The following is a 59,158-nucleotide window of genomic DNA, read 5'->3' as shown; positions in this document are numbered from 1 at the left end:
AGGATGTGAATACGGCGACCAGTCAGTCTCGAGCAACTCAGAGGAGATATCGAGGGTTGAATGGAGTGGAAGTTGCGCGAGAAAGTAGTGCGGGCCTTGTAACTGGGTCGAGCTATTTTCAGAATCGCCCAGACCATGAAGTGATCACTATGTCGAGCTCCTCGCTGACTCCGCAATCGACCACCCCCACACTACTCGAAATCATGATAAGATCGAGAATAGATGACGTATTCTGTGTGAGGACGCGTTGGAAGGTCTATGAGTTGCCGAAGAGAGAGGTTCGATGCTATGTCGTATAAAAGACGAGCGTTGTGCTCGCTAGGGCGGAGCACGTCAACGTTGAAATCGCCCATACACACAATCTCGTCGGCACCGCACGTAATGTGAGACAACAGCGACTCGATATAATGCATATCGGAAACAGGTGCGCGAGGAGGACGGTAAATGCAGACCGCAGCCACGCTTTGTGTGTCAGGCGAAGAGAAACCGCGACGATATCCACGAGTGTGCCGGGCGGAGGGGCACCAAGGTCACTCGCGAGACAGAGAGAGAGCTACTAACATACAACGCGACACCCCCGCCGCGAGAGCGGTAGATTCGATCAGAACGAACAAGAGTAAAACCGTCTATGTCAATTAATTTGGGGTCGATCGTGTCTCCTAGCAAGTCTCTCCAATCGCCAGGATGTCGAGTCGATGATAGGCTATGAGATCCTTAACAAGCGTAAAGTGTGGCAGTAGCGATCGAGCGTTTACATGAGCGACGCGAAGTGTTAGTTGACCGCCACTGAAACCAGCCGCAGCCGACCGGCCAGCGAGCGACATCAGGCAGGCTCGGAGCAAGCCGAAGGGGCAGCCTGAGATGAGGCGCGGGGGAGCTGAATCGGATTACGATTGTATCAATCTCTGCGAGCAATGAATCCTGCGACGAATAGCGGCGCAGGTGAGAACCGTCCGATAGTCTAAAATATGTAACTGTTTTGTGAAGATCTGATTCGTGTTGCGCCGAGTAAAATTAGGAATCAGGAATGGTAACGGTTGACAAGGATGACAAGCTCGTAGATCGCAAGGATGACAGGAACGTAGAACGCAAGGATGAATGGCGCGCAGAGCAAGGATGTCTAGCGCGCAGGTCACAGGAACTACAGGAACGTAGAACGCAAGGATGAATGGCGCGCAGAGCAAGGATGTCTAACGCGCAGGTCGCAGGAAATCAGGAACGTAGAACGCAAGGATGAATGGCGCGCAGATCAAAGATGTCTAGCGCGCAGGTCGCAGGAAACAGGAACGTAGAACGCAAGGATGAATGGCGCGCAGATCAAAGATGTCTAGCGCGCAGGTCGCAGGAAAACAGGAACGTAGAACGCAAGGTTGAATGGCGCGCAGATCAAAGATGTCTAGCGCGCAGGTCGCAGGAAATCAGGAACGTAGAACGCAAGGATGAATGGCGCGCAGATCAAAGATGTCTAGCGCGCAGGTGATGTCGTTGAGCTGAGCGGTTATCATGGGATAGCGGTAATCTCAGTCGCGGTGTATCAATCAGTCGTGGGTATCACGTAAGTCATCAGTCGCGGTTATCAGATCAAAGTAGCGTAAACAATAGTTGCGGTGTATCATACAGTCCTCAGAAATCTCCCCGGCAGCCGTGTGCCACGCGGTAAACTCGGGCAGCCGTGTGCCCCGGCAGCCGTGTGCCAAGCGGTAAACTCGGGCAGCCGTGTGCCCCGGCAGCCGTGTGCCAAGCGGTAAACTCGGGCAGCCGTGTGCCCCGGCAGCCGTGTGCCACGCGGTAAACTCGGGCAGCCGTGTGCCCCGGCAGCCGTGTGCCAAGCGGTAAACTCGGGCAGCCGTGTGCCCCGGCAGCCGTGTGCCAAGCGGTAAACTCGGGCAGCCGTGTGCCGTGCGGTAAACTCGTATTTTTTTGGAGCACTTCTCGTAATAGATGAATTATCGGAATCGCTCCATAGGAACAATGTCAAAAAGAAACAATGCACGTACGCATAAGGAAAATACCGGGTCACTCGACACAAACGTATACATTGTAATGCGGATATCGTATCAAGAGTTAAATCAATGTCGAACATATCGCGCGGGCGCGTAACGTTAAAATGGCGAGAATGATTGTACAAGTACTGCACGTAATACCGCGGAGATTAAAACGAGAAAATAACAATGTCACAACCGGCTACGAATACACGCAATAGAAGGAAATCGAAAGTGACTGCTCACAAAATGCACATATAACGAGGATGTCAAACCGAACTTTACGTAGTCGCGCGGTAAGATAATGGCGAGAATAGCGACAATGCGTTTCATGAAATTCCACGGCAAACGAATCGGGTAATCAAACCTGAAGCCTCTCTCGAGGTAGAAGCGACGACGTTCAAACTTTCGGGTGTCTCGTTTACGTATCCGTAGGGAGTGATTAACATCAAAGCGTCCCGTCCGGCCTTGTGAAGCCTTTGGAAAAGGACGGGAGCAAACCACGTCAGAACTCTGAGGCTTTTCAAGGTTTTAGTAACTCCTCGCTCCAAGATGCAATTCTTCAGGTAACTGTGAAGGAAGCTTTCTTGGCGACGATACGCGCACTCAACCCGTCTCGCGTTACTATCTTTTCTCGATATTAATGACTAATAAAACTCGTGAGAATGATAAGCTCAGGCAAACACACAAAGGAGACGAAGAATAATAACGGTTGCTAGGGCCGGTGCTTGACCGTTGCCGCGCTCGTTGAGTGTCGCGCCTTTCCCGATCGCGCTCGCGACGTCTGAGCCGATGTTACGGCGCTTATTTCAAATCGTCACTTTAACGATTTCGAAACATTACCGCCCGCCTTCGACGACAGAGTTGGCGAACAGTTGTCTCCTGAGTTAATCGGCAGAACGCAAAGCTTAGCAATGGGTCGTTTAATGCTTGAAGAGACGGTGCGAAGGGTCACAACCCTTGTTAATCCGTCAGGGCCTGGATGAAGTTCCGTGACTCTGCCTAATGGCCACTTGGATGGTGGGTAACGTTCGTCTGTTATGAGTACTAAGGATCCCTCTTTTATGTCATTAGAAGGATAGTGCCACTTTGACATGGCCAGATGTCTTTGGAGACATTCCGTTGACCATCGTTTCCAAAAAAGGTCAATCTTCTTTCTCAGCAGTTGCCATCTATTGAGACGAGACTCAGGTTCGGACGAAAGTCCCGGTTCTGGAATATTCGTGGGAGGTTCTCCTATCAGAAAATGTCCCGGGGTCAAGGCGGCGTAGTCGCTTGGATCATCTGACAAAGGGCAAAGTGGACGAAAATTCAATACTGCTTCGATCTGAATCACCACAGTGTTCAATTCTTTATAGGTTAACAAGGTGTCTCCGATCACTCGAGTCAGATGAAACTTGGTTGACTTTACAGCTGCTTCCCATTTTCCTCCAAAATGAGGAGCTGATGGCGGATTGAAGATCCATTTGGTACCGTCTTTAGCCAGAAGATATGCGAGCTCATGTAATTCCCTGGATGCGCTGGTAAAACGTTGACGTAAAGCAGCATCAGCGCCAACAAAATTTGTTCCACAGTCGCTTTGAAGGGTAGCGCAGATACCTCGACGACCAGTGAAACGTTTGTATGCCGCAATGAACGCTTCAGTCGTGTAATCGGTTACAACTTCGATATGTATGGCTGATGTAGCCAGACATACAAAGATCGCAAGGTAACCCTTATAGGTTCGAGCCGCCCGCCCTCTCCAAGTCTTGATCATGATGGGACCGGCATAATCCAATCCAGAATGTAGAAACGGCCTTGCTTGAATAACTCGAGACGCTGGAAGTTGACCCATGAGTTGCTGTGCTCGGATTCCACGAAAGCGAGCACACCGAGTACAATTTAAAATGATGGAGCGAACAGGAGCTCTGCCTCCAATGATCCAATAGGTTTGACGAATATAGCTCAATGTGACTTGCGTTCCACCGTGTAATGTGCGGCTATGAGCGTCGTCAATAATGAGAGTGGTGAGAGGGGATCTCCTTGGAAGGATGATGGGGTGTTTTGACTCCATGGAAAGATCGGCGTAATGCAATCGTCCTCCAACGCGTAAGAGTCCATCTCGATCTAAGAATGGGGTGAGTTTTGCCATAGGATGAGATCGTGAAAAAGTATTTCCTTTAGAAATGACCAGCAAGTCATTGGCGAACCAAGAATGTTGCACTTGCTTGCACCAAAAGATTCGACTTTGATATGTCTCTTCCGGTGTCAGCGGCCAAAACAGAGATGTTTGCGGTATCTTCCTCATACGAGAAGAAACTCGACGACAGAGGGCTGTGATCCTAAACAACTGTGATAGGGAGGAATACTTGTCGAGCAGAATCCAATAAGGTCTCCGGGATGACACGGCAACTGAGACTATTCCAGGTCGCTCTTCAAAATCGGTCTCTGGCGAAAGTTTACTAACGGCTTTTGGCCACGAGGAAGTTGGACTGGACAACCAACTGGGACCGTTCCACCAGAGGTTGTGATTGATGAGTTGCTCTGGAGTTAGACCGCGAAAAGCACAGTCAGCTGGGTTCTGTTTTCCCGGTATGAAGTTCCAAGACCCCTGGGGCAGCATCTCTTGAATAGCAGCAACTCTATTCCGCACGAAATCTTTCCATCGCGACGGATGTGTGGTAATCCAGTACAAGGTAACAGACGAATCAGTCCAAAGATGTACAGGTACGTCAGGCAGTTCTAGCACCTTCTGAGTGTGTGTCATTAATTTCGACAATAGGAGAGCGGCCGAAAGTTCTAACCGCGGAATTGAGAGTAATTTAAGCGGAGCGACTCTAGTTTTTGCGCACACTAGGCGCACCGAACATTCATCATTGTCTTGTGTGACTCGAACAAACACCGCCGCAGCCATTGCCACAGAAGAGGCGTCTGAGAATCCGTGAAGCTCAACTATGCAATTGGACGAACCAAGTCCTAACCATCTCGGGATAGAAAGCTTTTGAAGAGTAGACAACTGAAGACGAAAAGTGGTCCAACGATTATGTAGTTCCGGAGGGACAGACTCATCCCAACCACACTTGAGCAACCAAAGTTCCTGCAATATTATCTTGCTCCTGATCATTACTGGGGAGATAAGTCCTAGAGGGTCGTACAGACGAGCGATATCAGATAATATCGTACGCTTGGTAACTCGGTCACGTTGCGATGAATGATCGGAGAAGTGGAAGGTATCAGTCTCGGGTTTCCAAATGAGCCCGAGAATTTTCACAAGGGATGGTTCGAATTCAACTGGAGAAGGAGACTCGTTGCTACTGACTGATTCTGGCAGTAGATCTTGGTGGTTACTCTTCCATTTTTGTAAGGGGAAACCGCCCGCCTTACAAAGCTGTGTTACCTGATGCGCTATCTCTATGGCCTCTGAGATTGTGTCGGCACCTCCAAAGGTGTTATCGACATAACGGCCCTTCTTGAGGGCTGGAACAGCTTTAGGAAATCGCGCACCTTCATCCACGATGAGCTGTAGTATTGCTCGGAGTGCGAGAAATGGGGCACATGTGAGCCCATAAGTGACAGTGGTAAGACGATGAGCAGCAGGTTGACCATCTGAGTTAAACCAAAGAATGGATTGTAACGCCCAATCATCTGGGTGAACGGCAATTTGTCGGAACATCTTGACAATGTCCTTAGAGAAGATAAAACGATGTGTGCGAACCCAAAGTAGCACGTCGGAAATATCTGTCTGAAGTTTGGCGCCCGAGTGGAGAATGTCATTAAGAGAAACGCCGGTGCTAGTTCGACTGGAACCGTTGAATACCACTCGCAATTTGGTGGTAAGACTGTCCTCACGAATGACGCCATGATGTGGAAGATAGAAGGTAGGAGTACTGCTTTCAGAGTTGGGAGCTGCGACCATATGACCGAGTGACAGATACTCTCGCAAGAATTCTTCATATCTCTGCTTCAACAGTGGATCTGACGAGAATCGTTTTTTCAAGCCTAATAGATATCTAAGTGCAATGGCTCGAGAATTTCCCAAGGAAGAGAAAGGTGACTTCAATGGCAGGCGAACGATATAACGACCATGCTGATCTCGTGAGTGCGTATTCACGAAATGTTGTTCACATGCCAATTCATCTGGCGTAAGCATTGGTGTCGGTAAGGAGATCGATTCTTCTTGTTTCCAAAATCTGGTGAGCGACTCTTGAAGTTCATCATCAGTCGAGCAATGAAAGGTGAGCCCCTTTGCAGGAATCCCACCAGAGTTGATAGAACCGGATAAGACCCATCCAAAGATGGTCTGCTGTGCGAGGGGTTTGTTACTGACACCTCCGTTTATTCCATCCAGGATGATAGAGCCATAATAATCCGCCCCAATGATCATATCCACTGGACCGGAGGTTGCAAACTTTGGATCAGCTAATGAGAGTCCTTTGGTATGATTCCAGGACCGACAAGTGGTATAGAACGAGGGAATCTTACTAGTCAATGTAGATAAAATAAAGGCGTTAATGGTACATTCTGAAGAAGAATTGTGAATGGACTGTAGCAAAACGGTAACCAAGCCTCTAGTTTTTCCTGAATAAGTGCCTCCTATGCCGAGGAGAGGGATTGATGCGGTACAACGTTTTAAGCGTAAACGTCGAGTAAGGTCCTCTGTGACGAAGGATAATTCCGAACCTTGGTCGATAAGAATACGCACAGAATATCGCACATTATTCAGACCAATAGCGATGGCGCGACAGGTAGCAAGAAGTGTCGTATTCCGTTGTAGAAGGGGTAGATCCCGAGATCGACCTAGCATAGCTAGTCATGCTACATCAGAAGTAGTAGACTCTTCAATCGTGGATTCTTGATCATCAACTTGAGAGAAAGCAGCCGTTTTTCTACCTTGCACTTGGTTTCCTTTACCCGGGTGAATTGAAGTATGATGCTGTTTTCCGCACTTCAGGCATCGTTTGGTACTTCGGCAATTACGTAGAGCGTGGTCACCCAAGCAATTGAAGCATCTTCGATGTTGTACAACAATATTGTAACGCTGCTCAGTAGTTTTAGATTGGAAAGATGGACAGACAGACAAAAAGTGAGTTGCATCGCACAATGGACAACAAGGATATTTAGCGTTAGGCTCAGAGGAGCCTACATGAACAGCGCTCCCATGACGCTGCGAAGTGTTGGCATGCTCTTTGCAACTGATAGGGTATTGCAAGGCCAAATGTTGCATCGCTTGAGTTCTTCCGATCACGAAATCCTCGAAGTATTTAAATGTCGGGCAATCTGTAGTTGAACCAAGCTTAACCTCCCATGCCTCTCGAGAGTCTGCGTCGAGCAGCTTCACTAATAAATGAACCAAAATCGGGTCCCAGTAGTCTACGAGACATCCCAAAGCTCTTAGTGCACCGAGTGATTCCGTAGCAGAAGCGAGAAGAGAGCTGAGTCCAGGAACTGCCTTTGACTTTAAAGGTTTAAGACTGGTGAGACGATCTAAATGCGCGGAAATGAGAAACCGTTTATTTTCATAACGGGATACCAGTGTGTTCCATGCTATTCCGAAACTGTCCCCGGTCATCGGCAGATTGGAGACAAATTTTAAGGCTTCATCCGTCAAGGACGTCCTTAGATAGTGCATCTTCTCTACCTCTGATAAATCCGTGCTATCTCGAATGAGGGATGAGAATAAGTCGTGGAAAGACCTCCATTTTTGAAGATCACCAGAAAAAGGCGGTATGATGATCTTCGGCAATGAATGAAGACGTCTGTGCGAGCGGGACGGCTCAGCGGAATCTGACGTCTGACGGCATGAACCAGACGGCTCACGAGAATCCAGCGCCGCCGAAGGCACGGCAGAATGAGAGCTCACCAAATCATCTCGATGAGAGCAAAGCTTTGACTTGGCTAATAAGTAGAATTTCTGACAACGCTCGAACATCTTCTTTTTAATGTATCGGTGATCTTTTAGCCGTCTATCTCCCGAGTGGCACAAATCAACATGTTCCTCTCGAAAGTGTTGCCAGTTTTCGTTGAGCAATTCCAACCGTGCATTAACAAGTTGAAGAGTTGCAGGAAACATCTCATCTTCTTGATTATAGTCCATCGCCGCCTTCTGTATTAATTTGTATCGACTGCGTTGCAGCGAAATCCTTGTCTCGATACTTGACATGATGTTAGGCGCAACAGGATCCGGCTCGAAGGACCAAAAAATGTTTTGTGAAGATCTGATTCGTGTTGCGCCGAGTAAAATTAGGAATCAGGAATGGTAACGGTTGACAAGGATGACAAGCTCGTAGATCGCAAGGATGACAGGAACGTAGAACGCAAGGATGAATGGCGCGCAGAGCAAGGATGTCTAGCGCGCAGGTCACAGGAACTACAGGAACGTAGAACGCAAGGATGAATGGCGCGCAGAGCAAGGATGTCTAACGCGCAGGTCGCAGGAAATCAGGAACGTAGAACGCAAGGATGAATGGCGCGCAGATCAAAGATGTCTAGCGCGCAGGTCGCAGGAAAACAGGAACGTAGAACGCAAGGATGAATGGCGCGCAGATCAAAGATGTCTAGCGCGCAGGTCGCAGGAAAACAGGAACGTAGAACGCAAGGTTGAATGGCGCGCAGATCAAAGATGTCTAGCGCGCAGGTCGCAGGAAATCAGGAACGTAGAACGCAAGGATGAATGGCGCGCAGATCAAAGATGTCTAGCGCGCAGGTGATGTCGTTGAGCTGAGCGGTTATCATGGGATAGCGGTAATCTCAGTCGCGGTGTATCAATCAGTCGTGGGTATCACGTAAGTCATCAGTCGCGGTTATCAGATCAAAGTAGCGTAAACAATAGTTGCGGTGTATCATACAGTCCTCAGAAATCTCCCCGGCAGCCGTGTGCCACGCGGTAAACTCGGGCAGCCGTGTGCCCCGGCAGCCGTGTGCCAAGCGGTAAACTCGGGCAGCCGTGTGCCCCGGCAGCCGTGTGCCAAGCGGTAAACTCGGGCAGCCGTGTGCCCCGGCAGCCGTGTGCCACGCGGTAAACTCGGGCAGCCGTGTGCCCCGGCAGCCGTGTGCCAAGCGGTAAACTCGGGCAGCCGTGTGCCCCGGCAGCCGTGTGCCAAGCGGTAAACTCGGGCAGCCGTGTGCCGTGCGGTAAACTCGTATTTTTTTGGAGCACTTCTCGTAATAGATGAATTATCGGAATCGCTCCATAGGAACAATGTCAAAAAGAAACAATGCACGTACGCATAAGGAAAATACCGGGTCACTCGACACAAACGTATACATTGTAATGCGGATATCGTATCAAGAGTTAAATCAATGTCGAACATATCGCGCGGGCGCGTAACGTTAAAATGGCGAGAATGATTGTACAAGTACTGCACGTAATACCGCGGAGATTAAAACGAGAAAATAACAATGTCACAACCGGCTACGAATACACGCAATAGAAGGAAATCGAAAGTGACTGCTCACAAAATGCACATATAACGAGGATGTCAAACCGAACTTTACGTAGTCGCGCGGTAAGATAATGGCGAGAATAGCGACAATGCGTTTCATGAAATTCCACGGCAAACGAATCGGGTAATCAAACCTGAAGCCTCTCTCGAGGTAGAAGCGACGACGTTCAAACTTTCGGGTGTCTCGTTTACGTATCCGTAGGGAGTGATTAACATCAAAGCGTCCCGTCCGGCCTTGTGAAGCCTTTGGAAAAGGACGGGAGCAAACCACGTCAGAACTCTGAGGCTTTTCAAGGTTTTAGTAACTCCTCGCTCCAAGATGCAATTCTTCAGGTAACTGTGAAGGAAGCTTTCTTGGCGACGATACGCGCACTCAACCCGTCTCGCGTTACTATCTTTTCTCGATATTAATGACTAATAAAACTCGTGAGAATGATAAGCTCAGGCAAACACACAAAGGAGACGAAGAATAATAACGGTTGCTAGGGCCGGTGCTTGACCGTTGCCGCGCTCGTTGAGTGTCGCGCCTTTCCCGATCGCGCTCGCGACGTCTGAGCCGATGTTACGGCGCTTATTTCAAATCGTCACTTTAACGATTTCGAAACAGTAACCCCACGCCTCATCCAAACGTGCCTGATGTTATGCCTTTTAGCCAACTGGCGAGCCTCCGCAAACAGGCGGCGTTCAGACGCAATGGAACGCTCGTAGAGATAGACTCTGGTGGACGGCCAAGAGCCGTCGACATTGGACGCAGCAAATCCAGATCCCGCACGTCGCCGAAATTTGGCAAGCAGCTCATTTCTCCTGGCAATTGTGGTGAGTATCACCACGATAGGGCCAGATGAAGGGTCCCTCCCGCCAATTCTAAAGGCACTGACGATCTCCGAGGATACAAGCGGCGCATCAAGTGAGGCAGCCACACGAAGTACAGTGTTCGCGGGGTCTTCAGGCTTAAATATTGGGATGCCGAAAATTATGAGCTCATGATCCCTGTGCTCATTAACCATGCGCTTGAAGCGAGCAGTCAAACCGCCGGATGCAGTTGAAGGGGCAGAGGAGGGGCCAGCCGAGGCAGATGTTGAAGTTGAGACCGCTTCAAGCCGGGCAAATCGCTCCTCCAGTGCAACATGCCTAGTCGACAGAGATCCGATCTCGGCTGATAAACTGTTTGTTACAGCCGTAAGACGCTCCACCGTACGTTCGACGTCGCTCAGTCGCCGAAGAGCCATCTCGAAGCCGCTCATCTTGCTGTCGAGAGAATCGAGTTTAAGGTCAATGCGGTCAACGAAACCGAGACCAGATTCCAGGCTCGCAATTCTACCGTCCAAAGTGGTCATGGTGGCAGATAATGAAGATAGGGCATGCCTTACATCGGAGAGGGAGGCGGCAATGTCAGATATATGTGCGCAGCGAAAATTCGTCTCTTAAACGAGACGGTAATCCGGCGTAAGAGTAAGCGGCGAGCAGTACGCTTTTGAAAATTTGTTCAATCAACGCTAATTTATCGTTGCCCTCAACCCCTGACGAGCCCCTTTCCCCGCCGAAATACGCAGATTTCAGTAGTCGAACCCGCGTGTATGTCACGGTGATCCCAATAACGGCATGCGCGCAGATAATTTGCTGCATTAGTATCGTACACTGTATACAGGATGGTTTCATATAATTAGGCACACGATTGGCCGTGGCAAACACGCGATTATGGATTATTCGTTCGGTGTGCAACGACACGCAAATACGAATATTTCAAATTACGAAATGAAAACGCGGGCACAACCCCCTTTTATAGCATATAGCTTTTATGTGACTACAGACCTCTGAAGCTGTATACAAATAAAAAATTACAGTTTACTTATTTAGGCTATATATGCCGGTGATTATAACTATCTATACTTTCCCCTATTATAATTATTCTTAAATATTATTATCACCGAAATTATTCAGCACAATATAAAATTCTAGAAGGATGTTTATTTACGCTTAGAACTGTCTTTATAAATCTGTCCATCCCGATTGAATCTATCGACTGGGTATCGAAGCAGAGACTGCTACCGACTCGACGACACAACGGCGAACGAAATTTCAGAGAGAGAGAGAGAGAGAGAGAGAGAGAGAGAGAGAGAGAGAGAGAGAGAGAGAGAGAGAGAGAGAGAGAGAGAGAGAGAGAGAGAGAGAGAGAGAGAGAGAGAGAGAGAGAGAGAGAGAGAGAGAGAGAGAGAGAGAGAGAGAGAGAGAGAGAGAGAGAGAGAGAGAGAGAGAGAGAGAGAGAGAGAGAGAGAGAGAGAGAGAGAGAGAGAGAGAGAGAGAGAGAGAGAGAGAGAGAGAGAGAGAGAGAGAGAGAGAGAGAGAGAGAGAGAGAGAGAAGATAGAAGGAGAGCGACGAGAGAGAGAGAGAGAGAGAGAGAGAGAGAGAGAGAGAGAGAGAGAGAGAGAGAGAGAGAGAGAGAGAGAGAGAGAGAGAGAAAGTCCCCTGAAAAATGGGATTACCGCGAAACCGTGTTCTCGTCGGAAAGAGGATAGGGAATTAAACGGCCTTCGAACGCGGGCCAAATAATTGATGCACGTCAATTAGATTTGGCAGGCCAATCGTCGTAATTAAATCAACAGGAACGCGAAGCATGAACACGTACACATAACTGTCGACGGTTACATACGCGTACGCGTGCACACCCCTCGCGCGCGTGTACATATACGTATCTTCGCGTACGACTACCTGTATCTAGGGACGTATCTAGGACCGTATACGAGAGAGAGTCCACGGCGTAAAATTTAAATTTCTCCGTCACCGGACATCGATAATCGCGTTGATTCGTCGAAACCGCCGGCAATTCATGCCGCACTTTTTCGGTAACGGTTAACTATTCCGGTTAAGTGACGCAGCCATTATCAATTATGATCAATTATCGCTCACTGAATGCATTTAGAATAGGTGACGAATGAGAGTCGAACAATTTTCCTTTTTCGAAATCAATCTACTTCTGCTAAAAAAATTCCGTGAGGGATGAGAATTTCATCTATGCAGGGTCGTCCAAAACTCATAACGTGTGACATGTTGAAGCTCACCTAAATCCGTCTGAAAAATCATGGCTTAGAATTTTTGTATCAGAATTTTTGTATCGTATCATATCATACTACGAAGGCCTTGCTGTAAAATGGAGCTGTCAATAGAGGGAAAATAATGGAAATTGATGCTGGTAATTTAATATGAAAGATTTCGAGATAAGCTGTCTTCATTTAAAATACCTATTATTTATTTAAAGAATTAATCGTAGATATTTTTCGAATTACTACAGAGATTCACTGGAAGGATTGATAAGAAGCTCGACTCGTATCGTCGTAAAGGAAAAAACAAGTAGAATTTTAGGTATTGATGAAATACGAGAACGCGCTCGCGTTCCTCGTCGACGTGTGTAACGCAACAGGTTTCTTCGCTTATTTTCGTAGCGCTGCAAGTCGGGGCGCAAGAGTGATATCGTGTAATATAACTCAAAACACCCTCACGCTGTGCCGTCTCGTTACATTCGGAAGGATGGAACTGGTCCACCGAGCACTCGTATTTAATCGGTCACGGTTGTTCAACGGTTTATTCACGAATTAATCAACGTGACAACAAGGCGCGTTTCTGCAACGAAGAAATCCGCGGCGCTTAATCACTCTTCCTACGCAGTGAGAAGCTCGTTAAGGGGATCCTGCAGTGACAGGCGAACTTCCTCGATGTCGATAATGTCAACCTTTCTAATTTTGTTTTCCCTATATCTGTCTTTGTCTAACGAAATGACATCTGTCTTTGTTCGATTGCTTGCCATCTCTCGCAAGATCCGGCAACTACTGTTGCTGCTCTTCTTGTCATTCTGCATCCGTATTTGCATTACCAAAATAATTTTTAGATTGATCTTTTTTTCTACGCATTGAATCTTACTTCTACTTACACGATATTATTCTTACATGTTTTCCCAAGGGAGGATGATAAACATTATGTATGTGTATAAACTGCAGAATTTTTGTTTTAAGCAAATATTGTCGTCAGGTGACAGCTGTGTATGTATGCCCAAATAAGTAACATTTTTAATTTTTTGATGTTTTTGATGTAAAATTGCGTTTGGCACCCTAGATTTTTGTGCGGACTTTAATTCTGTAAAAGATTTTTGCAATTCTATAAAGCCAATTAAAAGATCCATCTAAAAACGATAATGTCGGTAAATCATTATACGGCTGCAGGATCCCCTTAACTCAGAAATATTTCTTGGTACACGCATCATGGTACTTTTCTTGAGCGATTGCCAATTCGGTCTTGGCAATGTTAACAATATTACAATTTATGTACTTTGTTGATTTAATGCTTTTTTCGATCTTCATCGAAGGGGATTTATACTTATACGAGCGCAAATCCATCGATATGCGATTTCTATTATTACAATTTAGAAATCATTGCTCGTAGTTCGTCTGTTTTATGTTTTGAGATATAAATAATTATCTCTTCCTTTTTCTCTTTCTGCGCAAATAGACTTATCGGTAATATGAAATTTTTAAGAGTTTTATAGGTGGACTTTTTTTAAAGGCGATTACGGGGATCTTTAAAGGCTCAGCAACGCTAGAGAACGTTTGCTTTTATAGCAAGCTTGATTTTCTTTTACCGAATGTATGCCGCGCTTCGTTGTGTCCTTTACGGGTGTGTTGTAGGGAAAATTAAATTTTTTCTCTTTTTCTTTCATTGTGCAGATATTGTAATGAATTTAGAAATTAAAGTTTTTTCGCGCCGCTCGGGAATAAGTAGAAATATCGGGGATAAGTAGAAGTATCTATCAAGTGTCTATCAAGGTCATCAAACCGAATCATGGTCGGTTGCAGATGGCACAATTTCTGATTATCGCAGTTGATTCAATAATAGAGCTCTCTGCATACAGCGCAGAGTTGATCCGTGTTATTTGTCGTGATACATAATTACACATTGCATTAAACATTGTTGCATTTGGCATTTTTTTTATCTTACGCGTGACAGCTAGTGCATCTACTCTATTTGCAGACGCGAGTCTCTCCCCGGTGGGCGAGACTTCGCGTTCACCAACGTTCACTAACGTCGCGATGGCGAGCACTTGCAGTGTTATGCCTTATGCTGCGGGCGCTTCCCTCGATTAATTCATCCAGATATCTCCGACCGCTGTATTTTCTGTCTTATGTCTCCCGATAGAGTTAATACGTTAATAAAGTTCAACAAGCCTTTCGGTAAATTTGGTCTTGATTGTCGAGCCGGGTTATATCGGCAAGTTTTTATCATTTAAGTTGCTCATATCGATCAGCGTGAGACGGCGACCAATGGGACGACGTCGCCAGCGTTCTTCCGAAGCTAGGGGGAGGAAGTATTAAAAGAAGTTCTGCAGGGTCTACGGTTTTAACGAGTAACTTAGCTTGGCGATCCGTCCGGAATCGATGCTGCCGCGGAAGTTTATATCTCCGATGACGGTGCCATTAAAACTGCCAGTCGGAACGATCGATCACTCCGATCTACGCGGAGATGATCGAGAGGGAGAGATAACATTGGTTTGCAGAAAAGCGGATTTCCAATGGAGACATCTTCTTTTATATCCGTTCGCGCGGGGATGAAGATCCGTCAGATCTTCTCTTTCTCTCGGTCTCCATCGAGGGCAAATTCAATTAAAAATATTTCAGCGAGTTAATTATTGAAGGAATATTCAAAAACAAACCTTTCTGTCTAAATTGATCTTGTCGATTTTCTCGACCACTTTTCAGGACAGGAAGATTCCTATTGTAGGTTCCTACTGCGAGACCCGCATGCTGCGTAAAGACGATTGTCGTGCTTTCCCATTTTCCTCGCCACAATGACGTATATTAATCTTCCGCGAGCTGATTAGGCGAGTTTACGTTTGCCGCGACGGTTAATTTCGTACATTAGCAGCTCTCTGAAACGCGCGTGATAATTATCTCCGCGCGGAGATTTCCTCGATAATCTCGAAAGCTCGGGCAAATCGCTTCCCGGTAATTTTTTTTTTCGATACAGTTACCGCGGCGAAATTGCATTGCGAACGCAATTGCCACTGCGCACGTTAACATTTTAATTAGACAAACGTTCTCGTGTATTACATTAGCCAGAAAAAATATATAAAGAATGTAGCGTAAAACCGAATGTGCAGGATACTGGTGCAGGTACGACAAGTCGGACTTTTATTTTGATCTCTTTTGCCCGTTCGGAATTCAGTTTGTTAATCTCCGTAAAAAGGGTACTCGGTAAGAGTATTTGAAAGTTGTATCGATGGAAAAATCGTCTTACCGCTCCGCGTTTTCTTTAAGAAGGAAACTTAAGTGAAATTGATGGGGTCATAATCAAGACTAAAGGCTGGATTGCTCGCCTGCGGCATTCAGCGGAAGACGTCGTTCTCGCAAAAGTTTCTTTTTATCGAATGTAAATCATGTAAATCCTCTAGTTCCGCGAACGTCAGATAACTCGATCACGTAAATACTTTTACGATGTTGCATAAACTGTCTGAGGAACATCTCGCTCGCTCTGAAGAACCTATAATAATAATGTGTCAAATACACATTGGCTAGAAAAATAGGATATAATCTTAAATCGATGCAATTCTCAACATGCAATTAAAATAAATAGAGCCAATTAAAATAAAATTAAAATAATCCTAAAATAAAAAATAGTGGAATAAAAGAGATAAAAAGGGGTTTTAGATATATCGAATTGTTTAATTTATTTAAATTCTTTATTTAAAACGTTATTCCAGAAAATAATTCTTTTAATCTCGCGGATTCTTTTTATGAGAAAACGATATATGTATGTTGACGTTTTGTTTTCTCAGGAACGAGGATTCCCTCTGCTCGCGTTGCTGGTCCAGCGTTCTGGCGGCCACGCGGGGCTGGCGAAAGGCGTTGTTTTACCTACCACTGTCCTGCATTCTAGCGTGGCGACCCAATAGACTTTGGCTGTCCTACGTCGCGGGTAAGGACGCCGGCTCCTTCAACTCTATTTCCGTGAGCTCCTGACAGATATATATGTGCTTGCAGCCGGCCTCTTGGCGGTACTGTCCTTGCTGCATATTGCATCGAGCGCACTAGGACGACGAGATCCTTGCCAATCGGGCGCCGACTCGGTAGGCGAGAGCCTCTTGAACTCCAGGCAGGAGAATTACGACCGATTCGAGGAAGTTCTGGTGAGTGCTCCCGAGGTGGGCGATAAAATAATTTTGCAAAAAGTTCGTGAATTAATTTTAATGTCAATCTCTTGGTTTCTCTCTCATGAAATATTTATTCATCGATTTATTACGAAATATACTTTTTTTCTCGATTCGCCCTTACCCCATACCCATTATCTGTCTGTTTCACGAGGTGACGGAGGTTCTCGATGACGGCGTGTCAGGACCAGGACGCTGTCCCGGGGACAGCGACGGTGAGATATGACACGAGCGACGGTCCTCCTGGGCCAGCGAATCCGACGAGAATAGTGAGCTTGAACAGAGGACGTGTCAAATCGCCACGCTGTCTTAGCCCTTAGGAAAATTTACTTAAAGTTTTTTAAAGTTACTTAAAGTATTTTAAAGTATTATAAAGTATACTAGCCGTAATAATAGTATACTAGAATAGTATAATGGTAGACTAATAGTATACTGACAGCCGAGCGTAAAGTTTTCTTTAAGTTATTAACCTCAATAAAAACTTTATAAGCAAGTCGCAAATATACTTTAAATTTACTTTTAACAAACGTAATACTTATAAATATACTTTAACTTTACTTTTTATAAAGGTAATACTTAAAGCTGATTTTAACTTATGCGTGTTGTTTCAACAGTATACTTAAAAAGACAAGTTCCCTTTTTCACCACACTTGCACCACACGAGGCATTAAGAAATATTATATTGTAACCGAACGATACACCATTGGGTCACGAGACGCTCTATTTTGCCCTCTAAGTCATCGGTCGCCACTCGGTTTATCCTCAATCCACCGAGAAGGTACGTATTTATGAACTTATGGTTAACCAATTTGTTTAAACAATCCCCTTTTCAGATTCTCGACCGGGGTGCCCACTCTCCATCGCCTCCTCTCGGATCATTAATTCCTTTTATTTTCAGGCTTTCGAGACGGATGCCTCATCTGTGTCGCCGGCCCATGGATCATCGCTGCTGAACGCCTACCAGGATCCCCGTATACACCAGATGGTTGACCACCGCTCCACCGAGGTAAGTACAAGTACCGTGGTTAACTAACTTAATTGTTACTACTTTTTTTCAGGATTTCGCCACTGCTGCCCTCATCTCCGATGTCCACTGATGTAGCACCGATGATAAACTCCGACCCGGGTCAACGATTATGGAAGATGGCCGACACCCGTGCAGGTAAGTATCAGGTAAGTAATCGTTAACTTTTTATTTTCACAAATGTAGTTTCCATTTATTCATAATCTTCGTTTTACACAAACAGGTTTTCGTTGTTACAAATTCCGCGCAAGATGGCGGTCGCACGTCTCGCAAAGTGCGAAGTTTCACTTTTCGGTTCACTCGGACCGTTCGCCTTTCGTATCGGCGATAATTCACGCGTTATGCGGGCGTTTCCGTTGGTTTCGGACGCTGTGGTAAACTTATAATTGTAATCCGGTACACGATCGCGAACTTTTCGCGACACACCGAGATATACGCGCGAGAAAGATGTTACCTATACGAGCGCCCACGAGAGACTGCCTCGAGGAATATTCCGCTCTCCGGCTCCCCACCTATGGGATTTTCCCCCTCCCTGGCGTCACGGCCGCTTTCTCTTTGAGGAATGCGCGTTACTACGCAGTAACATCTGGTGTTTACCAGTTCCGGGCGCGCCAGATGTTCGCGGTGGAAAATTCCACTTGCATACCCTTATGAATAACATACTTTATTACATCCCGGGTAGTGGTTTTCCACTACTTACAATTTTCGTATTTTGTTGGCGCCGACCTATGCGCACGACTTCTCTGACGTCACTATACGGGAACCTGGACCGACTTCCCGGCGAAGATGTCCAGGTCCATTTCGCGGTGTCCGCCGTTGACGGCGACTCCCGGTGCTCGCTTCTACGAACCCCCCTGACTATATTCCGGCCTCGGTTCCCGTAGCCGATGTCCGGGTAACGTTTTCGCGAACCGTGTCCCCGTAACTAGCGTCCGGATGTTCGGATTACGACGGCGCCTGGTCCCTCGGGTGTACCAGGTCTTCCTGATACGACATCGCCGGTTTATCCCCGCAGATGACGCCTGTCCCGCTATCTTGCCTCCTGGTGCTCGGGTCGCGAAGCGGTTCGGCTGTGCCTGTCTCTCGTGATGCCCTGACGTGGCACCGGTGGTTATTTTGCCCCTTAGTTTGCTCGATCGGGCGGCCACTGACCGCGGGCCCGAATCCCGCCTCCTGGGGCTCGTTCGACTTTCGCGTTACTTCGCGAGGTCACGTCCGTATGTTCCCGGACCGAAGATTGTGTGTGGCTCGGTGCCTTTTACTCTGCGCTGTTTGGCGATCCACGCGCAATAAATCAAATACGGTTTTACGGCCGATCCGGGCACTTTCGTGCCAAACGAAAATAAATTCCTTGTGGATCGTCACGAAACGAAATCTAACTTACCGACTAAGTGAGCCGCAGCTCGGCGATCATTGTCGCGCAACTTATGCCTAACTTATTTCCTACTGCGCCGGACGGATCATGGCAAACTAAACAAAACTTTATTTTATAATGGGTTTCCGTCCTCGGAACGCTTCACGCAGCTTGTAATCGAAAGGAGGGCCTTCCCCTCGTCACCTTGGGATTCCTCCTCGGAGGACGGACTCTGGAAGTCCTCCGAGTCGTCCCCCTCGTTCGGTGCCGCTGCTCGCGGCCCCGCCGTCATCGTGACCGTCTCGCGCACGGTGATCGTCGTCCTCTGGACCGTAACCGTGCAGCCGCTAGACCCTGCTGCTCCCCGGGAGTCATCCGTCCCAGCCGGCGTGATCGCGCTTCGAGCGATCGCGGTTGGCTGGACCGCCCGATAGCTTACGACGGTTCCGGAGGTTCGTGGAGTTGCGTCCCACGTGCTGCGCCCCAGGCTCGCTCGGGGTGCTGCGCTCGTTCGCCGGTCCGCTCGCCACGATTCGTCCGCGGACAGCCACCTCAGGACTACTCGCGGCTGACTGAGGAGCTGTCCATGCACCATCTTAGTGCACGGCTTCAATATCATATATCCAATTCAAAATTTCACCCAAAAAAGTATTCTGTTTACAAAGTGAAATTTCCTGTAATCCCATATTCTAAGCGAAAACTTTTACAAAAAGAGTATTCCTCTGTCAATAAAGTGGACTATTCATCAAAAATCTATTACATATTATTCTAACGGCTTTCCTCTTGTATTAAGAGGAATATGTTTACTTGAAGCAGAATGCCCTCACGCGCGCAACGCGGGCTGTACGACGGGACGCGCGCGGCGCTGGCTCGCGCGGCGAGAGAGTTCAGCTCGCGCCCGCTACGCAGCGCATCGCCAGTATCCTTTCGCGTAATTAAGATTCAACATCGACTGCTATATCTAGGGCAGCTCGGCAGAGTTTCTTTAGCGTTCTCAAGTTTGCCAGTCAGGGCGGGCGTGCTCACTAGCAGGGCCTCTGACATAGGCTACGGTCAACGTGACGCTACAAATGCTTCGAAGCATTTCCCTTCTCTTTTCTTTCAATGAAGAAAGAAGGAGAAGAAGAACGCTCCAAAGCATTTGTAGCGTCACGTTGACCGTAGCCATAATAACCCTTTTTGATTACGACGTGTGCTCCTCATCCGGGACCTTCGTTTATACCTGCTTTTACAGGGCATTGACTTTCTTCGGTAAGAGTCGACAGAGAGCAAAATTCAAGAATTTGTTTGGTTTATTAACAAGAAAAAATTGATATTAAGAATAGCAAGGTCGTACTATAGATGCAAGACGAAATTCTTCTAATTATAAAAATATTGTGCTTAGAATATTTTCCTCTTAATTTTAAAGGATTCCTCTTGAGGCCATATATAAGAATAAAATCCTCTAAGATTTACAGGATTCCGCTAAAACTAAGATTATTTTTTTTTAGGTGTTTATTACTCTTTTTAAACTGAATTTGTTTCTTAAGATGATTTTTGGAAAATTATATATTTGCGCTGGTTATGACATATGTAGACTATATATAACACTTACATCAAATTAAGAAGTAGTCTACCACGTAAGGCAGTTGGCTCACCATCCAGAGGTCCCGAGTTCGAATCCCACCAAGGTAAGTGTGTTTTTCAAATACGAGAAAATATTTATAATTATAGACTGCATCTTAAGAAACAAATTTAGTTATAAAATAGTAATACAATTTCGAAATAAATAATTTTTTTTATTCCGGGTGAATATCGGAAATCAGTGTCCTCTAGTATTAAAAGGACTGCAATCTTAAGTCTAGTGTCTCATGGTTAGAGGATATTCCTCTAGATTTTAAAATATCTTCTTGAGACCGTATTTCAGAGGAAAATCCTCTAAAATCAAGCGGGAGCCACTAAATGACAGAATATTTTTTTTTGGGTGATTAATAGTAATTGCATGAGTTAACTTAAAGTAACTTTTAAAGTATATTATAGAAATACTTAAAGTTTGGTTCGAAATCACTTCTAGTTTATCAATAGTTTATCAATAGTTTATCAATAGTAATTTCTTTGGTAAACTTTCTAGTTTATTTTAAGTTTTTTTAAGTAAATTTTCCTAATGGAGTCCTTAGACGATGGACCTCGACTCGATCTCGTCGCGTATTAAGAGAGGAGTCAATTGAGCACCCGATTGCATATGCGGCAAGAACGAATGCGAGAAATGTACGAGGCCGAATAATGCCTTTTAAAATGGTGTAAATTGAGAGAGTGTCGGAGAAGTCATCTCATGAGAGATTCGGTAAATTTAAGAATAAAGACAAGATGAGAGAGAGAGAGAGAGAGAGAGAGAGAGAGAGAGAGAGAGAGAGAGAGAGAGAGAGAGAGAGAGAGAGAGAGAGAGAGAGAGAAAGAGATAGAAAGAGAAAGAGAAAAAGAGAGAGAGAGAGAGAGAGAGAGAGAGAGAGAGAGAGAGAGAGAGAGAGAGAGAGAGAGAGAGAGAGAGAAAGAGAAATTGAATTTATAGATTTGCGAAATAGGAAAAACGATGCGAGGTATCCTATCTCTATGCGCCCTTGGGAAAATTTACCTTAGAAATGTTTTAAAAAAATCTTAAAACTTACTTTAAAGAAAAACTTAAAAAAAATTAAAGGTAAATTTGGACACTTTAAAACTATTGTTTAAGGTAATCTTATAACTATAAGGCAACTTACTTCAAAGAACACGAAAAAAAAAAAATTCTGTCGTTTAGTGGCTTCCGCTTGATTTTAGAGGATTTTCCTCTTAAATACGGTCTCAAGAAGATATTTTAAAATCTAGAGGAATATCCTCTAACCATGAGACACTACCCTTGGGAAAATTTACCTTAGAAATCTTTAAAAAAAATCTTAAAACTTACTTTAAAGAAAAATTTAAGGTAAATTTGGACACTTTAAAACTATTGTTTAAGGTAATCTTATAACTATAAGGCAACTTACTTCGTAGCCTCTCCTTCGTATAAATGCTAGAGGAAAAACAAATATTTACCCGACAAAAAAAATTATTTATTTCGAAATTTTATTACTATTTTTTAACTAAATTTGTTTCTTAAGATGCAGTCTATGATTATAAATATTTTCTCGTATTTGAAAAAACACTTACCTTGGTGGGATTCGAACTCGGGACCTCTGGATCGTGAGCCAACTGCCTTACGTGGTAGACTACTTCTTAATTTAATGTAAGTGTTATATATAGTCTACATATCCCTTGGGAAAATTTACCTTAGAAATCTTTTAAAAAAATCTTAAAATTTACTTTAAAGAAAAATTTAAAAAAAATTAAAGGTAAATTTGGACACTTTAAAACTATTGTTTAAGGTAATCTTATAACTATAAGGCAACTTACTTCAAAGAACACCCAAAAAAAATATTCTGTCGTTTAGTGGCTCCCGCTTGATTTTAGAGGATTTTCCTCTTAAATACGGTCTCAAGAAGATATTTGAAAATCTAGAGGAATATCCTCTAACCATGAGACACTAGACTTAAGGTGCAGTCCTGCTCTTAAAATGCTAGAGGAAAAACGAATATTCACCCGACAAAAAAAAATTATTTATTTCGAAATTTTATTACTATTTTTTAACTAAATTTGTTTCTTAAGATGCAGTCTATGATTATAAATATTTTCTCGTATTTGAAAAAACACTTATCTTGGTGGGATTCGAACTCGGGACCTCTGGATCGTGAGCCAACTGCCTTACGTGGTAGACTACTTCTTAATTTAATGTAAGTGTTATATATAAGATCGAGATTTATAAAAAAAACTTTAAAGTTTAATGTTTTCTTATAATTACCTAAGATTTATTAAAATTACTTTAAAGCTACTTTTCCACTCCTTTAGAGTACCAGAATACTATTTTAAAGTCAGTTTTTAAAACCTTTGGTTTTCTAAGATTATTTTACAGTCAGTTTTGAAATACTTTAAAATTTCTTAAATTACTTTAGATTAACCTTTTACACACTTTAATTTACCTAAAAATTTCTTAAGTAAACTCTTAAATTTTTAAGATTACTTTTAAGAACTTTAATTTTATTTAAAGTATATTTTCCCAAGGGCGTGCCCGTGAAGGAATGAATTTACGCGAATATTTTTCTTAGCTAGTCACTTGTTAGTTACATGTAATAATCTATAATATAAGTATAATTTTCTATACGTTATGTCTTTTAGGATATATAAATATAGATATAAATGAATAATGTATAATTGCATGACATGTACAAAACAGCCGTAAAATTTCATTATAAAGGATCATTCGTTATGCTATTAAATTGTCAATATATAAAATTGCTAATAAATACTTTCTAAAGGTCTTCTACTCGGTGAATTTATTTATATAGAAAAGCCACGCTGAAAAAAACTCCATTTTTTGATACTTAAAAAAAAAATAAAATTTATTGCAAAAAGGATATGTTGAGGATATGTTGTACGGAGGGAGCTGCAGAAGAGATTTGCGATGGAAATTCAGAGTGTATTCGACATTGATTACAATATCCTGTGTAAAATTTACTTCTTCAAACTACATACAAGGCGTGCTAAAATTAACAGGATTCGAATCCTTTATTATAATTATATTCTCCGCGCCGAATCTCTCGGCATAAAAGTTCTCGAGTCTCGAGAATATTTCCGGGAGTTTTGTTAAAGTTGGCTCTTTGTAAACGAACTCTTCGCCGGCGAGATCGCCGAATCTGGCGCCATAGAAACAAACTCTGAAGTACGTCCCGAAGACACGCTTGCCAGCCAATTGTTCCACACGCGTATATACCTCGTGAAGTTTACTAAAAAAAAGTTCCGAAATAATATCTTATGCAGTAAATTTGAAAAAAATGTGCCCTCCATATCATACTAAACAATTTAAATTTTCTTACCCGTGAATGTTAGCTAATTTCTTGTAGTCATGTGCAGCTTCTGCTATAGGTAGCAACACCCTTCGTACATTCCAGCTGCGTAAAAAGAGCTAGCCGCGTGCTCCAATAAACCAGCCAATCCACTTTCTGAAAAATCAGGGCCTAAGCAAAGCCCTCTTCCCTTCTGGCCAGTACGTCATCGCCGACGGCGCTCTCCTCTAAAGCGTTCGGTGTTACGGCGTTCAAAGCAACGGCTCCTACGGGCCGACCGCCGCCACCAGGTTCGAGTAGATGAAGATATTCCGCTACCAGAGCGGCACTGTGCACTAAACACATTGCTGCTTCCGTGTGATTTTTCCTTTCCATGTGCTGCTGCGCCATGTTTGCGAGCCAAGTCAGGCGAAGATCAGGCGATCTTTGATAACCCTTGGCGATTCTAAACAAAATTTAGATACATCCCTTAGCTCGTTATGTTTACTTTGAGTACCACGTCACTCAGATCTGAGTGACGCATAAGTTCTCGCAGGGGCCCTATCACCCATCTATGGGTGACGATTTTATTCACTCAAGTAGAAACGATTTCGTTACTTATAAATATATTGAATTATTTTTGCAGTGCATTGAATATATATTTAAAACAAAACTATCAAAAATTCACTCTTGGGCCCCGCAGAGATCACGCTCGAAATGTGCTTGGCACTCGAAGTGTTTAAGTCAAATTGTTTGCTAAGATTCAGAAATCTTACCTATATATTAGATCCAAGAGCATTTCAGGATCCTCTTGGAATTCCTTCATCTTAACAGTATCAGAGAGGATCATATGAAGATTGAATAGTAGATCCTTCACTTGTTCAGGAAAACTCGTGTCTGAAAGCTCCGTATCTCTCTCGGCGTATACCAGCATCGTTTTCAAGGCCCTACGTAACGCACCCTCGCTAGGTGCTTTTCCTCTTCCAACAAGAGCAGATAAGGACGTTGTGACTTGCATCTTGACGCGCGCAAAGTTCTGTGAAGAATGTAAGATTAAAACAACGCTTATTGGTTCACAACATCACGAGATCTCATGACAGCTTACATTCCCAATTTCGAAATTCTGTCGCATCAGCAGATACAGGCTCGCAGCTGCGTGACTTCTAATAGCGCTTAAGGGCGAGCTGCATCGAGTGAGCAATGTTAAGCACAAATCCCCGCAGCACTCGCTTTCCTCATCGAACAATGCGCTGTGATACTTGAAGACTAAAGCCCGCTGTGTATTGAACATGTGCTGAAGCACCGATGTACTTTGGTTTCTAGCCAACGCTCTAAGTATCACTTTCAATACCGCACCGACAACCGCACCTAAGTAATTTCAAACGTTTAATTCATCTATCTTGTCATATTTAAGTAGTGAAATAAAAAGTCGACGAATACCTCCACCGCCGTCAGCTTAAACTACGGATTCAAAGGTATCTAATACGACAAGAGAAGCCTCAGCCGCTAAGGCTCCTTCTATATGAGCGTCTTGTTCCGCAGCTCTTCCTTCCGGTTGTTCGCAAGATCTTGAAGAATCAATATATTTATATAATTATGACTTCAATTAAAATTAAAATTAAAATAATATAATAATATTTGTATACCTGTAAGGCATTTGATCTTTACGTTATCTCAATTTGTCTCCGGTCACTCTCTCCTTTCTTCGCAGCATCATTTCGCTCCTGGCACTTTCCTGACCGAGAATCACGCCTTCCAGTCACGATCTAATATCGCTGGTGGCCGTTGCTTGAGGTGGCAATCTTTTAAGTGCTTTCTTGCCTTTGTACTCAAAAGCTGCGGTGGCGATATTCAGTACTTGCAGCAAGCTCAGAATACGTCTCGCGCTGAGTTTGGAACACCACTGTGCTAGAGCGGTTTGTTCTAATCCCTTCAGCACCCATAAGGCACACATTAATAAATGTCGAGTAGCTTCGGAACTCAGAGATACACGGCACTGATTGCCCGCGGTGTCCGCCGACATTCCGCCAGCAATAGCCAATGCTACCGATTGCGTGATCGATCCGGATTCATCCGGATAAACGCTTTTGTCTTTGGAGTCCCAATGATAAAGCTGGGGTAAGGCATCCATCAAGATACTAAGTAACGGCAGATATAGCGCGGCAACTCTAGCCTTCGCCGCAGGATCGGAATATCGCGGATCAGCATCGTGGCAGCTCATAAGATGTCGGACGGTCCCAATAGCTTTATTCTGTAGCATCGGATTTGGTATCTCCAAGGTGTTTGCCAGATCGGACAGAACGATGCCGACCAAGAAGTGCTGCTGCCTGAATTCTTGACTGAGTTCCGAAAACCGGGCTCTAGCCCCAGGCACGAGAGTGGATATCAGACAGAATCAGACTGCCTGAGCTGCCAGTCGATGGACTGGGCGATGCCGGAGCCGATCCCGACGTATAGCCAGTGCCAAAGGGAAGATTCAATGCTACATAGTGCTCGTGCGAGCACACCGTTCTCACGAGATCGAGTTTCAGAGCGAATAACGCTGCGGAGTCGGGAATATGCATTGACGCATCCGACAGCGAGCAACAGGCGGCGCGAACGAACGACAGCACGAATCCTCTGTCCATCACGGATAGCAAGTCGGATAGGAAATTGCCAAGGCTCGATATCAAGTTGGACGCCACGCGGATTTCCTTGCCGCAGCGCGATATCACCTCGGACGTTAACGCAGCGGTGAGCGTTGCGACATCGTCGCAGAACTGCGGTGAGAATCTCAGTTTTCGCAGTGCCTCCAAGGACGCCATCTCAGACAGCGTGACAACCATCGAGCGCATTATCAGCTCCAGGAAGAACCAGGAATGAGTTATCGCCAGTTCGCGTGCCTGACCGGTGGATACAACCCAGTGCAAGGCAAGTTTCTCGTGTAGAAGTCTTCTGGTGGGATGACTGTTGATCGAGGGGGATTCCTATCGCATCGACGCGGTTCTGTCCAATCCCCGCGAGTGGATCTCCATCTCCAGATCTTCCAGAGGCAGATCGGGATTGCTCTGTGCTCGCACGACGCCCCCGTTGTGAGTCATGCTCGGCAAAGAGTATTGATACGCGATGTAGGTGGCCAATAGCGCGTGTCTTCCATGCGCGTCCAATTGACCGTCCGGTAAATTGGTGATATTTCGTACGAGCAGTCCCAGAGCCTCGAAGATGGTGGCGGCAACGTTCAACGATTGAGACGGTAATGTTGGCGGTCGCACTAGAAGACACAGTAATTGATCCAGTAATTGGGGAAGTGATCGCACCAAGGCGGAATGCGAGGCACGCGCTAATTCGAGAAGAGCTGATTTCAATTCTGATTCCATGCCCGCTTCGCCGATACGAGGCGGAACTTGACCGCGGTTTCCAAAAAGTCGCATAATGATAAAAATCTGTAATATGGAAATTATGTAAAAAATTATTACATATCTTTTTATTCGCTTTTTATTCGCACAAAGGAAAAAAATAATACATTATTACCTGTCGATATATTTGTCTTGCGGATGAACGCTGGAAACAGGCTCCAATATGACAGTGAAGACCCCTCGATGAGCATCCACTCATCGAGTGCCTGGCAAAAGAACATCGGGTGCGATGTAGGAATAATTTGCGGGTGGCGGATCTAGCATAGCAGGCAAACTGAATTCGCCTGATTGGAGATGACCGTCTCTTAGAAGCGGTAGCCACTATAAATAAAATTTTACATATTTAGTTTATCAATCAAATTACTAAGTCCTGGTTTTATTAATTACTGATTGAAATTTACCGTATACGCGACCGCCGTTTCGACGTTTGGTTGCTCTGCTTTCTTCTGGCAACTAATATGATAGAAAGTGAACAATAAGTGATTTCGCACTTAAATCCGCGGGTAGTCTCATCTTGATTTCGTCGTAAAAATTCGGATTCTTGTTGTGGTATGACACGGAAGTAAAGTACTCATGCGTCATCTCAGGACACGATAATCTGCCGAAGATAGCTGTAAGCGCGTCGGCTTCTTGCTCACCTCCCATAAGCTGAATTCTTACAGCGATATTACGGGCTGAGCCAGTTCTGGAGCTGAAGTTTGCTTCCTACACATAATAAAATATAATTTCTCATGTCGTATAATTAATAAGAAATAATTGATGGTACAATTTTATTCGATATGCACCTTGGGATAAAGATATAGAAGATTACGATACGTTAAATCGGGCGAAACAACTTCGCTTGGAAACTCGAGTATCTCCTTAACCGGTCGATTCTTTTCATCCGGATCAAGACACCTCGGTAGTTCTTCGGGTCTGGGACTGAGATCCAATTTCAATATCCCTGGTAAGCATTTTAATCGTTTCAAGTTGGAACCAGGTCTTCGTAGTTCAACCAAAAGCTTATAAAGATCTTCATCGCGAAGTCATTCGCTTTCCTGCTTGAAGAAGCTCGAGACTGTTAAAGTAATGAGTCTATAAGAATATCAAGATGTTAGTTAAGCCTTTTAATAAGAAAATGGAGCATTATACAAACCTAAAGCTATCGAGGCAATTGGCAAAATCGTCCGGCGACCAACTACGTCTTTTATCCGAACTCCGTCTTTCTAGCGAACCACGTCGCGTAGGCGGTTCCACTTTCTTTCGCCACTGTTCCAGACCGCCCGACTTTCTGTCTAAAGATCCAGCACTGCCAGTGCTATCCGTATCACCACCGCCTCCGATTACACCAGACATAGATGAACTGCAGTCCACGCGAGAGGCATTCTATAACGACCCAGGCGTTCGCACGCAGCAGCGGCGGCAGCTCTGACTTATACTGAAATGAATAAGACAATAATATGAGAAATTGCCATTTTGAATGCATCAGTATTTTATTTTAACATTTTATTACCTTATCTTTATTTTTATCTTCGCGTAAATATGGTTCGGCACACTCCGATATATCGCCCTGCAATACTTTCTCGAGCCGTACGACAAGAAACAAATCGGGACTGGGTTTATTGATGCTTAAAACGCAACTTCTAGCTAAGGTACTTGCATCGCTATAAGCGATGTGTCCTCCAAGCATTCTTTTTAATCCCTCTGAATTCATATCGACGTAGAAATTTTCGGACATCTGAAATATAACAATTTGTAATTAGCATTATGCATTCTTGAAGTTGTAATTTCAATGATAAAAAATATCATACCTTTTTCTTTTCTCTGGCATCGTATAATGCGAGACTCGCGAATATTGGCTCCACTTCTAGTTCTAACTTTAATTGCAGACATTTTACGAGAATTTTATGAGCAAAAGGTTCTGTAGGTTCCGGGGCAACGCTGATTTCTTGCCACTCGTCGTCAGGAGAAGTCGGAGGAGCGTAAAGCAGGAACAAGGCTTCCTGAAAAATAAATATTTAATTATTTAGTCAAATATTGAACAATAAATACAATATTTAATATTTAACATTTATTATTCAATATTTTATTAAATATTTAATAAAATATTTAATTGAGGAATGTATGAGGATAGTATGGGGTTCAGAAGGTTCGACGGTTAAACGGGACACTCTCAATTCACTCGCGAGTGAATTATCGCTAATCTCAATATCTATATTTACGTCACATACACAGAATACAAAATAAACGCCGACAGAAAGATAATCGATCCGACGGACCGAAGGCCCGTTAACGGAATATAGTTCCGAGCACCAGCGGATTTCGACTCGCACGAGCGTAACTACAAAGCGCGTAAACGAATGGAAAAGAGGGCGGCGCGTGACGGAACGGAGCGTTGATCAGCGCGAATTAAGAGATCTTGAGGAGCGCGAATATAGAACGGAGATCTTGAAACGCGCGAACGGAGATCTTGCTGCGCGCGATGGCGCAGATTTTCGCTGCGTCAGCTGAAAACAGTTCTTGGGCCTGCAAGGAGAGCGTGCTCCACGCCAAAACCAGCTCGGTCCCAATAACACGGGAGGCCGGTACCCAATTGATTGTTAATCTTTGGATAATCACACCCGCACATCCTAGTATTAACGCAGGAGAACGGCGACACAATATACGGCGCGAGCAATCCCATGACCGATCGGTCTTTATCGCAGGCCCGTCATACAGGAACTAAATTCGCCGGATCGTCGCACAGCACGCAAAACCTTCGAGTTCGGAAGCGGCGCAGGTATGCGGGAGCATGACCAGCGCGTGATACGATTGTAGGAGACGCGTGTACGCGCGGTGATCGATTACACGCTGTTGTTGACTTACGGACTCGTTGTCTAAATATCGCGGAATAGAATGTATCAGCAACGCCGAATCCAGAACAATATCTAATAAAATATTTAATAACAAATATTTAATAAATATTTAATATTTAATAAAATATTGAATAACAAATATTAAGAATATTTAATCAAAATAAAACGGACAAACTTGCCGCTTTATAATCCTGTACATGTCGATCCTCCAATCTTTTCTGCTCGTTCATCTGATCGATCGTTTCGAGGCAAACACGATCTAACAAACTCGGCAGAAGAGGGTCATGTTGCGAATGCCGCAAATCCAGACTTGCCCAAGATCCTCTCGGAGTATCTCCGGAATTGGACAAATCATTCTCCTCGTTCGGTGATACACAGCCATTTGCATCTTCTTGATCTACCTAATTAAGATAAACCGCTTTCACTTTCTGCTTATCACAAATAAATTAATTTTATCTCCAGCACTAGATACCTCGAAATCTTGTCTAGGTGTATCCTGAAGCAATCATCTGTCTCTGGCGATAGGTGAGATTCTACCTTTGTATTTACGATGTATTACGACCCAGTCTGAAGTAAAACTCTCGATGCATCTTTTCACATAAGGCGACACGGTATCACTGAAAGCCAAATGATCAAAATGAAGAATGGATGGCAAGTTTTAAATAATTGTATTGTAATTAATAGCGTTTCGACTATTTTTTTACATTGATTCGTGCGGTACTACTGGCTCCTCTGTTCGAATTTTCCTCTTTACGACTCTCAATTCGACGTCTCCCGGTGGAAAATCTAGTATTGGTTTTAAAGGATCACGGTCCAGCACTGACTGATGCTGTCCCAAGAATTCCTCGTAATCAAGTGGTTCTAATACCTCGCACAGGGACATCTGCATATAAGGAATTAAATATTAATTTACGCCAAGATTATTGGCAATCTCTTTATATGCCAGTTTTCCAAAGAAGACTGCATACCGTGGAAGAAAATCCTGATACACTGCTACCGCTCTTGGATAAATCACGAGAATAGAAAGTAGAAGTGGCAATTTGCCGCCTCGCATCGGCGGCATGCTGTTTGCTTAACTTGTGTGAGCAAACGCACGCTGGACCGAAGACATTATAAATGTCCCAGCAAATTAATCCGACGAGATTCTGTAACTGTTAAATGCCATATCGAAATAATACTTAGTCGTGCTTATGTTCTCAGTTGAATTTATATTCTCTATTTATGTTCTCTATTTATATTCTTTATTTATATTCTCATGACAAAGCGACGTATGTAGTGTTGTTTTCGTTTTAATTTCAACCTAACGTCCGAGCTTTACAAAGCAATTGATTATGTATACATATAAGAGCTTGTCTCCTGCCGCTGTCTTCTAGTTAATATTAAATTGTAAGAGACAGTTCATAATTAGCATAACAACTAGATTGTGAAAGAATTTTCCTTTCCCACTCGGCATGTAATATTTCAGAAACATTTCTGCAAAATTCCATTTGAAATATTACACCTTTCATCAATATTTCAGAAATATTTCACGACCGTTTCTACAACATTTCTGCAATGTTTCAATCGGCACAATTATTTCAAATGCAACTTTGCTGAAAGATTTCGGCAATATTTCTGAAATATTTCTGAAATATATCTACGAAATATTGCAGAAACACTTCAGAGATATTTCAAATACATTTTACACTGAGAAAAATGTTTTGTATTAGCAAACAAAATTTTGTTACTGACGCAAAAACTATTTGTTGATATGTGAAAAATGAAATATATTTTGTTACCGTAACAAAAAAAATATATTAAGCCATGTGCGTATAGCCGCCGCGCATTTGTCCGAAGAAATCCACACTCTCAGCCGGTCACCCATCCAAGTAGTATACCGGCGCCTTGTTGCTTGACATCGATGATCGAACAGGGTAGTGGTGATCCTCTGACTCTGGCGCTTCTTTCTTTCTTATACTTGCTTATTTTGGTGAGCATAAAGCTATCGCATAAAAATAAACAATACAGATATACGAATAAATCTTTTTTGCCAGTCAGCGTCGAATATTATTTTATATTAAATATTATTAAATATTATATTTTATATTAAAAATGCCATATGACAAAATTTGGAATATTAAAAAATTTTTAATAAAAGAGAAAAAATGCAATAAAATGCAATATTATATATTAATAAATTTAATTTTTTATAAGTTCTAAAGTCTGTCAGCAATTTTTCGGAAATATTACAAATGCAATGTTGTATGTGAAACATTCAAAAATATAACGCGTGCAATGTAAACGTAATAATAGTTTTATCATGTATCAGAAATGTTTCTAAACCATTACATCTGCAATATTTCTTCTGCAATATTGTAGAAATTCACTGCCCCCGGGAAAAAATGGAAGAGATCTGAACAGACTTGAGCAGATCTCATCAGATCCAATCCACTCAGATCTGGTTTGATCAAAATATTGGCCCTATCTGATCAGATCCAATCAGACATGAGTAGATCTGATCCGATCCTAGCGGATAGAGTCAGATATGTAACGAGAATAATCTATTATATCTGCTCAGATCCAATCAGACATGAGTAGATCTGATCCGATCCGGTGTCCATCCACTGCAGAAAATTGTTGTTTTCAAATGTTATTTTTTAAATGTGCCACTTTATTATAAAAGTGGACTCCACGATACAAAAGTTGTGCCGTTCCACGATTTACATAACTTGGCGCAACTTAGCACGACACTGCTGTGTCTGATACCGTTCTTATACCACTGTTCATCAATTTTTAAATACGAGAATCAGATTCCGTCGGATGCCATCTATCGGATACTTTGAGATGCAACATTATGATCTGATCATATATAATCTTATATGACAGTAGACCAATAACAGTACTCAGCGCACTCAGGTACAACCGAGGGGAAGCGGGGGGGGACGCGCGCCCGCGGGGGGAACGCCATAAGAGATGGGCGAGGGGGGCGAGGGGGGAGCATGGGGTGGGGATGGGCGAGGGGGGGTGAAGGGTGGACAGGTGCAAGGGGTAACAGGGGGGGTGAGGGGGACAGGTGTGCGGGGGGAATTTCCCCTGTAACTGGACAAACATTCCCCTGGAACTGGACAAAGGTGTATCGCCGTCCAATCAGATCCAGGGGGGTGAGGGGGACAGGTGTGCGGGGGGATTTTCCCCTGTAACTGGACAAACATTCCCCTGGAACTGGACAAAGGTGTATCGCCGTCCAATCAGATCCAGGGGGGTGAGGGGGACAGGTGTGCGGGGGAATTTCCCCTGTAACCGAACAAACATTCCCCTGGAATTGGACAAAGGTGTATCGCTGACCAATCAGATCGCGGTACGAAGACTCGAGGCTGTCCAATCAGAAGCGAGTATTTTGTGGGAACACCTGTCCCTAGGCGGGGTGATGGGGAAGTTCGCGCCGCAGTGTTGCCACCATGCGGTAACCTCAAAGACCGAAATTCCCTAGGCGGGTGACGGGGAAATTCGCGCCGCAGGGATGCCACCGGGGGTGGGGAGGATCGTCGTTCCCGGACGCTCCGAGAGGGCGCTCGGATCGGCGTTATCGACCGCGTTATCGACCGCGAGCGGAAATCCGCCCCGATTCGCGCGTCATCGCGAATAATGTTATCATCGCGCGCGTTCGAACTCGTTCGAGGTCGCTCTTGTCAGTTCCTCCTTTTGTTTTTTTCGCAGGATGCGGCGAGCGGATGTCCCCTTCCCGGAAGGGTGTATCCTGTAGGTACATCCTCCGTTGAGATAACAGCGGATGTCCCCTTCCCGGAAGGGTGTATCCTGTAGGTACATCCACCGTTGAGATACCGAACGAGTATAAAATGAATTGGCGCGACGGCGTAAAGCGCATCGGAACGGGATAAGTTAATGTGGGTTTTTTTCTTCTAACGTGGTATGAGCGGCGAATACGCAGAACTTTGCAAACCGGTGTTCAATTCTAAAATCGGAAAACCGATCGTAAAAGTTAGTGAACCGTTCGGGAGGAATGGGGATCCGCGGCGCGTCGACGTAACGAGATATCTGATCCGTCGCGAAATTGGAATCGCCGATTGTCGATCTCACCGACATTATATACTTAAGGAAAGACTAAACATACGCGACGATGCCGGGGATGTAGTTGGTGTTAATTTCGATGTGTTAATGGAGCTAATGTAGCATTATATTAGTGATGCGTACTCGCGAATGAACGATCGCCGTTATCCCTCGTCCGAGGAATCGGACGGCGAACTGCGCTGTTACGAGTCCATGCCCAGGTTTTCGTCCGATTCGGACGACGAATCGGCGAGAGTCGACGCGTCGTTGCCGTCAAACGTATGCGCGTCGGTGGCGAAGGAGGACGCGCGATGGAATCTGGCGACTCATCATCTGCGAAGGGAGACCGGGGCGCGAACTGCGCGCGAGCGAGCGTGGATAGAGACGACAATGGCAAACTCCGGTAGGGCGAAGGATTATATGCGTTGCCTGCCGCTCGAGTATTATCTTTACTATCAGACGGTGGACGGAGGAGAGAAGATACGTAGGATTCACACCTACAGGTCTCGTCGTCTGTTCGATCGAGTGAAATTCGGTGTTCCCGAGGGTGAAAGGCCCTTCTGGATAGGATGCAGGAACAGTGCGACGAGTTGCTCGCCGCGGACGTCCGCGACGCGGACGGGTACCGCGCGTGGGGACGACGATGCGACGAGTGTCTCCGGCTCTTGCGGGAGAGTTGTCGAGTCAGACGATCTGGGGGGCGAGGAAACACGGGAGCCGTGAACGCTCTGGTGGCTCGAATAGCGCGATTGGAAGGTTCGAGGGAGGATCTGCGCCGACGATTCGAACGCGTCGTAGGTGCCGGTCTGGATGGTGGGGGCGGCGGTAGCAGCAGCGGTGTTAGCGGGGGATTTTCGTGGGTCGAGATCGATACGGCGTTCCAAAGTCGCGTACTCACCGGCGCTGTGACGAACTCTACGTACATCGAACCAGCGCGATTTCTCGAGGATGCGAAGGGCACCGTGCTCGAAAAAGTGCAGGATAATCTGAACAGACACGTGTGTCTGAAGGTCAATGTCATATTCAATGGGGAATTCGTAGCGGACGTTAAGACCGATGTGAAGAGTATCGCTACGCGGAACGAACAGCTCCTCCGAGGGTCCGATCTGGGCGAGTGGTACGAAAAGCACGTGCGCGACGCGATTCTAGCGGCGTTGGACGAATTTCAGGAACGCGACAGCGGATGGGCGTTGTCGCGAATACTCAACTTAACGGTGAACGTGAACAAGTGTAATCCCATGCGCGTGGGATGTTGGATGAAGATACCGCTAGGTATAAGACTTAAACAGGCGGTGGTCAACGTGCTGTCGGAGAACGACACGTGTTTCGCGCGTGCGGTGGTCGCGGCTCTGTACCCCGCCAAGCACAACGCGGAACGATGCTGCTCGTATCCCGATTACGCGACGGTGCTGAATCTCGACGGGATCAAGTTTCCCATAGATCTGAAACAGATCGGAAAGTTCGAACGTCAAAACGACGTATCGATCAACGTATTTACAACTCGGGAAGGAATCGAAAAAAAAGATAAGTTCGGACGGGGCGCCGACCGCAACGCGATCGTGCCTCTGCGGTTAACCGACGATAAGAGGGATAGACACGTAAATCTCCTGTATCTGCGCGATACGCTACGCGGTGTCAACAGGGGCCATTTCGCCTGGATAAAGAATCTGTCGCGATTGGTGAATTCGCAATTGACCGTGAAACGGTGCGCGAAGCACGTTTGCGATCGGTAAGTAAAAAAAACCTGAGGAATAAGGAAACGACGCGGTGTTATTTTATGTACGCATAGTAATCGCACGCATGTTATTGTACTTCGCAGATGTCTACACTATTTCTATACGCGCGAAAAGTTGGCCGCTCACAGCGTCGACTGCGGCCGAATGAACGACTGCGCCATCGTTCTTCCGAACGAGGACGATAAGTGGCTGTCGTTCGACAATCACGACAGAAAGGAGCGACTCCCCTTCGTGGTGTACGCGGATCTGGAGTGTCTTCTCGAACAGCGGGAGAGGGAGAATGCCGAAGAAGGCGCGAGAACGAAAAGATACGCTTATCAGCGTCACGTACCGTTCAGCCTGGGCTACTATCTGTGCTGCACCTACGACGATACCGTGTCCACGTACAGATATCGTCGCGGCGACGACTGCGTTTCGTGGTTCGTGAACGAGCTTCGCGTTCTCGCAGGTCACGCAAAGAGTAAATTCTCCACCAATATATCGATGGTAGAACTTACGGAGGACGAGAAACTCGAATTTTGGCGCGCGACGCATTGTCACGTGTGTCGGAAAGCGTTCCAACCGGAGGACAAGCGCGTGCGAGATCACTGTCATCTAAACGGACGGTACAGAGGTCCGGCGCATTCTCGTTGCAATCTGAATTACAGAAACGTGTACGTGATTCCCGTGTTCTTCCACAATCTGTCGGGTTACGACGCGCACTTTATCATCGAGAAAATCGCGAACGAATTCGAGGGTGGGGTCGAACTCCTGCCGCTTACGAAGGAAAATTACATATCTTTCTCGAAGACCGTTAAGGAGACGCAAACGGATGGGGTGTGGAATCGACTCGTGAAGCTTCGATTCGTAGACTCGTACAAATTTTTAGCCGCGAGTCTCGTAACCCTGGCGTCCTATCTGGACAAGGACAAGCTGAGAATAACGCGCTCGGAGAACGCGGAATTGAGCACGGAGGATCTCGATCTGCTCACTCGCAAGGGAGTATTTCCGTACGAGTACGTCGACAGCGAGGACAAACTGCGGGAGACCGAGCTTCCGCCGCGCGAGGTCTTTTACAGCTCCCTGACCGACGAGACCGCGAGCGAGAGCGATTACGAGCACGCGACGAGGGTCTGGCGACGTTTTCGCGTGCGGGATCTCGGCGAGTACAGCGATCTGTATCTCAAGACCGACGTGCTTCTTCTGGCGGATATCTTTGAAAATTTTCGGGACACGTGTTTAGCGAGTTATGGGCTGGATCCCGCGTATTATTATACATTGCCGGGGTACACGTGGGACGCCATGTTGAGGTACACCGGCGTGCGTTTCGAGCTGCTCACCGACATCGACATGGCGATGTTCGTGGAACGCGGAATACGCGGTGGCCTCAGTCAATGTTCGCTCAGGTACGCGCGAGCCAACAACAGGCACGTACCGACGTACGACTCGTCCCAGCCCACTACGTATCTCATGTATTACGACGTGAACAATCTGTACGGTTGGGCTATGGGCGAATCACTGCCGTACGCGAATTTCCAGTGGCTCGACGACCCCGAGAATTTCGACGTGACGACCGTGCCGACGGACAGCGAGGTCGGTTACATTCTGGAGGTGGATCTCGAGTATCCGCCGGAACTGCACGACGCCCACGCGGACCTGCCGCTGTGCCCGACGCGCGATAAACCGCCCGGTAAGCGGCAGGAGAAACTGCTCGCTACTCTCTACGACAAATCGCGCTACGTGACGCACTATCGAAACCTGCAGCAATGTCTGCGACTAGGTTTGCGTCTGACTCGCGTTCGTCGAGTGCTGCGATTCGCCCAGTCACCGTGGCTTCGCGGCTACATCGAGCTGAACACGACGTTCAGGACGCGCGCGAGCAACGAGTTCGAACGGAACATGTACAAACTCATGAACAATGCCGTCTTCGGCAAAACGATGGAGAACGTGCGCGCTCACGTGGACGTGCGTCTCGTGACGCGATGGGACGGGAGATACGGCGCGGAGGCGTTGATCGCTAAGCCGAACTTTCACAGTAGAAGCGTCTTCTCGGAGAATCTGGTCGCGATCGAGCTGCGGAAGCTCGAGGTAAAATTCAACAAGCCGGTCTACGTGGGTATGTGTATTCTCGAGATATCCAAGACGCGTCTCTACGAGTTTCACTACGACTACATGGCGCCGCTCTATCGCGACCGGTGTCGAATTCTTTACACGGATACCGATAGTCTGATCTATTCGCTGGAGTGCGAAGACGCGTACGAGCGTATGAGACGCGACATAGACAGGTTCGACACGAGCGATTACGCGGAGAATAACGCGCACGGTATGCCGCGCGTCAACAAGAAGGTGCCCGGTCTGATGAAGGACGAGAACAACGGCGCGATCATGACGGAGTTCGTGGGCCTCAGGGCGAAGATGTACACCTACAGGGTACTCGGACACGACGACACCAAGAGAATAAAGGGTGTTAAAAGAAACGTAGTCGCTAAGAGGATCACGTTCGAGGATTACGTGGCGTGCCTGCGGGACGCGCGCGAGCTGAGGACGCGCCAGTCGTGCATACGCTCGACGTTGCACGAGGTTTACACCGTGTCGGAGCAAAAACTAGCTCTCAGTCCGCACGACGATAAGCGATACGTGACGTTGGACAGCGAGGAAACGCTTCCGTGGGGACATTACGGAATACGGTTGTAAAAAAGAAACAATATCATGCGCTTTCTAAAACTGTTTTATCGTAGAAAAATTAATAGTACGTAAGAAACAAACCAATGAATGTGTAAATTTTTTATTAACAATAAAATACACGTTGCGCGTATTTACAAATGTCTAATTATTTCTGTTACAATACAGACGCCTTATCTATCCAGGAATTGTGCGAACTGTCCATCCCCAGCCACTTCACGTACGCTCGATTGCCGCGCTTACGCAGGACTTTTTCCACGAGATAGACGTCGGGATTGGAGACGCGCAGCAACTCGTGTTCGTAGAATCCTCCGGCTATCGCTTCTCCGCGAACGTCTTTCAGCAGATACGTAACGGGATTGGTCCTTTGTACTTTGGCTACGCGAAATATCTCGGTGGTCCAATTGGGAGTGTAGCCCTTTTCGAAGATCGTTTTGAATTTGCTCACGCGCACCGGATCGTCGACTCGAAATCTCGCCGGCGCGGCGATCTTCGCGCGACTGTACACCGTGCGCAACAGTTTTTCGGCGACGGTGGGCGTCACGTCCGCCGGACGCATTCCGATCGTTCTGTGTCTGCGACGATTGTAATTCGACAAGAGGCGCGGCAGCGAGTCTATCCATCTGTACGATCCCTGGAGCGTGAAGAGCTTCCACATGTCGTTTTTCAACGTGCGATTGAATCTCTCCACCACCGACGCTTTCATCACCGAATACGTGGAGTAGTGATTCACCTTGCGCGCGTCGAAGATTTTGCGCGCGTCGGCGTTGTAGAATTCCTTTCCTTTGTCCGTTTGCAGATTCCTAGGGTGACGCGCGTCCTCGCGAAAGATCTTTCCGAGAGCCGTCGCGACCTCCTTTCCGCTCTTAGTCTTGAGCGGGATCGCCCAGGCGTACTTGCTCAGCACATCGATGACCGTCAGAATGTAATTGTGACCCGCGTTTTCGCGCGAATAGGGACGCATCTCGACCACGTCGGCCTGCCACAGGTCGTCGTAACCGCGCACCACGACGCGGCGGCGAGGAAAGTTTTTTCGCGCCGGCGCGTGCAATTCCTCCACGAGTCTCCGTTTTTCCACGCTCATTGCTCAAGAAGGTTCAATATACTCAGAATTTTGGCGATCTGGATTTCGTGCTTATCCACGGTATTCCTCACAGTTACGAACTGGCTTCTAAATTCTCTTATCAGATCTCTGAAGTTTTTTCTGAGATCCGCGATCGCTCCCTCGACGTAGCCCATGTTTGTCGCGTCGGTGCCGACCTCCGGCGCGGCCACGCGTCGTATCTTGCGCTCCGACGCGTCGTACGAATCTTCGCGCAAGAGAAGCGCGTCGTTTCGAAACCTCGCGATTTCGTCTCTCAAACCCTGGTTCGCGTTTGTCACGATGACGCCCGTGAACTCTCGATCGACGGTTTTCTTCTTCTCGATCTCTTCGATCACGGCGCTCTTGAACCGTTCGATCGCGTCCTCCACGTAACTCCTGTTCGTCGCGTCGGTGTCGAACTCCGGCGCGGCCACGCGTCGTATCTTGCGCTCCGACGCGTCGTAGGAATCCTCGTTCAAACGGAGCGCGTCGTTCTTCAGCGTCGCGATTCCGCCTCTCAATTCTTCCGTCGCGTCGTTCTTCTTGATCTCTTCGATCACGACGCTCTTGAGTCGCCCGATCGCGCCCTCTACGTAGCTCTTGTTCGTCGCGTCGGTGTCGACCTCCGGCGCGGCTACCCCTCGTATCTTGCGCTCCCTCGCGTGGTAAGAGCCCTGACTCAAGCGGAGCGCGTCGTTCCTCAGCGTCGCGTCGTTCTTCTTGATCTCTTCGATCACGACGCTCTTGAGCCGCCCGATCGCGCCCTCTACGTAGCTCTTGTTCGTCGCGTCGGTGCCGACCTCCGGCGCGGCTACCCGCCGTATCTTGCGATCCCGCGCGTCGTAAGAGTTTCGATTCGAGAGAAGCGCGTCGTTCCTCACCGCCGCTATTTCGCCTGTCAATTCTTCGGTCGCGCCTCTCTTCGATCGTCCGATCGCGTCCTCGACGTAGCTCTTGTTCGTCGCGTCGGTGTCGATCTCCGGCGCGGCTACCCGCCGTATCTTGCGCTCCCTCGCGTCGTAGGAACCCTCGCTCATAAAGAGCGCGTTGTTGCGCGTGTAGTTACGCAGGGATTCGATCGAGGAGCGTAATCGCACCGTGGACGCACCGTCGATTCCGTCCCCGTTGCTCCGATTTGTCAGAGACATACCGAATTTGTTCACGGACATCGCGCGCGCGCGGGGGAGGCGCTGGAGAGCGCGCGATACGTACTGCCGTCGCGATCGACGCGACCGATCAATTTACGACGAAACCGGCCTCGCGAAGTTCCTCGATTATCGACAGAATTTCGTTGTCGTGAGCGTTGTTGCCGGCCCGACGAGAAGCGTCTAGCAGTCGAAGTCGATCGACCAGCTCGTTGGGATCGTCCCAGTGAACGTAATCGATCGCGTTGTCGGTCAGTCGCATGGCCGACGGTAGTCCGGCGCCCTTCGTAGTCCCAACTGTGTGAGACGGGTGTACGAGCGGCGCTATTATTTTTGTGTACTTGTGTCCCCTGTTACCCTTGACGGGCATGCCGGCGCTGCGACCGCGTTTGTGAGCGCTGGTGGCGAAAAGTATACTCCTGTACGTTCGTTTGTCCTTCTCCGTGTAGACGCGAGCGTTGGGAATTCGCATGAAGATCAACTCGTACAGACCGCGCGTGCCCTTGTACCGTACACCGTCGATGATCACGGAGTCATCCGGGGCCACGTCAAATCGCTTGTTACCCAGCATCGTGCCGTGCTCGCCGAGATACACTCCGTAGACGTGGTCGATCTCCTTTTTACTGTCGCCGCTCAGAAGAGCGCCCACGTACTCCCGCCCTAACGGTCCTAGTTGGCTATTCAGAGCGTCGCGACCTTCCACCGTGCTCAAAGACTCCCTGACGGACGTCTCTAGCGCGGGGGGTGGAGTCGTAGTCTCCGAGACGATCTCGTGTTCTCTGGGTAAAAACCGGACCGAATCGGCGTGGATCGGCGTGGAGCTCGCGATAGTCGTCGCGGGAGCCGAACTCAACCGTGCTGGACGCGACTCTCCTTTTTTTCCCGCGGTCGTCGTTGTCCTTATTGGCGTGAATACGTCGTCGTCCTCCCCGTAATCGCGCTCCAGGTCGGCGCCTGCATCGTCGTCGTCGTCGTCGCCGCCGTAGTCACTATCCTTCTTCGCTCTCTTCGTCGTTTTCATCTTTCTCGCGAGCGTAAAGCTGCCGTCGTCGTCGTCGTCGTCAATCCTCCCCGGTCCTTTACCCCTGCGGTCCGCGTCATCGGCGAGCCGTTTCAGAGGTTTGACGATGGGCTCGTACCTCTTTTCCAGAGCGATCTCGCTCTCCATTTTTCCGACCCTGAGAGCGGCGTACTTCCTGCGAATCGAGGCGCGCGTTTTGGCTATCTCTCGCGCGGTCCTCTCTTCCGCGATCGCGCTCATACTCGCGTCGTTCGGCGAAGCGCACTGATCGGCTCTACAGCACGGCGAAGTCGTGGAACCCCCGTCTGTACCGTCCGCCTCGCAACGCGCTGTCCTTGTCTATCACGGCGAAACCGTAGGTGCGTCGCCAACACTCGCGACAGAAGGCGCGAAACTCGTCGTACGACATGTCGATGTTCACGTGATCGTCGTACACGTGCCGCAGATTGGTGCCGTCCTGCCTGAACAGGATCAACAGATTTGCGTTATCGCGCACGAGATGTTTCGGTATTTTGGCGTACGTCTGACAGAGATAGAAGCAATCGATATTCGAATGTCGACCCATAGAAAAGTACTCCCTCATTCTGTCCTGCTTGTCGCAGGCCACGTCGTCGAAGACGAAGACCGAGTCGGGAAGCGCCTCGTCGGGTGGAACGACGTCGCGATTGTCGGAGAACGCGCGATAGCTGATCTCCTCCATAGGCTCGAACAATCGTTCGAGATATCGATACTTCGGTTGTTGCAGAGATTTCGAGTACACGTATACGTTCTCGAAACGAAGACCGTGCGCTTGTTCCAGCAGACTCACCAGAACGTTCGTCTTACCGCAGTTAGAGGGACCGCAGATGATGCAGCGTACGACGTTCGGCAAGAGAGGACCGTGTCTGCGCGATTCTCCGTTTCCTCCCTCGGTCGCGCCCGAGCCTGCCTGCGTTTTGCGATCCACATTCGAGACTCCTATCGTCACCGACTGTCGCACGAATCGCATTGCGCCCTCTCTCTTTCGCTCTCTCTCTCGGTCTTTTCCGCAAGCGCGCGCTCGTTCGCGCGACGAACGCGCCCGAGCGACGGGGCGGGGAGGGCAGCACGGACGTCGTTTCGTTTCGTCGCGCCTGCGCAGACGCTTCGCGCGCAAGTATAAGTAGCGCGAGCGCGTCGTCGTATCCGTAGAAATTCGATCTCAAAAGCAACGAATCGTTCGCGCGCGCGTCGGTGATCGAGATGTTTCCCATCCTACTGACGGACAAGCGCGATATTCTCGATCTAACGGCCGAGGAGCTGGAATTCGTTCCGAAGATCGTTCTGTTGCGTAAATTTGAGAAATACGTGCAACTGCTGTGGGACCGTTTGCCCGAACATATAAAAGCGGATCCCGAGGTGCAGAGATATCGCTCGTGTATGGAACATTACAATCGTCCGTGGCAGCGAACGCACATAGACGGTCCACCGCCGCTCGTCAAGGACTGCTACGAGTGCAACCGCGCGCTCGCTCTGAACGGTGAGTCGTCGAAACCGTTCCGTTCGAATTGAGAAGAAGAAAAAACCCTCCCGCAACCGCGACCGAATGCGCGGCGCCGGTCTACTCGATCGCGCGATAAACGCTCTTCCCTTCGAGCTGCATATACCCGGCTATCAGTTTTGCGGACCCGGTACGCGTCTAGCGAAGAGACTAGCGCGCGGCGACAAAGGCATCAATCCATTGGACGCGGCGTGTCGCGAGCACGACATAGCGTACTCGCGAAGCGGCGAGCTCGCCGAACGACACGTCGCCGATCGACTGCTCGCCGAGAGGGCGCGCGAGCGCGTCACCGCGAAGGACTCGGCGGTCAGTGAGAGACTCGCCGCGGCGGCCGTATGGGCGGCTATGAAAGCGAAGACGAAACTGGGCATGGGTATGGAAAGGAAAAAAGGAAGAAAGAGGAAAGGAACGGGGAGAAACGCGAAGACGAGGAGGAAGAGGCGGAGGATACTTCCGACGGCGAAACGCGGCGGCTTCTTGCCTTTTCTACCGATGTTGGGTGCGCTCGGTTCCTTGATCGGTGGCGCGGCCGGCGTGGCCAAGGCGGTGAGCGCCGGCAAAGCGGCGCGACGGGAACTCGAGGAACTGCAGCGACACAATCGCGCGATGGAGGGTCGCGGGCTGTACCTCACGCCGTATAAGAAGCGCGGAGGTGGCGCGAGGAGAATCGCCGAAAAAAAAAAAAATTTCGCGGAAGAAGGCGACGCTAGCGGCGACGTCGGATCTGCCGCCGTACGGCGTCACGACGAACGAGCAGCTCGATCGATCGGCGCGTCGCCTACGCATACCGTTCTTCCGTGGGGTGTTCATGCGCGACGCTCTGCCGACGAGGGTGCGACACGCGGAGTGCGGCATCGTGAATCTCGACGACGCGGCGGGTCCGGGCACGCATTGGGTCGCTTACGCGAAGAAAGGGAACGCGGCGATCTACTTCGACGCGTTCGGAAATCTCCGTCCGCCGAGGGATCTCGCGCGATATCTCGGCGGTGGCGGCGAGAGCGCGATCGTGACGTACAATCGTCGCGCGTTCCAGACGTTCGAGCAGAGAATCTGCGGACAGCTGTGCCTGCGATTTCTTCGCGAGATCGATTGGGGGAGCGGTGGCGAACGATCGACGTTCTCTCGCGATGTCGCTGACGCTCACGTTAACCGGAACCAGCAGCGTTCTCACGGCGAGTCACTTTCCCGCTTTGGATCTGAGCGACGGCGAGTACGAGCTGGGTTTGGCGACTTTTGAGACGTACAATTCGATACCGAACGTTACGCCGGCGAACAATCGATTCTACTTCGGCGAGGACGACCGGAAGATCGTCGTTCCGGAAGGGTCGTACGAGCTGCGAGCTGTGAGCAGATATTTGCGCGCCGCTCTTCTTCATCGCGAACGTCGCGCCCGCGAGAGAGAGAAAGAGAAAGAGAAGAGAGAACAACTGCAGGCCGATGGCGCTGGACGGGTAAAAGAAAATAAACGAACGGAGAAGGACGACGACGACGATAACGACGACGCTTATCGCATATACGGGGACGAAGACGACGACGACGACGACGACGGTTATGGCATATACGGGGACAACGACGGCAAGAACGACGACGATGACGGCGGCGATAGAACGGTACTCGCTCTTCGCGCCAACGAGAATACCATGAGGAGCGAGATAAAGTGCGTCTACAGAGTGAATTTTACAAAACCGAACAACATCGGTTCTCTTTTGGGTTTCTCGCGCGATCGTATCCTAAAACCGAACAAATGGTACGTTTCCGACGGCCCCGTTGACGTCATGAGCGTGAACATAATTCGCATCGAATGCAGCATCACCACGGGAGCGTACAGCAACGGACGCTCGGTGCACGCGATACACGAATTCGCGCCGAAAGTTCCACCGGGATATAAACTGTCGGAGACTCCGACGCAGATCATTTACCTCCCGATCGTCGCGCGAAACGTCACCGATATCACGGTGCGAATCGTGGATCAGAACGATCGATTGATCGACTTTCGCGGCGAGGAGATAACGATTAGACTGCACGTACGTCGTCGCCGCAGTTAGTGTGTGTGTGTGCGCGCGTATCTCCGCGACGTGAAGAGAGAGAGCGAGAGGGATGCTCGTTCTGAACGGATCGAGCGCGGATTGTACGAACGAGCGAGCTAGTCCGTTCTACGACGTAATCGAAAGCGTAAGGAAGAGAAGAGGTGGCGGTGGTGGCGGTCGAGGAGGAAAGAGAGCCGTTCTCAGCAACGCCAACGTTAGGTTCCTACGATCGCTGGGTCTCGCCGTGAGAAACGCGTCGTTTCTACTTCGAAAGGAAAGACCATGGCCGACATCCTGAGTATCGGCGGTGAGCCGATCTTCGACGAGCGCATCGTCGGAATCGAGACTCACACGTATAACCCGTACGTGAACACGACTTTCGGGCACAACGACGAGATACGAATACCCATACAGCAACAGGATCTGTATACGCTGCCGTGCGACAGTTTTCTGTACGTCGAGGGACGACTCTATGACGACGGCGCGAGCGCGACGACGTCGGAAGCGACGGATGCTCAAAGGCAATACGCGAAATTGGTCAACAACTGCGTGGCGTTTATGTTCGACGAGATTCGATACGAACTCGACGGCGTGGAGATCGACCGGTGTAGAAACGTCGGCATAACCAGCACGATAAAGAACTACGCGTCGCTGACCGCCGAACGAGCCAGGAGACTGCAGAACGCCGGATGGAGTTATCCGACGAACGAATCGAATCTGAACGACGCGTCCCATCAATTCAACTTTTGCGTACCTTTGAATATTCTTTTGGGTTTCTGCGAGGACTACAGACGCGTGGTGATAAACGCGCGACACGAACTTATCCTGATACGCGCTCGGAACGACGTCAACTGCGTCGTAGATCCGAAAAAAACCGTGCCGAGAGATCCCACCAAGGATCCTAAAATTACGCTACTGAAGGTGCAATGGCGTATGCCGCACGTGGCGTTAAACGACGTCACTAAATTGTCGCTTTTGCGAACGTTGGAGAGCGGACGATTTCTGAGCGTGGGCTTTCGCTCTTGGGACCTGTACGAATTTCCTCTGCTGCAGAGCACGACCAAGCATTCGTGGGCCGTGAAAGCCGCGCCGCAGTTGGAGAAGCCGCGATACGTCATATTCGCGCTGCAGACCGGACGGCGAAACGAATTCACGGAGGACTCCTCGAGGTTCGATCATTGCGCGCTCGCCAACGTGAAATTGTATCTCAACTCGGAATTCTATCCCTACGACGACGTGAACGCGGATTTCGAAAGCGACAAGTTCGCCGTGCTGTACGAGATGTACGCGAAATTTCGAGGAGCGTACTACGGGGACAGTCGCGACGACGCGCTCTTTTCCCCGCGCGACTTCGCGCGAGTAGCGCCGCTCGTGGTGATCGATTGTTCCCGCCAGAACGAAGCGGTGAAGAGCGCCACCGTGGACGTGCGCATCGAATTCGAATGCAAGGAAAACGTTCCGCCGAAGACCACCGCCTTTTGTCTCATCGTTCACGATCGCGTCATCGAGTACGGTCCGCTGACCAATGTGGTGCGCAAAATCATCTAGCGGAAATGGCGATTGTAGGATACCACACCCCGGAAACGGGAGATATATATAAAGACGGGGATCCTTCGATCGTTCCTCAGATCCCGTTAAGAACGAGCAGTTTGAGCGTGAATTGTTCGACGCGCACCGACTCGATGGCCGCAGCGGCGACGACGATCTTCGTCGACCTGCAGGGATTCGTGGTGAGCGACAGATTCGTCGCGAAGGAGGTAGCCGTGCTCCGAAGCGAGACGCGCGAACTCGCGCATCACGTGTTTCGCGCGCCGATGAAGTGGGACCTGCTCACGAACGCCGAAAAAGCAAGGGCCAACTGGCTGATGGCGAACCATCACGGTCTCCGTTGGAAAGACGGGGACGTGGACTATCGTCTAGCCAGGTCGATTATTCGACGCGCGGTGTGCGACGACCTGGGCGAGGAAGAAGAGACGCCCGGCGCGCGAATATACGTGAAAGGCCTCGAGAAGAAGAGGTGGCTGGAGGAGATTCTCGGCGACGTCGACGCGACGATCGAGACCATCGACGCCGAGTACGAAGACATCGATCGGCTGGAGTTTCTTCGCGCCGATCGCACGTTTCGCTGCGGACGCCATCAACGGTGCTGCGCGATGGAGAACGTGATGAAGTTGCGCGACTGGTGGAACGAGCGACGCGAGTGTCTCTCCAGCATCGACTCCACGGATCAAATATAAATGTGTATCCATCCGTCTATATATGTATATATTGTAATCATTAACAAAAAGATCTATCTATATTTTATTCAATAAAAAAATCTATCTATCTGTATTTTATTCAATAAAAAACTGATGTAAAATCAACGAGGAAAGTTATTCATTATTCGCATACATACACCATACGTATAATCGTACTCGATAACGCCGAGCGCGATAGCGTCGAGCGCGCGAGCGACGAGCGTGATGCGTAAGCGATCGAGAGCGTCGAACTCCGAAGAAGAAGAACGGCAACGATAACGCCGAGCGCGCGAAACTGTCAATGAGCGCGGAGTCGGGAGCGTCGAGCGGAAGCGCGATATCGGCGGCGGGAGCGTCTAATCTCGTTGCTGTTCACACGTATTTATCTTTATTTAATATTATATTCATCCAATATTATATTTATTCTTGTATATTATATACTACTTATTTCTAAATTCGTATATGAATCTTTGATTGCGTATAAAGTTTGCTTTATTCAACCGAATTAAAAAGAAATATAAAATAGGAGTAGAAGAAACCAAAGAAAGGATATTTGACATATGGTGTTGTAACATAATCTTTTTCTATCTATAATAATATAAATGACATTAAAATCTTTATTGTTTGATATAATTATATACATAACAATATAATTTTATCCAATTTATTATGAAGAGAGCTAACCCCTTTATATTATATTATATTATGTTATATTATTATATTATAGTATATTATGTTATATTATATTATGTTATATTATAGTATATTATGTTATATTATATTATGTTATATTATGTTATATTATATACTACTTATTTACTATTTTTTATTTTTTTACATATTATATCTTGTTAGAAACGGAGGGCCAGCCCTCGACGACGTCGTCCTCGAAGTCGACGTCAATCAAGTTGATATCAATATTGCCGCGACCGCTCTCATCCTCCTCGTCGTCGTCGTCGTCGTCGTTGTTGTCTTCGTTGTCGTTGTCAGCGTTGCCGTCGCAGCACGTATCGGGACGCTTCGTCGATGAATCGAGTCGCGCCGCGTCCCGATACATGCTGCGAATCCTCGCAGCGTACAAACGCATGTGGTTCCTGGATTTTTTTAACACCGCTCCGATGAGTCCTCTTCACAAAAAATACATATTATTAATAATTATATATAAATGAATATATATAAGTGAATTTATAAATAAATATATAACTGAATATATAAGTGAATTTATAAATAAACAAATAAATATATAAATGAATATATGATGACATTATAATTTTACATTTGCATACTCACATTCGATCGAACATCCGTGCGTCCTCGTCGACGCGGATCGTGACTTGCAGACAGGGCGGCGCTCCATCGACGATATTTCTAAGGCGATGCTGCAGCTGCAGCACCGCCTCGTGTAAGTCGTCCGTAGCCCTAGCTACGGACGTTGCCTGGATTTGCGCCAATTCGCACACTCCTTTCAGTTTGGATATTTTGTCCATTACGTGTTCTTAGGAATATTTCACGTCACTAGCTCGAAAAACTGTGAACGAACTACACCCGAGTCTAGCCTCGAGTCCTTATATACATCGAGGATACGCTATCGAAGAAGGATGCGGAATCAAAGAAGGGATGTGCAATCATAAAGGATATTGCGTATGTAATTAAAACTATGTAAAAAATTGACCTTTTGCACACAGGAAGAGATGCATTTTTCTAATCAAACCGACTCATCCGCCGGAATCGTCGACGCATTTCTTCCACCCCGAGACCCCCGCCACCACCTGTCCGCGCTATCGGTAGCGAGCATGCCCATGTAAGTCGCTCGTATCGCGACGCATCGTCATCGTCCATAAAAAAGCAGGATATTGTGCAATAAAAAAAACTATTTTTAGAAACTTTGCACAGAGGAAAAAATGCAATTTTTTTTATCAAAACGGACTCATCCGCCGGAATCGACGCATTTTTTCCACCGCGAGACCCCGCCGCCACCTGTCCGCGCTATCGGCAACGAGCGTCACCGCGTGAGCCGCGCGTCGCGATCGCGCTCATATCGCGAAACGCCGTTATCGCAGTTCCGCCGTTTCTCTCGCTCTCTCTCGCCCTCGACGATGTGGCTCTCGCGCGTAATCGCGTTAACCGCGTGTTTTATCGCCGCGAGGTGCGTCAATCCCACGGATGAGAATTACGCACATACGATCGATTACCTGCGGAAATACGGATATCTGACCGAAGATGTGGACGCGTTTCCGGCTCAGAGACGAAACGACGTTCTTCGTAACGCCATCGAGGAATTTCAACGATACTACGGTCTGCCCGGCGATGGAACGCTCGACGACGAAACGCTGCAATTTATGCGTAAACCGCGATGTGGTTTCCAAGATATCTTGAAGCACGGAACGGCGGCGAGTCTATCGAAATGGCCGAGGACTCACCTGACGTGGGATTTTTACGTAGCCGCCAAAGAGGAGCTGAATACCGCGCGGGCCGCGTTCGACCTGTGGTCGCAACATTCGGCGTTGACGTTCGAACGCTCCGAAACGAATCCTGACATTATAATATCTTGGCGAACCCGACGTCACGGTAACACGAATATCAACGTAAACGGCCCAAATTGCTCGGCCAAATTCGACGGTCCCGGTAACGTGCTGGCCCACGCGTATCTCCCGACGAACGAAGCGGGATTCGTCTCCGAGGTGCACGTCGACGGTGACGAGCCGTGGCATATTCACGTCGGTAAAAATTCCCCGAATACGTTTTCCCTGCATTTCACGCTGACGCACGAGATCGGTCACTCTCTCGGATTGGGGCACAATGAGCGCAAGACCTCGGTGATGTTCGCGTACTCGCCCGACAAGCAGTATCCGGTTAAGCTCGACAGATTCGACATTCTCGACATTCAACGTTTGTACGGTGAAAAACGGACGAACGCGCCCTCACAGACGCCGCCGCCGCCGCCGCCGCCACCGCCGCCACCGCGGTCACGGCCGCCGCAACCATCGCCGGACCTGTGCGCCCTTGGTCGCGTAAACGCGATATTGATTTTGGAAAATCGAATGTACATTTCGTACGGGCGTTACGTTTGGTCGATCGATCTGGACGGCAGGACGTACAATGGACCGTTAGCCCTGTCGAATCACATGAGCTTTCTTCACGACAATTACACGCGCATAGCTGCCGCCTATCAGTCTCCATCCGGTGATCTCATGGTGTTCGTAGATAATTTGGTATACATGGTTCAATATCCGGAATTTTCTCTGAGGCCGAATTGGCCGAAGACCTTGCGAGAACTCGGATTTCCCGCAGATGCGAAACTCAACGGAGCGGTAAACACCCATAGAGGCCGTTCCTTCGTGATGTACAACGGTAACTCGGTGGGCGAGATAGACGAATGTACGAAGAAAGTCGTCAGACGTACGCCTCTCGAGGCGACGTTTCCCGGAATACCGACCGGCGTGACGTCGATCTTCCGATACGTCGACGGCAATCTGTACTTCACCACTCGGACGCAGTTCTACAGATTCAACGAATTTACGAAAACCGTCACGGCCGCCGGTAAATTCGATCTACGGATGCTGAATATCGTCTGCCCTAAGACCGAACTGTTGCAGCAGTTGCGCGATCTTCTCGATCGAATCGTACGCGTCGGCGATTTAACGTCACCGGCGAGCGATTCGGACGACGACGACGACGGCGGCGGCGGCGTTCAGCTTTACGATCGCCGTGTCCGCCGAAGGAAGTAGAGGACTGCGCAAATCCCCGCACCACACCGCACATCGCGCGATATAAGTGAGAACTTTTCTACTTATACCGATGTGTTCCCGCCAAAGCATCAGTATCGCCTCGTCAGCTGAATACGACGCGTCGAAACAGAAATCAGAAACGAACGATACTGCAACGCGCGTGCGAAATGTTCTCGACGTTGGCCGATCGACCCGCGCTGAGGGATCTTTCCCCTCGCGAGACGGATTCGGAGGTGAACGACAACGGCAAAAGACGAAGGATCGACTCGACGGATGATCATCATCAGCATCATCATCGGGAGTCGCGTTCCAGCTCTCACCCCTCCAACGACGTTCGCAACCCCGTCGTCGCGCCTGCGGTGCGCATCCTGGCGACCCGTTATCCGCTGACGACGACTGGCTACAAATACTTGGCCATCGGTGTCACGGTTAAGTCACCGTGGTACGGTATACCCGCACCTTCGTACGTGGATATCGCCCTGGGAGATAAGCAAGGCAAGGAGATCTCTCTGACGCTCGATATGTGGAAAGGACTACTCGAGCGCAAACACGACATATTGGCGTGTCTGCGATCCAACCTCGTCGATGGAACCCGCCCCCCCTCGCCGATATCGATCGGAGATCTGACGCTGCGATTCGGATTGATCAACAACCTGTCGATCTTGCGTATGGAACTACCCAACGCGGCTCGTCTGGCAATGTCGCTCCCCACCCTGCTCTCGCTGTACGATTTCCAATTTTGCGTCGATCGCATCGTCTCGGCGCTGAGCGCGGTCATCGAGGAAGTCGACGCGAAGTATTCGCGCTATCAGGAGATAGCCGCCAACGCGATTAAGACGGGAACTTCGGCCAAGACTGCGATACTGAAAAGCGAGTTTTTCGATCCTAACAAGATCGTCGACTGTGAGATTACCGCGCTTTGTTTCAAATCCTGAACGTCACGACACACGTTTACATATTTATATATACACACAGAAACAATGTAAACGAGTATCGACGTATGTAAATACATATTTTATTTTTCAAAATAAAAAACTACCGCTCGTACGCGGATATCTCATATATGTGTTCTCTCTCTTTCTTTTCCGTATCTATCTCGATACGATCCCGCGCTCCCTAGGTCCCCCGACTCCGCTTACTCCACGATCGCCGCGATTGCGTCATCTACGATGCGTAGGGAAGGATCGAAACTACTTTCGACCCGAGACGAACAAGAACAAAGAACGGTTATCGGGACCCGCGAAAAGAACGGCCTTGAACACGTTCAAACGTGTTTTCGCGCGCTCACCAATCCCACCGCGCGGGGAGGTCGAGAAGAGCGACCTTGAACAAGTTGCAACGAGTTTGGACGTGTTCGAACGCGCGCGATGATAACATTATTCGCGATGACGCGCGAATCGGGGCGGATTTCCGCTCGCGGTCGATAACGCGGTCGATAACGCCGATCCGAGCGCCCTCTCGGAGCGTCCGGGAACGACGATCCCCCCCACCCCCGGTGGCAACCCTGCGGCGCGAAATTCCCCATCACCCGCCTAGGGAATTTACGTCTTTCAGGTTACCGCAAGGTGGCAACACTGCGGTGCGTACTCGCTTCTGATTGGACCGCCTCGAGTCTTCGTCCCGCGATCTGATTGGACGGCGATACACCTTTGTCCAGTTCCAGGGGAATGTTTGTCCGGTTACAGGGGAAATTCCCCCGCACACCTGTCCCCCTCACCCCCCCTGGATCTGATTGGACGGCGATACACCTTTGTCCAGTTCCAGGGGAATGTTTGTCCAGTTACAGGGGAAATTCCCCCCGCACACCTGTCCCCCTCACCCCCCCTGTTACCCCTTGCACCTGTCCACCCTTCACCCCCCCTCGCCCATCCCCACCCCATGCTCCCCCCTCGCCCCCCTCGCCCATCTCTTATGGCGTTCCCCCCGCGGGCGCGCGTCCCCCCCCGCTTCCCCTCGGTTGTACCCGGCAGTGGAGAGTACTGTTATTGGTCTACTTGTTTCTATATTATAGGGGAGGACCGGGGCTAAAACGTCTACGGGGTAAATACGTCTAATCAAATATCTCGGAACCTGTATATTGTGCGAACTCGCTATTAACATTGTAAACGCTGCTTATAGTACCCATGTGACCAACGGAGTTTCGGCAGGTTACCTGCCGTGTTATGATTTTTACGAGGGCAAACGTGTTTTCGAAAGGTGAAAGTTACATTTTCTGCGCGTGGAAATTTTGTAATATCTGCAATAATATTTGCTCTCCAAATCTCGAGGTACGTGATTATAAAGAGTAATGCATGCTGAACACGAATCCAGTGTAGTTTTTTCATTATCGTTGATGTCTAATATTTCGTGGGCGATCAAACCTGAAACTTGTGTTTGGGGCTAATCGGTCAGTAAGCAGTCCGGGTGCATTTCCAAGGCATTTTCAAGCTCACTGCATATGGAATATGGATGAGACGGGAATTACAACCGTTCAGACACCGAATAGAATCATCGGACGTCGAGGAGTGAAACAAGTCGGGCGAGTGACTTCTGCGGAAAGAGGAACCCTCGTAACTATTTTTAATAATGTTTCGCATAACAATTTTAAATAATTTTTATATTTTTCTCTTAAAAACAATTATTGCATGTATCCTATTATTTTTTAGAATTAGATGTAGGTACGTATATGTATTGAAAATGCAGTGCAGACTGTTATACCCCGGCATTTTTAGATTTCAATTTTTCCACCGTTGTCGTTTTTGCTCTATACTGGTTAAACAAAGCGACGTAGACAAAAATTTCCTATATAAATTTTGTAGCTAAAGGTTCACTCTTTACAGTGGTATACCACATTTAACTACAATTATTTATTTTGTTGTTAAAAATCGGCACCGAAAAAAAACGGACTGTTTAGCCCCGGTCTTCCCTATTTGCCAGTTTCTGCTTATTATGTTTATTTATGTTATCTTAAACATTAAGAATTAGATTAATAAATATTACGTTGTAATATGCATGTAAATCTTACTTTTCATTCCTGGCCAATTTGCAACCTCATCTGCTAAAGCTTTACAACTCATAACGAAAAAATTTCTTAGTTCTAGCGGGTACTGATCGTTAAATATTCCTTTCGTATACATCTCTTTTTGCTTTGGTTCCTAGTTATTAAAATATTTTTATCAAGAACATTGATATGTATTCAATTAATTATTAAATTTAGTAAATAAGTTTGTAGTGTGGACTGGAAATTTGGAACGTTATATGTATACATGAGGCTATAGAAAAAAATCTACGACATTAATTTCAATAACATGTGATTTCTTAACAAATTTAGAGAACATTTTTTTCTTAAAGATAGTTACGAGGAGGACTATTTGTTACAATTTCTTAATGTAAATTTCAATATAAATTACAAATTACGATTTCGTAAATGTAGAAGGACTTACTGCTTATAATTAGACACATACATATCCATTTAAGCTAAAAGCTTAAAGCTTTTCTTTTTTAATTGGTTTAGTTTCGAAGGTATTTGATATATGCGATATTTTAGTCGAGGAAAAGTCGATTTTCTTTAGGTACTAATTGTAAGAGAATAATTTGATACATTAAATCAAATAATTAGGACTCTCGATAATAAACATTAAAAATTAAATCTGAGAGTCAACGCGGTTATTTATGCGTGATAAATCAAATTTTATTTATTAGTTTTTCTTACATCTTCGTCCGAACGTTTCGGCTCCGCATTAAGCCATCATCAGCGGCATAACAAATACAATTTAATATAATTCTCACAATCTCCGTTACGCTATGAATGAGTGCTTCGGGACTGGAACGTCGGAAAGCCGATCTGCTCGTCTGCTCGTAACGTCTTGACGTATGGTTGGAATGTGATACGTCATAGTCAAGTGATCAGGAGAACGCAAGTATGAGAATTAATATCGTGGTCATTTTTAAATCCATTGTTCAGCAATGCGACTAAGACGACACATAAATATAAATAGTCTTGGACTTTATGCTTATGTGTCGTCTTAGTCGCATTGCTGAACAATGGATTTAAAAATGACCACGATATCAATTCTCATACTTGCGTCCTTCTGATCACTTAATTGTGACATTACATTCCAACCATACGTCCAACACGGTACGAGCAGATCGGCTTTTCGACTTTCCACTCTTTCCAGTCTTGAAGCTCTATCCATAGCGTAACGGAAATCGTGAGAATTATTAAATTGTATTTATTTGTTTTGCCGCTGATGATGGCTCAATGCGGAGTCGAAACGTTCGGACGAAGATGTAAGAAGAATTAATAAATAAATTTCGATTTATCACCGCTAAATAACCGCGTTGGCTCTCATAGCCAGATTTAATTTGATATAGGTAGGTTTTTGAGTAAATTGTAGTCTTTTTTTCATGAAAGATACTTTTTCAAATTGTTTTCTTGGCTAAACACCGAGGCACGTGCTGTAATAAAGGATAATAAAGGATATTGGACTTTGGTTAAAACGGTGCGTTATTCTCCGCCAGGCATTTTTGCTGGATCATTCGCCGTGTAGTTTCGAACTCCCATTCGACCATACAAAATCGCTGCGATTTACGGTAACCATTATGCCGCACGCATTATTACAGTGTACATATCTGTAGCATCAGAGGTTTAGGACATTTTTATCTTGGATGGATCCAGTTACGTAACAATCGTTCATGGACATAATAATTTTTCCTTATTTTAAACACATATCTGTTCGAGCTCTTATGAATCTTTATGACTAGTTATTACTATTAATTTATTTGAGTATTAAATGCATCATTTATCGCAAAAAAGTGTTTTCGTAAAAAAAAAAATTTTTTTTGTTTTCAGAATGTTTCAGAATGTTATAAACGTCGAAAAAATTGCAATTTTAAAAATGTCTATGTATGTATTGTGTGTGTATGTGTGTATGTGTGTATGTGTGTGTGTATGTGCCAAATTTACCGAAATTCTATAACTCCAGAACTAATCAACCAAATCTTAACGAATTATATATGAAATAGGGGTAAAAAAAACTGAAGAATATAATAGAATTAATAAAAAGTGCTAATAATAAAGGGGTTACCGATTTCTGTTTAAAAAAAACAGCCAAACTTACCAAAATTTCTATAACTCAAGAACTGATTAACCAAATTTTAAAGAATTATATATAAAATAGAGGTAGAAAAAACTGAAGAATATAATAGAATTAATAAAAATTGCTAATAATAAAGGGGTTACCGAGTTTTATCTAAAAAATCTATATGATTGCCCTAATTTCCGCAAATTTTAAGATATCGAGCTTAATTTTTTTATGGATAGAGTACATTAAGGTAGGTTGGTGTTGAATTTGGCAATGATCGTTGAAGGGGTTACGATTTTTGCCTAAAAAGTGTACAAGTTATACATGTAATCTTATATATAGAACGTATCATTAAAGGAAGGTTGTTTTGAATTTCGCGAAGATTGGTGAAAGGGTTACCGATTTCTGCCTAAAAAATATATAGGGTAGACCGAGGCGAATCGGATTACTAATTAGCACGATAAAATAGCTCGTTTAAAAAAAAAAACACAAACGAAACTGTCTTAAAACTTATATTGATCCGATTCGCCTCGGTCTACCCTAAGTTATTTGATGGATAGAGTATCATTAAAAGAAGATTGTTAGTGAATTTGGCGAGGATCGGTGAAGGGATTACCGATTTCTGCTTAAAAAGTGTATAAGATGTACATGTAATTTTATATAGAGTATTATTAAAAGAAGGTTGTTTGAATTTTGCGAGAATCGGTGAGAGGGTTACGATTTCTGCTTAAAAAATGTGTAAGTATTTTTAATGATACTCTATCCATAAAAAAAGTGTGCAAGTAGAAACTTGTTTAAGTGAGCAAGTAGAAACTTGCACATTGCTTCCTTATAGTTTTTAAGTGTGCAAGTAGAAACCTGCACATTGCTTCCTCTATGAGGAAGCCAATTAATAAATATCTATGCTAATAATTATGCATAAAAAAACAGGCTTCCTTATAGAGGAAGCAATGTGCAGGTTTCTACTTGCACACTTAAAAACTATAAGGAAGCAATGTGCAAGTTTCTACTTGCTCACTTAAACAAGTTTCTACTTGCACACATTAAAAACTATGAGAAAGCAATGTACAAGTTTCCACTTGCACACTTAAAAACTATGAGGAAGCAATGTACAAGTTTCTACTTGCACATTTAAAAACTATGAGGAAGCATGTGCAAGTTTTTATTCTGCTATTAAAAACTTTGAAACTAGTATAAATTATATAAAAAGGGGAAAGAGGGGGAGGAAAAGGGGGCCGGAGGATTTAGAAGAAGGAAGAGGCGAATGGAGAGGGAGGAGGGGGAGGAGGTAGGAGAGAGAGGAGGAGGAGGAAAGTGGAATAAAGAGGAGGTGAATAAGGAACTTTTTTTTACAGATTATCCAGGATGGAATATGAGGGGAAAAGTAATAGCAGAGGCGGTGGAAAGGATTGTGGAGGAGAAAATAAGGAAGCAGTCGAAGGAGAAGAAAAAGGTTGATAGGAGGAAGGAGGAGAGGATAGAGGAGCTTGAGGAGAAGGTAAGGAAGCTGGTTGAAGGAGAAGATAGAGGTTTGATAAAGGAAGGAGGAGAGAGGATAGAGGAGCTTGAGGAGAAAGTACGGAGATTGGAGAGAAAGGTGGAAAGAATGGAGCAAAGCGGAGGCAAAAGAAAGAGGGAGGATTGCGACGAGAGAGGGGCTGAGAAGAAGAAATGGTGGGCGGGGAGGGCGAAAGGGACGAGGATGAGCTAAGGAAAAGGAACGTAATTGTGAGGGTCGAGAAGAGGAGAAATGGGAAGGCAAAGAGTCGAAGGGAAGAAAAGTAAAGGAGCTATTTGCGGAAGGGTTAAAGGTGAGGGTGACGGTGAGAGAGGTGATAGTGGTGGGACAGAGAGGAACCTGGATGACGATATTGGTGAAGCTGGAGACGAGGAGGAGAAGAAGTGGCGGGGTGTTAGAGGCGAGGAGAAAGGCAGGGAACAGTATAGGGTGAAGATTCATGAGGATAAGTCGGTGGAAAGGAGAGATAAAGAGAAGAGGAGAGAGAGGAGAAAATGGAAGGGAGAAGACATAGGAGTATAGGAGATAGGAGGAGATGAAATTGCAAGCAGGATGGAGGAGAAGCTACTCATGAGCTCAGATGATGAGGAGATGGGCAAGAAGAGAGAGTGGACTAAATAGGGAAAAGCGGGGGTGACGGGAGGAGGAAGGACCAAGGATGGGGCCGTTGCGGAAGCGACAGGAGGAAGAAGAGGAAGATGGCCATGGGGAGTGGGTTTATATTAATAATTATTAACTATTGTAAGAGGTTTGGGTACGTTCCTCGCAAAAACGCCTTGTAAACCCTAGGGGGAAATCAATAAATAGCATACAACTAAAATTATAAAATACAGTATAAGATTTGTGGCTTTAATAATCTGCAAAGGATTTGTAACTTTATTGTAAAATATATTTATTTTGTATATAAAAGGATAAAAATATATACTTTATATACCCAAGGGGTTTAAAGGGCGTTTTTTTAAAGGGACGTACCCAACCCTATCCAATTATATCCAATTCAAGGGGGAGAGGCGTTTTTCAAGGGACTACCCAACCCTATCCTATTCTATCCAATTCAAGAGGGGAGAGGCGTTTTTCAAGGGACGTACCCAACCTATCCAATTAATTTTCCCTACTATTATCATTTTCCCTACTATTATCATTTCCTTTGGACCAACGGTTTAACGTCTCTTCCGAAAGACGGATATTTATTTTGTATATATTTTATCAACTGCATCTAAATTTATTCTGAATTAGATTATTATATGAGAAATATAATTTTCATTTTTTTTAAACAAAAGGTGTTGAATGTATGATA

The 59,158-nt window shown here is 46.8% G+C and overlaps 5 protein-coding genes, 1 long non-coding RNA gene and 1 pseudogene across 6 annotated transcripts; 3 read left to right on the top strand and 4 right to left on the bottom strand.

The window, feature by feature from the left end:
• Window positions 1-2,799: 2,799 nt before the first annotated feature.
• LOC139785691 (uncharacterized) lies at window positions 2,800-6,345 on the bottom strand. Its single transcript, XM_071724852.1, has one exon. It carries the CDS (start codon window positions 6,343-6,345, stop codon window positions 2,800-2,802), a length of 3,546 nt encoding a protein of 1,181 aa, XP_071580953.1.
• Window positions 6,346-16,618: 10,273 nt separating this feature from the next.
• Window positions 16,619-18,064, bottom strand: LOC139785693 (uncharacterized). Its single transcript, XR_011722052.1, has 2 exons — window positions 17,155-18,064; window positions 16,619-16,870 (listed from the first exon to the last, which is right to left on the bottom strand). It is a non-coding gene; the product is annotated as an uncharacterized lncRNA (long non-coding RNA).
• Window positions 18,065-23,478: 5,414 nt separating this feature from the next.
• Window positions 23,479-30,957, bottom strand: LOC139785690 (dedicator of cytokinesis protein 7-like; annotated as a pseudogene).
• Window positions 30,958-34,690: 3,733 nt separating this feature from the next.
• LOC139785689 (uncharacterized) lies at window positions 34,691-38,530 on the top strand. The gene is made up of 2 exons (XM_071724851.1): window positions 34,691-35,850; window positions 35,941-38,530. The coding sequence occupies exons 1-2, from the start codon at window positions 34,691-34,693 to the stop codon at window positions 38,528-38,530; spliced, it is 3,750 nt and encodes a 1,249-aa protein (XP_071580952.1).
• Window positions 38,531-45,596: 7,066 nt separating this feature from the next.
• Window positions 45,597-46,862, top strand: LOC139785688 (uncharacterized). Its single transcript, XM_071724849.1, has one exon. The coding sequence runs from the start codon at window positions 45,597-45,599 to the stop codon at window positions 46,860-46,862; it is 1,266 nt and encodes a 421-aa protein (XP_071580950.1).
• Window positions 46,863-48,180: 1,318 nt separating this feature from the next.
• LOC139785692 (uncharacterized) lies at window positions 48,181-51,413 on the bottom strand. Its single transcript, XM_071724853.1, has 2 exons — window positions 48,842-51,413; window positions 48,181-48,678 (listed from the first exon to the last, which is right to left on the bottom strand). The coding sequence occupies exons 1-2, from the start codon at window positions 49,036-49,038 to the stop codon at window positions 48,393-48,395; spliced, it is 483 nt and encodes a 160-aa protein (XP_071580954.1). The 5' UTR covers window positions 49,039-51,413; the 3' UTR covers window positions 48,181-48,392.
• On the top strand, window positions 49,648-51,279 carry LOC139785687 (stromelysin-1-like). The gene has a single exon (XM_071724848.1). It carries the CDS (start codon window positions 49,648-49,650, stop codon window positions 51,277-51,279), a length of 1,632 nt encoding a protein of 543 aa, XP_071580949.1.
• Window positions 51,414-59,158: the final 7,745 nt, after the last annotated feature.

This window comes from Temnothorax nylanderi, unplaced genomic scaffold (assembly GCF_030848795.1).
Source record: "Temnothorax nylanderi isolate EJ_2023f unplaced genomic scaffold, tnyl_v1.0 TNYL_tig0864_pilon, whole genome shotgun sequence".
Classification (NCBI taxonomy): domain Eukaryota; kingdom Metazoa; phylum Arthropoda; class Insecta; order Hymenoptera; family Formicidae; genus Temnothorax; species Temnothorax nylanderi.
Note: the sequence above shows the minus strand (reverse complement) of the source record. Positions and strands in the feature narration are given on the sequence as shown.

Coding starts and splice junctions, on each gene's coding strand:
- LOC139785691 (XM_071724852.1), bottom strand. CDS start 6,345: ATGATCATTGGGGCGGATTATTATGGCTCTATCATCCTGGATGGAATA.
- LOC139785689 (XM_071724851.1), top strand. CDS start 34,691: ATGCAGGAACAGTGCGACGAGTTGCTCGCCGCGGACGTCCGCGACGCG. Junction 35,851..35,940: donor GCGAAGCACGTTTGCGATCG/GTAAGTAAAAAA, acceptor TGTACTTCGCAG/ATGTCTACACTATTTCTATA.
- LOC139785687 (XM_071724848.1), top strand. CDS start 49,648: ATGTGGCTCTCGCGCGTAATCGCGTTAACCGCGTGTTTTATCGCCGCG.
- LOC139785692 (XM_071724853.1), bottom strand. CDS start 49,038: ATGGACAAAATATCCAAACTGAAAGGAGTGTGCGAATTGGCGCAAATC. Junction 48,679..48,841: donor GCACGGATGTTCGATCGAAT/GTGAGTATGCAA, acceptor TTTTTTGTGAAG/AGGACTCATCGGAGCGGTGT.
- LOC139785688 (XM_071724849.1), top strand. CDS start 45,597: ATGGCCGACATCCTGAGTATCGGCGGTGAGCCGATCTTCGACGAGCGC.